The 72,089-nt window shown below is 38.9% G+C and overlaps 3 protein-coding genes and 2 long non-coding RNA genes across 8 annotated transcripts; 4 read left to right on the top strand and 1 right to left on the bottom strand.

The window, feature by feature from the left end:
- The first annotated feature begins 14,061 nt into the window (after positions 1–14,061).
- LOC122047810 lies at positions 14,062–16,964 on the top strand. Of its 2 annotated transcripts, XR_006130668.1 has the most exons (4): positions 14,062–14,175; positions 14,718–14,801; positions 15,868–15,971; positions 16,451–16,964. It is a non-coding gene; the product is annotated as an uncharacterized LOC122047810 (long non-coding RNA). The 2 variants fall into 2 exon arrangements; XR_006130669.1 differs by lacking the exon at positions 15,868–15,971.
- A 2,430-nt stretch (positions 16,965–19,394) lies between these two features.
- Positions 19,395–19,944, top strand: LOC122049664. The gene has a single exon (XM_042611023.1). It carries the CDS (start codon positions 19,419–19,421, stop codon positions 19,803–19,805), a length of 387 nt encoding a protein of 128 aa, XP_042466957.1. The 5' UTR covers positions 19,395–19,418; the 3' UTR covers positions 19,806–19,944.
- Positions 19,945–27,559: 7,615 nt separating this feature from the next.
- On the bottom strand, positions 27,560–28,851 carry LOC122049663 (protodermal factor 1-like). The gene is made up of 3 exons (XM_042611022.1): positions 28,619–28,851; positions 28,164–28,494; positions 27,560–28,094 (listed from the first exon to the last, which is right to left on the bottom strand). The coding sequence occupies exons 1-3, from the start codon at positions 28,761–28,763 to the stop codon at positions 27,764–27,766; spliced, it is 807 nt and encodes a 268-aa protein (XP_042466956.1). The 5' UTR covers positions 28,764–28,851; the 3' UTR covers positions 27,560–27,763.
- Positions 28,852–44,245: 15,394 nt separating this feature from the next.
- LOC122047809 lies at positions 44,246–51,223 on the top strand. Of its 2 annotated transcripts, none has more exons than XR_006130666.1 (4): positions 44,246–44,321; positions 49,150–49,487; positions 49,559–49,685; positions 50,886–51,223. It is a non-coding gene; the product is annotated as an uncharacterized LOC122047809 (long non-coding RNA). The 2 variants fall into 2 exon arrangements; XR_006130667.1 differs by lacking the exon at positions 44,246–44,321 and adding an exon at positions 45,004–45,039.
- Positions 51,224–56,840: 5,617 nt separating this feature from the next.
- On the top strand, positions 56,841–59,953 carry LOC122047808 (uncharacterized protein PFB0765w-like). 2 transcript variants are annotated; one of them, XM_042609291.1, is made up of 2 exons: positions 56,841–56,984; positions 59,242–59,953. In XM_042609291.1, the coding sequence occupies exons 1-2, from the start codon at positions 56,967–56,969 to the stop codon at positions 59,809–59,811; spliced, it is 588 nt and encodes a 195-aa protein (XP_042465225.1). In that variant the 5' UTR covers positions 56,841–56,966; the 3' UTR covers positions 59,812–59,953. The 2 variants fall into 2 exon arrangements, with proteins under 2 accessions (XP_042465225.1, XP_042465224.1); XM_042609290.1 differs by having other exon boundaries at positions 59,222–59,953.
- The last annotated feature ends 12,136 nt before the right edge of the window (positions 59,954–72,089 follow it).

Genomic DNA, 72,089 nt, shown 5'->3' with positions numbered 1-72,089 from the left:
TAAAGGAGAGAAAAATGCAAGCACACTAACACTAGGATTTACGAGGTTCGGGGATAACTTGCCCCTACTCCTCGGCGTGTCCGTAAGGTGGACGACTCCTTGATCTTCGGTAGATCGCACCCCGGATAAACTCCGGCTAAAGATCCTCCTTCTCGGTGGAGTAACCTCTCCACAAAGATCACAAGAGTAGATTTGAAAGTGAAGCACAATTACTTACAGAGTGTGGCTAAAGGATTGAACAGTTTAACTTACAGCCACGAAGCAGAAAAACAACGACAGGAGGAATCAGCCAAGAGCTCAACAAAAATGCACAGCCTCTTGCTTGAACGACAGAGAGAGTTTTTCCAGAGAAAGAATTCTACCAAACCTCTCTTTTGCCTCCTTCTTATTTCTCTGCTCTCTTGCTGTCTTCAGCCAGAGCCAAGCCACTGCATCGAATCACGTCAACCAGTAGCGTATCACTGTCGCCGAACCAGGCGTCGCCAATCACGCTTCTTCCTCATCTGATTATCTGAGCTCACACCAATACCATCCTTGGTCTTCACTGGTGTCTCTGAACTCGAACCAATGAGGAAGAGTCAAGCTGATTGCAGCCAGTGAGCCAACTGAACAAGCCAGTGAACGTTGACGCTTCTTTTGCACAATCTGCAGCGATAACCAGTGGAAAAACCATTTTGTTTTATTCCTTTGATAGTCATTGATTTGAATTAAAGCATCACCATGGTACCTGCAACCTGTTACTCAAAAAGCTCACAAGCAGATGTTAGATCAGACGTATAACAAACGAATCAGAAATCAGCAGAAACTGACAGTGTGTGCAGACAGTGTGGTCGAGCTCGTATGACGTATGTTAAGGGGATGAAATATTGGGCTAGGAAAAAGCTTATTTAAGCTACCCTATTTGAACAAGGAAATGTTTAATTTTCATAAATGTGTCTTTTCATTTTCTTTAAATTCCTTTCCTATGCCCTAATTTCGTTGGACTCATGCTTTCCTCCCTCACCCTCTCGCGACATCATCTCGATCTTCTCTTTCCTCCCGAGCCGACGTCACCGCCGATACATATTCACCGCCTCTTCGTCACCGTCGCAGATCCGACTGCTGTCCATCTCCCGATCGGTTGCTTGAGCCCGAGCCACCTTCTGCCCTAGTCGGAGTCACCCTCCTCGCGATCAATCCACTGCCATCGCCACTTCATCGAGCCAGTGTTACCTGATCGCCAGTGTGGGTGGGAGTTCAGGGACCCGAGGGTAAGCTAGCCTCGATGATCTCTTTCTTCCAATTGATGCTTGTACCCTAGCTCCAGATCAGTTGCATCTCTCTCGGCCAATTGACCCATCTGGATTTCCCTTGCCTGGCTTCACTCACCAGGACTTTCCCTCCCAATGGATCAACCTCGATCAGTAGTCAGTCTGAGTTTGATTAATATCTGATACAAACTTAAATCAGTGTCAACATCAAAACAACAGCCAGGTCAGACTGTATCAACAATCTCCCCCTTTTTGTTGTTTGACAACACGATTTAAGTTTAGATCAGAATTGTTCAAATTTTCATAATTTTAGGGGAATCAAGATCCTCCCCCTAAGACGGATACTACACTATATGAGGGTCTTCAAATTTTCATTCATCTAAACTTAGTTATCTTCTCCCCCTTTGTCAAACACCGAAAAGGTGCGAATACGGTAAGATAACATAAAGAGCTCCCCCTTAACCCTTACTGTCTGTTTCGTAAAGCACTTAGAATGCCCTCTAAGTGTATTATAAGACAGTAATAAAGAAATAAAGGACAAACAAGACATGCAAGTGAACAGCATATTAATATCCAATAGAAAATGAAGCATAATAAAGAGCAAGCAAATAGAAAACGGAGTAGCATAAATACAGGAGTAGCATCAGAAGTGCAAACATCCAGGTCAGTCATAAAGACTAACAAATAACATCCAAAATACAGAAAGCCAACAAACAAACTGTGTCAATCAACATCCTCACACTGAGGAATATCACCATCATCGGCAGGAGGGGTGAAATCCTAAGGCGGCATGCCGGAGGATGGATAGCCTGGGTAAGACTGCGGAGGCGGGTAGCGTGTCATCCATCCGAGTAGCAACTGCTGTGTCACCACCTGATGACTGCGCATATCATCGAAGCGCTGGTCAATATGCCCGCGCAGGTCATCGTAGCGCTGGTCAATCCGTATGCGTAGTCCATCGAACTCAACAGCCACCATCTCCTCGTGACGATCAAATCGGCTCTCCAACTCAGCGATCTGCCAGTCCGCCTCGCCAATGTCGGCAGGAGGAGAGCTGCAGCCTGTCGTGGTAACTCACCTAAAGCTCTCCCATCCTTCCACTGAACATCCCCATTTTGCCCTATGATTCCAGACTTGGAAAATGCTCGTTTCCCAAGTCGGCAATCCTGCCTGACCATTTTGATTATTCTACCCTTAGAGACATCAACCTGAAGGGTCTCAAGCCAATCAGTAATTATATGCCCATAAGGCATATAAATAGTGAAGCCGCTAGGCTGAGAATATGATATGATCGAGGAGTAGATGCTCGACATGATATCAAAATCGACAACGCAAACCATAAAGCATAAGACAATGATATGATCGGATCTCAGATAATGGTTTAGATGTGATAGGTAGAAGGCAGTTCGTGACAAGTTTAAAAAGAATGTAATCTTGAGGAGATAATCTCAAGGCTGCAAAAGTAGGGAAGTCAACATCTAGCTCATCTAGCCCTTGTCTAGGCTGTCTGAAGAAGTACTCATATATATCGTCAGGTGAGATATCAAACGGTGGAAGTAACTGATCTGGTAAGTCAGGAAATATCGAAAAGACATCACCGGAACACCTCCGACAATTGAGATACTCAAAGAAAGATGAGATACTGAAATCAAGAGTCCGCTTAGCAACTCTTGTTTTAAAACCTTGATCATTAGTCTCATGAAGGTTATTATAGAACTCAGAGACCAAGTCATAGTTGATATCCCGTTCCAAGTAGACTAGTGAATCGAGTTTGTAGTATGCTATGATTTCGGACACTTGTGGGCAAAATTCGTCCATGAATTTTCTATCCACGGACCTACAAGGGAGTAATTTGAATGTCCTTTGTTGAAAAGCTTGCTCAGACTGGCGGTTTGGGAATCTACTGGAACTAGCTGGTTGGGGTCGAGAGGGAGCAACAGGAGCTTTGGATTTATCTTTGGACTTGGAAGTACCCTCACCTACTGGTTTCTTCCTAAGGGGACACAATGGGGTAAAATGGGGCAATGAGTGAGCACCGGAGCCATCAACAAATAAGAACCGAGACAACAATAACAGAAGATCCAGTGAGAAATGAAAACACAATGCCAAGTCTTAGAGAGGTAAGAAGTTACCTTGGTGCCATTTGAACTTTAGACTAGGGCTTCCGAGGGCTAGAGCTTCGGCTCGGGTTTGGCGTGCAAAGAGAAGAGAAAGGGTGGGCTGGTGGGAAGAGTCGGCTAGGGTTTCGCGTGAACGAAGAAAAGAAAGGATCGGGAGATTTTAAGGGTTTAGATGGGTGTACAGTGAAGAAATGATCGGACGGTTGTCCGATCCGAAGGTATCAGAAGCCTCCTGATCGGTCCCTGGACCGATCTAGGAATATCCTGATCGGTCCACGGACCGATCAGGAGACGATCAGTACGATCAGCGAGCTTTCTGATCGGTCGGTAGACCGATCAGAGATTGATCAGTGGCTTTGTGCCAAATTGATCTGATTGGTCTCCGGACCGATCAGGGATCTCTCTGATTGGTCTGTAGACCGATCAGAAAGAGATCAGTAGCGTTCCAGGCTGACTTGATCGGTCCGTAGACCGATCAGTGTCTGATTTCTCCCGTAATTTCAGTAACTGAAAGTTGTAATTCTAGTAACTGAAAGCTGTAATTTCAGTAACTTGTGTTCGATAATTCGTGGAAGTTTCTCTAGGGAAACTTCCATGTTCAGAGCCTAGAACCTACAAGCATAACTCTTACCTAAAAGTTATGGTCTGAACTTATTTATAGCCTTGAGGTTTCAGATTCTTATCAAACCAAAAATCTCACACTAACTCCAACCATATGGAGTTTTGTCTTCTTGGTCCTTAAGAGTTCAAAACATATTTTTACTAAACTCATCTCTATGATCAGGTTCAAGTTTGTCAAAATATAAACGACTTGTCCTAATTTTCAAACACGGCATGAAAGCTGAAATTCTTGATCCTTGTTATGTTTAGTTTCAAGTTTGTCAAAATATATCCAAGTTGTTATTATTTCCTTTAATAACCTATCGTTTTATCAATCAAAGTCATGACATGAACCAAGCAACAATACCAATCAACACATCAACCATCAACCATGATTAGAAAATTTCTAGGCAAAAGTCCAACCAAGATTCCTTGGTTGGAATATATGAGTAAGATCAAGGAACCAATTACACATGAATTATGTAATGGTGTTCCCCATACTCAATTAATGTCTCTTCAACCTAATTATTCAAGGGATGCATGATACATTTTGAATAATTTGGTTGTTCCTAGCATCTCACCCCATTTCTAGCAAACAAAAATATTTTGTTAAACCTTATAGTTTGTGTGAGATGTTCCCAAGTTGCCCAAAATCATTCCCAATTACTCTAGTCATTTTAATAGTCCTTATTGATCATGGTGTAGTTCTAATGACCTAAGGAGCCAAACACATTCCCAATTCCCTCCTTAAATGACTAAACTCATTCTCCGGAAGGGGTTTGGTGAAAATATCAGCTTGGTTTGACTTTGACTCCACATATGTGAGCACAATGTCACCCCTAGCTACGTGATCTCTAATGAAGTGATGACGCACTTCAATGTGCTTGGTCCTTGAATGATGGACTGGATTTTTAGTTAGGTTGATCGTGCTAATGTTGTCACATAGCACTTGTACACCCTTATAAGAAAGTCCATAATCCTCTAGGGTGTGTATCATCCACAACAATTACGATACACTCTCTCCCATGGCAATATATCGGCCTCGGTCGTGGAGAGAGCAACACAATGTTGCTTCCGACTTGACCAACTAACTAAAGATGAACCTAAAAATTGGCAACCCCCACTAGTGCTTTTCCGATCCAATTTGCACCCAGCATAGTCGGAATCGGTATAGCCTATCAAGTCAAAAGACTCTGTACGAGGGTACCATAGACCTACTCGAATTGTGCCCTTAAGGTATCTCAATATTCTCTTAACTGCAATTAAATGAGATTCCTTGGCACAGACTTGATATCTAGCGCCCATGCCCACAGCAACAAGTATGTCTGGTCGACTAGCTGTGAGATATAGAAGACTACCAATCATGCTTCTATATTGCGTTAGATCAATTGGTTTTCCACTCTCATCATTGTCAAGGCGAGTGCTTGTCGCCATTGGAGTGGACACTTCCTTAGAGTCACTCATATTGAATTTTCTAAGCATCTCTTGAGTGTATTTTGCCTGATGGACATAAATTCCATCTCGAGTTTGTTTGATTTCAAGTCCGAGGAAGAATGTCAACTCTCCTACTAGACTCATCTCAAACTCACTTTCCATGTGAGAAATGAATTCATTCAAATAACCCTTGTTATTTGAGCCACAAATTATGTCATCGACATATACTTGGGCTACAAAAATGTTTTCACCATCTCTACGCAGAAATAGTGTTGGGTCTATTTGGCCTCTTACGAAACCCTTTTCTAGTAAATATGTTGACAACCTTTCGTACCAAGCTCGTGGTGCTTGTTTAAGCCCATAAAGCGCTTTCTTGAGCTTGTACACGTGGTTTGGAGCTTCGGTACTTACAAACCCCGGCGGTTGTTCAACATAGACCTCTTCTTTAATGAAACCATTTAAGAAGGCAGATTTAACATCCATTTGATAGAGCTTGAAACCTCTATGTGCAGCAAAAGCTAGCATCAAACGAATGGACTCTAATCGGGCCACGGGAGCATAAGTCTCATCATAATCGAGACCTTCGACTTGACTATAGCCCTTGGCTACAAGTCTTGCCTTGTTTCTTACAACTTCTCCCTTTTGGTTTAACTTATTCTTGAAGACCCATTTAGTTCCAATAATGGTGGTCTTTTTCGGTCTAGAAACCAAGTCCCACACTTGGCTCCTTTCAAATTGACCTAATTCGTCTTGCATAGCTATGATCCAATCAGGATCGTGCAATGCTTCATCAACTAGTCTTGGTTCAATCTCTGAAATCAATGCAACTTCATTAGACTCATTTCTAAAGAATGACCTAGTCCTAACCCCTTGTTGGATGTCTCCCACAATTTGGTCTTGGGGATGACTAGTGGCTATCCTAGATTGTCTTGGTGTTGGTGGTGCCTCATGAATGGTCTCACTCGGCACAGGCGAGGACTCAATATCAGGCAAATGATCAAATTGAGTTCTTTGTTGCCTTTGCTCATCAACATCAGAGTCAACTTCGACTCGTTCTTCATTTTGATCATTCAAACTTAGATTTCTAAGTCCAAATTGAATTTCTCCTACATCCCTTGGTTGATCATTTAAGTTAGGGATCTCTTCAAAAGCTACATCAGAGGACTCTTCAATCAATTTGGTCCTATTGTTGTAGACTCGATAGGCTTTGCTGGTAAGAGAATACCCGACCAGTATCCCTTGATCAGCCTTAGCCGTGAACTTCCCAAGATGGTCCTTGGTGTTCAAAATAAACACCTTACAACCAAACACCCTAAGATGTTTAATTGTAGGTGGTTTCCCAAACCAAAGTTCATGGGGAGTCTTTCCTAAAAACCTATGTATTAAAACTCGATTTTGCACATAGCAAGCTGTATTCACAGCTTCAGCCCATAAGTAGCTCGGTAGTGAGTACTCATTGAGCATGCTTCGTGCAGCCTCTTGTAGTACTCGGTTCTTTCTCTCCACAACCCTATTTTGCTGTGGGGTCCTTGGAGTAGAGAACTCATGCCTATATCCCTTTTCTTGACAAAACTCTAGAAACCTATGATTTTGAAATTCCCCACCATGATCACTTCTAATGGTTTTAATTGTTGTAGATTTTTCATTTCCAGTTCTTCTACAAAAGGAAATAAAAATATCTATAGTTTGGTCCTTATGTTTCAAAAAGAAGGTCCATGTGTATCTAGTAAAATCATCAACGATTACCAAGCAATATCTACTTCCATTCAATGATATTACACTACTGCAATCAAATAGGTCCATGTGCAATAAATCTAAAGCAGTAGATGTACTTACAATGCTTTTACCTTTATGAACACCTTTTGTTTGCTTACCCTTTTGACATGCATCACATAGTTTGGTCTTGTGGTACTTGATGCTGGGTAAGTCTCGCACTAATCCTTGGTTGGCCAACTTCCGGATGTTCTTCATGTTTACATGTGCCAACCTTCTATGCCATAGCCAAGACTCTTCTTCTTTTGACATGAAACACTTAATCAAAGCATTAGTAGCACTTTTAAACGATACTTGATAAATATTATCAACCCTTATGCCTACTAGTACCGTGTCAAGTGTGTCAATGTGTTTAACCAAACATTGACTTGAATGAAATTCAATTGTGTAACCCGTATCACACAATTGACTGACACTTAGGAGATTAAAAGTCATCCCCTTGACTAGAAGAACATTCTTGATGTGGAGACATTCGGATATATGAATGTCTCCAACCCTTATAACCTTAAGACTACCATTATTGCCAAAAGACACATTACCTCTATTTTTATTTTGTATGGTAGAGAATAGTGACTTGTCCCCTGTCATGTGCTTGGAGCATCCACTATCAACAAACCAAGTTGATAGACGCTCCCCCTCGACCAATGCCTACAATACACGAAAGACGGATGTTTTAGGTACCCAAATTCTGGGACCTAATGCATCTACAATGAGAGACTTAGGCACCCATGCCTTAGTCACCTTCTTTCTAGTCTCATGAACCCTAGAAACATGTGTTCTATGAAATTGGGTTCTTGACACTAAAGAAATAAAGCTAGACTCCTTAGGTTGGTATCCTAATCCAGCCTTGTTGTAAACCGCCCTTTGGGCATTTAGAATCATGTCTAAGGTCTTAGAGCTGGTTGAGAATTTCTCAAGCATTTTCTTGAGCTTCTCAATTTCACCCTTCAAGGTTTTGTTTTCATCCTCTAGGGCCTCTTGATAAAGGTCATCGACCTCATCTTCCCTAAGGGCCCTTAATTTCTCTATTTCATCTTTTAGCAGTTTAGTTTCTGTTTTTGATTTTTTAAGGGAAGTAGACAAATGTGCAATTGTTTTATAACACTTTTCTAAATGGGGAGATGTTACCTCTTCATCATCCGAAGATGATGAAGTCGCGGCTGAAGAGCTTGAGTCCTCACTCTCGGACTCGGACTCCTCTCTTGCCATGAGGGCTAACTGCCGTGTACTCTTCTCCCTCTTCTCTTCCTCAGATGAACTTGAAGAAGACTCATCCCATGTAGCTTTTAGAGCCTTCTTCTTCTTGACTCTTTCCTCCTTCTTTTTGGCTCGTTCCTCCTTCCTTTTTAATTTCGGACACTCGCTCCGATAGTGTCCCTGTTTGCTGCACTCATAACATGTAACATTAGTTTTGTCAATATTTTGTTCACTAGGTTTACCTTTCCTTTGTATCTTCTGCTCCTTCTCATGATTCTTCTCACGAAGTTGGCCATCTCGCTTGATGATGATTCACCTTCATCATCGGACTCGGAGGAGGATGAAGATGAAACAATTTCTTTCTCCTTCTTCTTTTCTTTCTTCCTTCTTCCCTCCTTGCTCTTTTCTTCTGCAACCAAAGCAATACCTTTCTCTTTTTGCCCTTTGTTAGCAAGTTCATGTAATTCCATTTCACAAAAAAATTCATCTAACTTAACAATGGAAAGATCCTTGGATACCTTGTAGGCATCCACCATAGATGACCACAAGGCATTCCTAGGAAAAGCTTTTAGAGCATACCTTACGAGGTCACGGTTTTCTACTCGTTCATCCACCGAATGGAGACCATTGATGATCTCCTTGAACCTTCCATGTATCTCACTTACAGTTTCATTTTCCTTCATGACAAGGTTCTGTAGTTGGTTTAGGAACAAATCCCTCTTGGCGATCCGAGAGTCTCGAGTCCCTTCTTGGAGCTCGATGAGCTTGTTCCATAGATCCTTCGCACTTGTGAAAGGACCAACCTTGACAAGTTGATCCTTGGCTATCCCACATTGCAAAGTGACAACCGCCTTGGCATCGGCTTATCCCTTGCGAGTTTGCTCGGTTGACCATCTCGATGAGTCAAGTTCCTTACCTTCTTCATCCTTTGGAGGTGAGAATCCCTCCTTGACGGAGAACCACATGGAGATATCGGTCTTGAGGTAATACTCCATGCGACTTTTCCAGTATTGAAAATCTGCTCCATCGAAATAAGGTGGACGGTTGGTGCTGAGTCCCTCCTTCATGGCCATTGTTTAGCTCTTTGGGTTGTTAAGCCGTAATGAAGAGCACCAGGCTCTGATACCACTTGTTGGGATCTTAGATGGCTAGAGGGGGGGTGAATAGCTCCTTTAAAAACTTAAACGAAAACTTCTACACAGATAATCGTTAGCACAACGGAATTGGACAACTAAAGGAGAGAAAAACACAAGCACACTAACACTAGGATTTACGAGGTTCGGGGATAACTTGCCCCTACTCCTCGGCGTGTCCGTAAGGTGGACGACTCCTTGATCTTCGGTAGATCGCACCCCGGATACACTCCGGCTAAAGATCCTCCTTCTCGGTGGAGTAACCTCTGCACAAAGATCACAAGAGTAGATTTGAAAGTGAAGCACAATTACTTACAGAGTGTGGCTAAAGGATTGAACAGTTTAACTTACAGCCACGAAGCAGAAAAACAACGACAGGAGGAATCAGCCAAGAGCTCAACAAAAATGCACAGCCTCTTGCTTGAACGACAGAGAGAGTTTTTCCAGAGAAAGAATTCTACCAAACCTCTCTTTTGCCTCCTTCTTATTTCTCTGCTCTCTTGCTGTCTTCAGCCAGAGCCAAGCCACTGCATCGAATCACGTCAACCAGTAGCGTATCACTGTCGCCGAACCAGGCATCGCCAATCACGCTTCTTCCTCATCTGATTATCTGAGCTCACACCAATACCATCCTTGGTCTTCACTGGTGTCTCTGAACTCGAACCAATGAGGAAGAGTCAAGCTGATTGCAGCCAGTGAGCCAACTGAACAAGCCAGTGAACGTTGACGCTTCTTTTGCACAATCTGCAGCGATAACCAGTGGAAAAACCATTTTGTTTTATTCCTTTGATAGTCATTGATTTGAATTAAAGCATCACCATGGTACCTGCAACCTGTTACTCAAAAAGCTCACAAGCAGATGTTAGATCAGACGTATAACAAACGAATCAGAAATCAGCAGAAACTGACAGTGTGGTGGATCGGTCAGCGGACCGATCCACGGTTGAATCCTGATCGGTCTGCAGACTGATCAGGGCTTAATGGGTGCGATTCCTCGCACTCCTGAGATCGTCACCTGATCGGTCTCAAGACCGATCAGGATATGACCTGATCGGTCCTACAGACCGATCAGGGTTCATATGGATCGGTCCACGGACCGATCCACTTCCTTTTTCCTTCTCGCGACATCATCTCCTGATAGGTCTACAGACCGATCAGATTACACTCAGTAGACTACTGAGTGTTTCCTGCGGTCTACAGACCGATCAGATTACACTCAATGTGCTACTGAGTGTTTCCTGATCGGTCGCCAGACCGATCAGCAAACATAGTTTCACCAGATCGGTCTGTGCACCGATCAGGCAATCAAAATCCCACTGGATCGGTCTGTTGACCGATCCAACGCCCATGTGATATTGGGATTGGTCTTGAGAACGAGCTACCGAGCCCTCTCTGACCTAGTCCGGAGAACGAGCTACTGAGCCCTCTCCGACTTCGTCCGGTCCAGAGAACGAGCTACCGAGCCCTCTCTGACCTAGTCCGGAGAACGAGCTACCGAGCCCTCTCCGACTTCGTCCGGTCCAGAGAACGAGCTACCGAGCCCTCTCTGACCACTCCGTGCCAAGTCTCCATACTTGGACTTTTCCCATGCCAAGCTCCCTGCTTGGACTTTTCACCAGATGTCTGGTCAACCTTGACCCATCTGGATTTCCCTGCTTCACTCACCAGGACTTTCCCTCCCAATGGATCAACCTCGATCAGTAGTCAGTCTGAGTTTGATTAATATCTGATACAAACTTAAATCAGTGTCAACATCAAAACAACAGCCAGGTCAGACTGTATCAACATAGATGTGCGACTGTTTCGCTTTCTTCCATCCGACGGTTTGTCAGTTCGTTCCAAAGTAGGTCACATCTCGTGCGCTTTGCTCGGAGGTTCCTTCGTGTAGCTCCAGGAACTTCTCCCAAAGTTTCTTTACTAATTCGTAATCTTCGATCCGATTGACTTCCTGTGGTGGAAGTACGCTGAGCAGGTGGAACTCGGCTTGTCCATTTGCTATTAAGTCTGCTTGTTCCTTCTTAGTCCATTAGTATTCTTCTTTTTCACTTCCTTGTGGATCTTTGGGAGTTACAAAATCATATTTTATAATTAAGAGAATCTCAAAATCCATTTTAAAGAACCTCCATCCGATGTTTCCATTACACAAAGTCTCCTTTGAACTTCGTCCTTCTGAGGTAGATTGTCGGTCCGATCATCATCTTAGTGCTTCAGACGACGATTAGTCCTTCTGAGGTGTTTTAGCTCTGATACCACTTGTTGACATAGCGGGGCTGGTAAGAGGGGTGAATTGCCTATGTGAAAATCAAACAAGTCTTTCCCAATCTATCAACTCGAATTAGTAGCAGTAGCATAATTATAATAAAAATAAATGAATAACTTTAAAAGAAAAGAGACAAAAAGGTCACGTTATAACCTAGATAGTTATTAATCTAAGGTAAATAAAAGTACTAAAAAAATCTCATTCGGTGAAGGCGAAGAAGCCTCTTATACTCGTTGAACGTTGAGAAAGTTGCTAGAAAATGAATACAAGAGTTGATAATTATTTTCTAGGCCTAGGGGTATTTTATAACCCCTGGAAAAAATTATCCACAGCTTGAAGGCACCTCCAAAGAGTTCTAAGGTGCCTTCCATCGGATAGAGTTTTATCTTCCGAGGATAAAACTTTATCCTCGGCTAACAGCTAATGAAGGCGCCTTCAAAGGCTGGAAAGCACCATCATACTGTTCATCGAAGGCGCCTTCCAGCCATGGAAGATGTCTTCCATAGGGCAATTCAACTCAAAGCTGATCTCTTCGCGTAGGTGATTCTCTGATTAATCGAAGTTGAGCTCACCCGAACCCAACTCTGACCTTCTCCTAGAATAGGTTTCCTCCTCGGCTTCTCGTCCCTCGAATGTTGTGCACGTTATTCTTATCCACCAGTGTACTCTTTCATAGCGTTTCGTCCAGGGGCGGATCCAGAATTTTAAATTTAGGGGGGCAGCATGCTAAGTGACAAAAATAATTATCGTCAGAAATTTGTACACCCTTGAACAACCTCCGAATTCTCAATTTATCACTGAAATCGAGGTCAAAATTTACTTAGAAATCACCGTCCTAGGTTACCGTGGTTGACAAGACAACAATAACGAACAAGTTCAAATGTAGTTCCGACACGAAACAAGGGCCAACGACCCTTCTCAAGTTGCAATATTACTTCAAGATTTTGGTATCAAACTACCAACAGAAAATTTAGGTTGCGGACTTTCTAAATATGTAATCAATTTTGAATTATGGCGATCGACGATGCTACAATTGACAATGAAAGCAACAATAATGATTTTGGTGTGAATTGGAAAAGATCGAGATGTCTAGCCATAGGAGAGAAAATGTCTATATCATAAATTAGAAAAGATTTCTATATAGTAATAAACTAATAATATTATTACTAATAATATTTGTATATAATTAATGATCAGTAGTTTCTTTTTGTTAAATTTAATTTTTTTTTCCAACATAATTCCTATCAAGTAAATTAAATAACACCCAAGAGAAATATTTTTCTCTAAAATTATATAGCATATTTAATAAGTATATCATCGATTATATTAAAATATATTAAAAAGGAAGATTAATTTCATCATCTTGTACTCCTTCACCATTCTAATTATATCTGTTTACTATAAATATATCCTAATATATATAATATAACCATACATATATATCCTAGTATACTATATATATATATATATATGCACATATAGGGAGGATTTACATGGAGACGTGGCCCCCCAAGCCCCCTTGTAAATCCGCCACTGGTTTCGTCCCTTGAATGCACCAAGTTCGTGGGTTCTTTTTCTCGTGCCATTTTTCTCACTAATTACGTCTTCTGCTCGACTTTTTCTGTTTCTAAATTCATGCACACTTAAACACAAGAATCAAATATAACAAGATCTAACTGAATGTTTGATTGACATATTAAAATAATTATGAGGTATTAACAGACAACTGATCAAATTAATTGATTTTATATCGATTTGGTTGGTTTAATTTTGATGATAAAATTTGATGGATTCGGTTTTTCAAAAAAAAACTAGATTTAATAAATTTCAATTTATTTAATTTGATCGGTTCAATTTTAAACCAATTATCTGAAATAAATTATTTTCTAATATCAGAATTCATTATTTACTGCTTAAATTTGATAACATCATTTAAAAAAATTAAAACTACAATTAACTAATTATTATAATAGTTTTATACTAGTTGCTATAATAATTTTAAAGATGATTTTAAATAAGTTAAAGAAATTTTAATTAAATTGATAAAAAAAATTATATAAAATATTTTATGTATATATTTTTAGTAAATTGATTTAGTTGAATATGTTATACTAGTCAATAATATGTTAGAATCAGGATTTTTTGGAATAAAAAACATTTTGAATGTCATGTTTTGGCTTTTTAAGAATAAGGGCGTCCTTTTTTTTTTTCTCTTATTTTATTAAATTAATTTATTTTTATAAAAATAATATTTAAATTATGCGGTAAAATAAGAAAAAGGTTAAATTACGCAAAAGGTAAAATAAAATTCGCATTGCTATTGCACGCGGGCGGCGCCGCGTGCGCGCTGCGCAGCACCGCCGCAGCGCCTCCTAATTTCCCCTCCGCGCCACCGCCACGTCTCGCCGGTAAGCTTCTGCTCCTCTGCATTCCTCCTATTGTACCTCCGTCTCTTTCGTATCCTGCCCTTCTTCTTTTACCGCCCCTCCTTCCTGCGCGCCTCCGCTGCATCTCGCTTGATCGGGATAGTGAATGTCTGCGTGGCTATATATGAGCGACACCGTTCATCTCGTGGAGCTATCGCCATTTACCTTGTATCGAGAAACGAGGAAAAAACCCTACCTTTTGCGCGCGTTCACTTTATTATTCGATCCTAACCCCAAATGTTAGGGTTTTCTAGCCTACCTATTTGGTTCCTACCAATATTATCTGAGGTTAATCTTGTTATTCAGGTGTTAGAGAATTTTAGTTGTCATTATTGACGCAAGAACAATTATTCATAACCGATGCATAATTTTTTATAGTGAAACAGGACTACAGAATGCCTCTTGTTGAAATGTCAAGTTTTTCAAACGTTTTTTGATTGTAGGTTTCTCTTGTTCTCAAGCTATGTATATCTGATTTGATTATGATTATTTATGCAACTGAAACATTCTAAATTGATCTACAGTTTAACTTCTGATGGCTCCATGGCTACAGATTGTTAAAGTATCAATTTTCTATTGCATACAAATATCGATTCACAGAGATTGAGGTTAGTAGCAACATTTTGTTATCACCGATTTTGTTTTTAATGCTTTAATATTTAGATTTACTTGTTTTTTTTTCTATCTATCATCATTATCTTTATCATCATCATCAAGCTATACTTGTACTTACTATCTGGGATCGGCTATATAAATCCTATTCTCCATTGAGCTCTATGCAACACCATATCACTAGTAATTCAAATTAATTAAATTATTTATTTATTTATTGCATTAAACAATAACCAAAACTGTTTCGCCATATGGTTGATAATGATGGTAAGTATCTGAAATCTAGTGAATCTTTACAATCCATTATGTTCTATTTGTGTATTTGATGGAGTAACTTAGTGTTTTGATCTCTATCACGGAAACAAGCTTTTGATGATTGCTTGGATAGTGCAGCTCATGCAGAAGTTCTCATTTCTGCATTGAATAATTTTGATTTGGCCTCTTCTGAAGATGAAATTGATGTGATGAAGCGCGACGATGGTTGCCATTATTTCTTATCTAGTTGGAATCTCTGTATCTATCCAATCTTTAGTTTTATTATTTTACTTTCTTTATAAATTGGACTTATATCTGCAAACTGAGAATAATCCTGTTCCCTTCTTACTAAGTTAGGCATACTAGTTACAAATTATTGCATAAATGTTAACATGGATTTTTTTGTTTTTTTTTTATATTAAGTAGACAACATTCGCTTAGTTCGCCTAATAGGTAAATCCGGGGCATAACATATATACACTCAGAAGTCGACTTCTAGAATATTCATCCCTAGTGGAATTCGAACCCGATTCTTTTAGTTATTCCTCCAAATGCTTTACATGTTAACATAGATTCTTGATTGGTGGGAACATGGACTGAGATACAAACATTTAAGAGGGATGGGGTAAATTGAGGTTAGAGTCCAAATTTGAACTTATTTCTCAAGAACAGGAAGAAACCGGAAAATACAAGAAGTGATAATGTCATTCCTAGAATGGTTGGTATCATAAAAGTGCTATGCTAAGGAACCAAACTTGCTGCTTATCTTTCTCACATCAAGTTTTGAAGAGTTCATTCTCTTGGCAGGATGCTTAATTGGCCATCACTGATCTGCTAACATGGAAACAGCAGAGAAGGTGAAGTGTAGAGCATTAATATATGGCTAACAATGAGATCACGAGAATTGATAGGTATGAAGCTTCCTTAATGGGTTGCACAAGGCTATACATGTGTAAACCATATGGAATTATTTATCAATTTTCACTTTTTTGCGATTTAGGGGAAGCATTAGAACTAATTTGTGAAGATGTAAGATCTGCAATGAGAAAATATATCAGAGAGTAGATGCACTTTGCTGTTCGGTTTAAGGACATTAGTATCTTTCTTTTTTTATAGTCGAAGGACATAAGTAATATCTATTAAACACAATGAAGAACCACGTACATATGAATGCAACCTGTTTTTTCTAAACGCTCTTGTACACTTATTTTTCATGACTTTCTTTGCTTCAATTTATGACCTATTGTCGATTACTCGACAACGGTTCCAACTGAAAACCATGCAAGAAGTCTAAATTCAGTTTAGTTCGAATAAATTGTAATAAGATTGAGTTTCTTTAGGCCAATGAATATCAATCTTTAGCTCTGAAACCCGACTTCCTATTCTGCAGATTTATGTTCTGTTAGATACTTCTTTGTGGCTATATTGTTTATTCGGTTTAAAAGGAGCATGCCGACCCGACAATCTCACTAGAACTAATTCTGTAAGGTCAAAGAATTCCGGAGAGCCAGATCTTTTCTGCAGGATGATGATGAATTGATAAAACAAATGGGAGTTTTCAGTGACGAGGGAGGCCATTCAAACTCTGGGCATGGCAAACTTTCAAATTCCATGCCAAACTAATACTGCACAAGGGAGCTTCATTGATTCTTTTAACTTGAGTAAGATGCCTCCTTCCATTGTTTACTTGCTGAAACAGAAAAAGTAGAAATCTTGTTTATGTTCTTTTTGCTCTTAGATTAATGTAATTTGATAAAGTTGATGTCGTGTGACTTGGGAGGTTACATGGACCTCATGGGAGCTTTGTGCATCAAATTATTCTTTATTAATGTAATTCGATGCCTAATTAGTAATCAGTGTGACTTGGGAGGTTACAGGGACCTCATATAGTCATATTTGTGGGAGTTTTATGCATCAGATTACTCTTTATTAATGTAATTTGGTGCCTAATTAGTAATCATATCGCACTACGACAATAACAATTAAGTTTTTTAGTTATAATTATTTTTGTCCCATTAAGTTCACTTATTATCTTACAATGTCGTTAGTTAGGAAAAATTATTTTGCCATTTAAAGTAATTTCAACTTAGTAATTGTTATGCCCAAAGGATGTTTACATATCTCTATAATGACATGATAGACCTTCATGACTTCACTCTTTGGCTCTCCTCAAAAGGTCTCATGTCAATGGAGATATCTTATATCCTTTTAAATTCATGATCTTTATCGAATCTTTCTAATGTGGGACTTTGATTGAATTCCAACAAACATTCTCTCAAATGAAGGATCATAATTACTCTCACAGTTTGGGCCTGCCCGCAAACATCTGATCACCCTGACGTGCTCTGAGTCTCCCTCCAAGCATCCACATTCGGTTATCCTGACCTGCTCTAGGTCTTCTCGCAAGCATCCGCATCCAATCACTCTTGACTTGCTTCACGTTTTTCCGTAAGCATCTCGTCACTCTGACCTGTTTCGGGTTTCCCCGTGAGCATTTGGTCATTCTGACCTACTCGCCTTCCTGTAAGTACCTGGTCACTTTGACCTACTCCGGGGTCTTCCCATAAGCTTCCGGTCACTCAAGACTAATTCCAAACCTACCATCAACTCTGTTCAAGGCCACACTACATGACATCTAGTCAGGATCATGACTCTGATATTATTTGTTGTGATCGAAGGATGTTTATATATCTCCATAATGATATGATATTGTCTACTTTGAGCTTAGATTCTCATGGGCTCTCCCTAAAAGATTTTATGTCAATGAAAATATCTTATATCTTTTTAAATCCATGATTTTTATTAAATTTTTTTAATATGAAACTTTAATTGAATCTCAACAAGAATCAGACACTGAGTAACCACTATTATGCCTTTGATTATTCTATTTAGCACAAGAGAGCCTCAACTCTCCCCCTTTTGGGTTCAACTTCAAGGAGATAAATTTGCACTCATGGAGCAGTCTGATGAGGCAGAGAGATCTTGTGGGCTGACTGCCACTGCAGAACCCTAATGTTAAAAAATTGAGTACAAATAATTTGTAATTTTTTTTAATTTTGTTTTGTTTTTATTGTTAGCCAAACTCCAGCTGAGTCCAGAATTTGCTTGTTAAAACAAGCAACGAGTTCATTCTTCTCCGAACAAAAAACCAAAACAGAAGGCGTTGACTTTAGAACAGGTTTGCGTTCGTGCGTACATGACTTTGCCAACGAACGTAACCGCGTCAGGTCCACGTGTCCTTGCTGACTTTGCCCACGTCGTGACGCTGCAGCGTAGCGCAACGTAACGTAACGCACGGCTTCAAGTCTTCGATACTCTTCTTCTCCACGTAACGGCTACGATACGACAAATTAAACCCTCTGTTCACTGCCGTGGGGGAAAGAACTAGTAATTAAGACGAGAGATTAAGCATTAAGTGTACTTAATCATGAAGTCCTCATGCCTTAATTGCTTTAATTTTATTCTCCAGATTTTTCATTATCTTATAATGCACCACCGTAAATAATATTCGAATCATACAAGTTGGGTCAGGGCATGATGGTATTCTTGTGGATAAGAAGAAGCTTATCCATAAATCAATGGGCAAAGAAGGAAGCCCCATCCAAACTCTATTTCATGATTTAGGTTTGTCATCATTGACTAAGTGAACAAAAAATAATTACAATAAGTTATTCTCTTTTGATCTTGTGCACCAACTTCCTTCCTCCAAAAAATTTATGTTTTTCAATTGTTTTTATTATTTATTTTTAGAGATAGACAGTCTTTCCCTCTAGATCGTCTAAATACAATTGACATCTAACAGTTAACTTTTTAGATTTTTCATGTAAGAGAAAATGTCCTTGCCGTAACTAATATTCAAATCATGGATGCCCTAGTTGGGCTAGGGCATGATTGTCTTCTTGTGGATAAGATGAAAGTTATCCATACACTATTTCATGATTTTGATCTGTCATCTTTGACGTAAGTGAAAAAAAAATAATTACAATAAGTTATTCTCTTTTGACTTTGTCTACCAACTTCCTTCCTCCAATTTTTTCAAGGCATGAGAAGCTCCACACAGGGACAAAATTTATGTTTTTCAAATTGTTTTTATTATTTTATTATTTATTTTTGGTAAGAATACAATAAACACTCCAAGCAACCAAATTTATTATAATTTTTTTGGATAAATATTTTACTCAAAATCCAATCAAAAGGTTGGCGTTGCAAGTAAGTGTAAGGAATGGATTAGGATTTATATATTTGTTATTTGTCGTTTTTCTCTTGGTTTTAAGCCACGTGGCAATGCAATTTTTCTATTTAAGGCCAAGAGAGCCTCAGCTTTTTCTTCCCCAATTCAACTACTCCAACTTGCTTTCATGGAAGAGTTCGAGGAGGCGGAGGTCTTATGGCCCGACGATTCCGGCGGCGGAGGCAAGACGGTGGCGATAGCTCCGGCGATCCTCGGAGTCAAGACTCCATCTCGGTCGCGTGGTGCTCGCTCTTGGACCGCCGGATTAGCCTCCGGCCAGCTTCATGCTGATGAATATATATACGCCGCCGACGACGATGATGACGGCGGCAGCCGTGTCATTCCGCCGCATGTCATTGTGGCGCGAAGGGCCGTCGGCGATAAGATGGCCTTCTCGGTGTGCGTGGGGAACGGGAGGACGCTTAAGGGGCGCGATCTGAGTCGAGTTAGGAACTCCATTCTCAAGATGACCGGATTTCTCGAGATAGGATCAGAAGAGCTAGCCATTTTCTAGTCATTTGTTAATTTTTAATGGAAGGAGAATAGTAATTAACTAGTAATTAAATGTAAATAATCAACTTTCCATTTATATTGTATTTATTAACGGCCCTATTCACGTGGATCATTTGACTTAGTATATTATTATTATTATATATTGTGTTAATTAAATGGGAAAAATTGAGCCATAAAAGGATATTAAGGAGCATTCAAGGAGCTAATGAGTGGGCTGAAGGCATAAATTGATTAATTAAGTTTAATTAGGGTTAATGGCTTAATGCACAAGGCTTTAAACTTGTATATGTTTGTATGACACAAGTTAAGACTCAGATCAACTATTGTTTTCTTCCTACTCTAAGAGGGTACTTGAATAACGATCCACGACAATTCGGCGATCAAAAAACAAGACAGCACCGTGTCGGTGTATCACCAGAAAGCTCGCCAAAGAAAGTCAAGGTCAACGGGGGACACATTGTCGGCCAGAAGGCGGGTGAGCATCCGCCACGTCTTCGCCTCACAAACTGCCTCGTCGGTGATGCTCCAGTAGAGCTGATCATTGATGGTAAAATAGCGGCTGTCGAAGGCGCGACCAAAAGGGCAAATCATCCTTCGACATAAATGCAACATCAATTGGGGTGGTGGGTGCGTGTCTTCGTCGGCCGGTGAGAGCCGTTTCACCACTTCTGTGTTCATGTTAAGGACGATACCGCTCGTGTGGTGCACCATCTCCACTGGCACAGCGACATAATACTCAATGAAAAGGAGGAACAATTGGTAGATTAGGGCTTTATGAATGTCATGGCAATTAGTTATAAAATCTGCTCCTAATCAAATTTGTTCCAACGACTTTTTAAATTATTGATCAAATTAAATAAATTCTTAAATTCTTACCTACTTCACACAAAGTATAAAAACATAATAGGATCTAACTTGACTTAATTAAATATACCAAAACCACTATGAGGTATTTACAATCTTTCCTTTTTTTAATGTCAATCAATTAATCTCTCCCTTTTTGATATAACTCAATTCAAGTTAATTTAGGATAAAACAATACATTTAAATTAAATGAATATACAAATTTTAAAACATTAGATAGACAATATTTTGAAAATATGTATCTCCTCTTAAACTTAACTTCTAACTCTCCCTATTTGATCATATTAAAAATAAGAATTTTACAAAATTAAATTGAAAATAAAGTCTGACGAATACTTCAACAGTTACTATACCTTTTTAAAAAAGTATGAAATTTATTCTCAAAATTCTATTTTTTTATTAAAAAATAATTTAAAAATTATTTTGTTGGCTGAAAAATTCTAGAAATTTTTATAAAGGTTAAGTAGATATATCTAAAGCAGTAATAAAATTTTCATTAAAAAATAAAATCAATTTGAACCGTAATAAATTATTTACTACATAAAGATGAAATTTTCTTTAAAATGCTTAAAAAATAGTTTTGAGGTTGGAAACATCTTGAGAAATTTTATAAGAATATAATAATTAATAGAGTAAGTACGTTTTTAGAAAAAATAAATTTTCAAAAATTGTGTGTTAAAATTTTTTTAATATTAACAATTAGCATTTGAAAAAATAATTCATAGAAAATTAAATGTTGATCGAAAAAGTTTAAAAATATTTTGTTGGACATAAAATATTATAAGTATTTACCAAAAATAAATTTTATAAAAAAAAATTTGTGAAATATTTTTAAATTTAAAAATATAATATTTGAAAAACAAATCATAAAAATAATACAACAGTAGAAAAAAATTTTGAAAATTTTTTAGGTATAGGAAAGGAAATCTTTTTTTTTTTAAATTAATACTTAATTAATTTTGAAGAGAAATTGTACAAAGAAATTTATTTTAGCACATTAGGCAATCAAAAGACAAATATTAAATCAAATTTAAATTGGAAATATGCACAATTTTAACTAGGCATGTTTTAGGAACCCAATATAAGTTACTTCCTACTGGATTGATCAAGTATTTTCTAGGGATGTATGTTTTTATTATTTTTTTTTATTTAACCCTTGTGAATTCTATAATAACAATTTAATCTTTGAGAATATTTAAAATTTGAGCATGTAAAATTTTTTAAATTTTTTATTTGCTCCTTTAAATTAGCATTTTTAATTTTTAATTTTTCAAGATCTTCTATTAAGCAAGATTTTGCCAAGATTCTTTTTATTTCTAAATTTTTTATTTTTTTAAAAAAAATTACACATTGATTTTACCATTGATTTAATACCAAAATACAGCTGATCAAGTGGTTAGAGACATACATCACTTACCATATCGAATTTGAAGCTTGATTCTCCTCCTGCTTCACTGTATTCGTCTGAAGTAGCTCCCCCTTCATCATGCTGACTTCTGAGGTGGTTTGTGTTGGAGCAATCTGGATATCCTAGGTTTTGATGTTTAGGCAAAGATTTAAATTAGGTTTATTGTTGTATTTGATATGCATTGTGAGTGTGCAGGATACAGGTACAACAAGGAAAGTCCAAGTGTGATCTTGGCAAAGGAGGAAAGTCCAAGGATGAGTCTTGGCGGTGTAAGTCCAAGCATGTAGTCTTGGCAATGTAAGTCCAAATGTGACTTGACAATGGATGAAGTCCCGGAGGCGCGACCTCTTGGCAAAGGAAGACCCGACAACAATGATAAGGCCGATGGAAGCTCCAGAAGGCAAGACGTGAAGGATGGGGAGACATCCGAAGGACACAAGGCTGATGGAGGAGGCTAGAAGGCTAGGTTTAGGTTGGTCGGGCGAGGACGAGTGTTGAGTGAATGTACTTGGAGGTTAAATCATAAGATTAGGGGGTACCGTAGCAGCACTGTAGCGTTACTGTAGCAGTCGACTGGTGGTTTTATCAGTCGACTAGGAGCGAACAGAGGGCTGGTATCGAGCCGTTGGGCTGTAATGGTCGAATTTCCACAGAGGGCAGTAGACTGATGGTTTTGGCAATCGACTGGTAGGCGGGAGTTTCCAACCCGTGGCCTATATAACCAAGACTTGTGAGCTTGGTTGAGGTTGACGAAATAGAGATGGTTAACTCCTATTAGTAGTCTACCTGTGCCCTAGCGTCTCGAGTGTTCTTGTGAGAGTTGTGGTGAGGTTTCTCCACCCACAAGGAGCTACGTGAACTAGCCGGAATTTGCCGAGGAGTCATCCACCGACGGATCGGGATCGTCCACCTTACGGACAGCCGTGGAGTAGGAGCTATATATAATCTCCGAACCACGTTAAATGATCGTGTAGCTTGGTTTGCATTTCTTGTCTTGTATTTAGATTAGCTTTCTACTTGTTCATTTGTATTTCCGCTGCGTAACTAACAAGTGTAGGCAAAAGTGATCGATTTGGCGAGACGCTATTCACCCCCCTCTAGCGGACGTCAAGGTCCCAACAGTTTGTTCTTCGTGGCTAGCAATTAGTGCTAGTCCGACATACACTTTTATTTTTAACTCTGATGATGAGCTTTCGTCCCAAGTGACCTTGAGATTCTTGTGCTTGTTTTACTTGGGCCTCTTGTCTTTTTCCTTTTTGAGTTCTGGGCAGTCCTCCTTTATGTGTTATTCTTTTTGACATTGGTAGCATCGAACCTTTTTTTTATTTCTTGAATTTTTTTCTGTTATGCATTTCATTAAATTTGTTAGATTGAATTTTTTTTCTAAATTTCCTTACTATGTAAGCTTCTTAGTCTCCTTCCAGATCCGAGTCTGACTCGGTTTCATCCTTCTTAGTGACTTTTAGTGCCAGATTCTGGCTTGACTCTTTTGTTGTACCTGCACATCGAGTTTCATGTAATTTCAAAGTCGAAAAAAGTTCTTCTAGGGTACTTACCTTCAAGTTCTTCGAGATGTAGTAGGCGTCTATGATCGAAGTCCATTCTAGAGTTCTAGGAAAAGTGTTGAGTACGTAGCGTACTGAGTCTCGGTTGGTTACCGTTTCGCCGAAGTTGGCCAGTCCAGTGATCAGGTCCTTGATCTTCGGTATAGTTGGGCTACCTTCTCATCTTTTTCTAGACAGATGTTCGTTAGCTTGCTCCGAAGAATGTTCCATCGTGTAAGCTTCGCTTTAGATGTTCCTTCATGGAGTTCCAGGAACTTCTCCCAGAGAACTTTTGCTGATGTATAGCTTTCGATGCGATTTACTACTTGAGGCGGCAATACACTTAATAAGTGATATTCTGCTCTGCTGTTGACTAAGACATCACTTTGCTCCTTCGTCCAGAGGTACTTTTCTTTCTCTACGTCTTGCTGATTTTTAGAAACTATAAAACCATACTTAATTATTAAAAGAATTTCAAAGTCAGTTTTTAGGAATATTTTTATTCGATTTTTCTAGTGCGTGAACTCCCCCTCGAACTTTGACGGGGTGAATAGCCTTAGCGACCGACTAGAGGGGGTGAATAGCCCTGAAAAATAAACTCAAATCTTTCTCGATCTATAGCTTGATTAAAATAAACACTTGTATAAAAAAAAATTAAGAAGTTAATTAATTAAAAGAAAGAAGCAAAAAAAAAGATTTACTTGGCTAGCAATAAGAGGATTGCTAATCCAAGACAAATGAAGCTCACTATGAAGATCTCCTTTAGGCAGGGTAGCTTTTTATAATGTTGATAGCTCACACAGTAGTAGACCAAAAAGAGAAATGATTTACAAGTGTTATTTTTGCAACTACTAAAATCAGAGCTGTATTTATAGCATTGATCCAAGTGCATGGAAGGGTTCCGAACGCCTCCGGGTGGATAAAATTTTATCCATGATGCAACGGATCGTGACAGCTCGACAAAAGATAAGTTTCTGGTCCAAGTGCCTAGACTAGGTCCTGGCACCCAGACCGAGCTGAACCAATCCATGACTAGGGCACGCACCCTTGGTGATTCGGGTGTTCGGACCAGAGTCAACTCCCAATTAACTTTCTGTCCGGGTCTTCCACTCCGGTTTCGCTCGTTGGGTGATCTCGGCCATCCGGAATAGAGCTCACTCGAACTCATTTTTTGAACTTCTTGAGCAACCTTCCACCCCGACTTCTCATCCCTCGGAAATGTCACGGCTTCCTTCTCGTCCCTTAAACGTATCGAGCTCGTCGACTATCTTCCATGCCATCCTTCTCACTAGCTATGTTTTTCGCTCAACTTCCTATACTCCTAAGTTCCTGCATACTTAGACAAGGGTTTATAGTCGATCGTTGATGAAGACAATGGTTTATAGTCCCTCAAACGTATCGAGCCCGTCGACTATCTTCCGTGCCATCATTCTCACTAGCTGTGTTTTTCGCTCGACTTCCTATACTCCTAAGTTCTTACATACTTAGACAAGGGTTTATAGTCGATCGTTGATGAAGATAAGAGTTTATAGTCGCCGCTCGACTTTTAACTTGGCTAATCAGCTCAAGAGTTTGGAAAACTTGTTTTTTATTCATGTCTATCCTGCATCCAGAAGGCATATGCACAAATACATCTATATTTACTCACGCACCTCTCATCTTCATCACTCAAGCCTGTATTAGTGTGTTGAGATCCTCTTGCGTCAGTGTCACTGTTGTGAGTCATCCAGCGTCTTCCATCTTCTCGTTATGATGTAGGCTATGTTCCCACAGATGACGCCAAAATGATCCTATCCGAAGGTGTGAAGCTAGAAAGCCGAGGATGTGGCAGTTCCGCCGACTAGATGAAGACCTCGCTCCTCTCTGCAAAACAAAACCAAAACCATGGAAGGAGTCCCTGGCGTTGGCCCTCCGACGATCAAGTTAGAAATAGAAGAAGAAGAGAGTGAAAGTACTAGGGACCGAGATTCATCTTGCTTTTCTTCATACCTGCCATATTCTTTTATACCTTTCTCGGTGGCCCTCCATCTTCTCCGGTTTAATGATATTAATTACTGACGGAAGACATCTTTGTCTTGACTGTTTCTCATTTAATGATAGATAGAGTGTTCTGTTTTGTCTTCTCTTTGTCTAATTAATTAGATGTTTTTTCCTCTTTCATTATTTTATCGGTTCATTATGTATATAATGCCAATGACATACCTCGAGCCGGACGAGTGGCCCACTCGGCTCGGGCTCCTGGCCCACTCGGCTCGGGCTCTTGGCCCGCTCGTCTTCTCTTTCCACCCGGGTTGACCAGTCACTGGTTTACTCAGATGGTCGACCGGACAATGATCCCTCTGATCGACCGATGAACTGCTTCTCGCTCATGTGCGGCCGAGCTTTACTTAAGTCCTGGCATTGACCGTCTTGACTTTGACCTACACTGTCGTAATTGATCTGTATCAGGTAGGCTCCTCCTTATCACCCAACATCAACATAAATAGTTGTCAGAGATCATATTAGTCGATTATTGTCGTTCAACAATCGATTGATGTCTGAAGTAAGGATTTTGACTCAAGGATTCATATAAAAGCAAAAATGAACGTTTGAAGGGGCAGAACTCTAATCTCAAACCAAGATTTTCATGCTATTTGAATGCCGAGAAGCTTTTGAGCCTAACCTCCATCTTTGGTGCACGCATTTGAAAAAGAATAAGCTACATCTATCAAATAAATCATTGTAATATATTCTTACTTCATCTTCTTTTACAACACATTGTAAGACTAAGCTACATCTATCAAGTAAATCATTCTAATATATTCTTGCTTATCTTCTTTTATATTGTGTTGTAAGATTATTATAGAAGATTTCTTCATCTTCAATTATAAAGCTGAGAAGAAGGATTTTATTAGTAGAAGTGGAGAGTTAAGAGTAGATGTTTGAATTAGTTATCTCAAGGAATCGAATACCAAATAAAATCATCTAAGTTAACATTCTGTGTGTGTTGTGCTCGTTTTGTTTCGGAGTTTTCACCCAATCTCAATAAGAGTGATTTGATTTATTTATCATCCTTTCTAGCCCGCAATATCCTAATATTAATATTATTTCGTGTCTTTCCTGAAAAAAAATATAATTCTATGTTAGAATTAACCTTTACAATAATCATATTTTATCCAATATCAAATAATAATATCATATGTGGTTTAGTGTTCGATAATTATATATTTATACATATACTATGAAATTTTAAGAAATTTCGATAGACTCGTACCATCGTAGGCTATCCAATCCTGATCGCAATTGGATCTTACATGTCCAATCCTAGCTATGCCTATAAATACTAGGGGTATGTGTATCTTTACCTCAATTGCCACTTCATGGGTAGGTTTCACGTCTCTACTCCAGCGTCCAACTCAGCAACCGCATGCGGTTGGATTTGGATTTTTTTTAAGCGTTTAAGCTACAAAATAATAATAATAAATATATATAAATATTTGGTAAATTAATTTTTTTTATAACTCAGATTGTCAAATTGTTACGACGACTCAGCTAATTTTGGAGACGACAAATTTAATCTCAAAAGAGTTTTCAATCGGCCGCTATAATAAATCATAAAACTATTATAATAAATCGTCCATATATGACAGTACAGCATCGAATCGCTACTTCATTCATTCATTCATGCAAATAAATTTATAGATTGTTTTCACCAATAATGAGTGTAGTACTTCGGTCACGCCCGTTCCGTTCGATTTAATTCATTAAATTCAGCGTCAGCTCACGTTGAGTGTCGAGCACACCCAGCTTTGGCATGGAATGAATGCAGCACCTGCACTGACCTGCACTTTTCATAAACCATCACGTGTCATCCCGTGTTTTTCTCTGTGGGTTTCTTAATTACCTGTCCAGTGGCCACAGACACTTAGTGACATTATCAATTACACTAACACACAGTTCTACTATATCCAGTCATCAATTAACACTTAAAAAATAACAATAAAACAACACCTAAACATCACGCGCAGTTCCACTAAAAGTAGCTGACCAAAAAAAAACAAGACACGGACTAATTAACCTTTAACAGCGTCATTAAGACCACCTAATTACTACCCTGCACGCATATTAAAGCTCAAAACTAATAATAGTCGATGGGCGGCCTAATCAGCCTCGCTTGAGCCGGCCTTCGTTGGCCTGCTTGAAGAGCTGGGCCTGGGCCGAGGCCTCTTTGTCCGACACGACCGCCGCCCGGAATGAGTCCCTCACCTGCTCGCCCGTGAAGTAGAAGTGGTGGTCCACCAGCGAGTTGAGGAACGCGGCGGTGGCCTCGCGGTAGAGTTCGCCAATCCCGTCGCGCCGCGTGTTCGCCAGCGCGTCCATCACGGTCGGGTTCGTGCTCGCGAAAGCCGCCGGGTTGGGCAGGCCGAAGATCTGGGCCACCGGGCACCAGAACCCAAATAAGGACCAAATAGCGTTCGGATGGCATCTCCAATAGCTACAAAATTACATTATATTTATTTTTATATATAAAAATATAAATATAAATATATATATAATTTCATACTCGAAAGTGAACGGAGGGCAATTAGGGTCGACGGGAGTGAACGGAGTCCCCGGAGGCACCACCACGGGAGTCGTTGGCGTTGGCACCACCACGGGAGTCGTTGGCGTAGGCACCACAACGGGAGTCGTTGGCGTAGGCACCACCACGGGAGTCGACGACGGCGGGTTGTAGTACCCTCCGCCGCCTCCGGACGGCGGCGCGTCTCCGCCGGTGGACGGCGGGCTGTAATACCCTCCGCCGCCTCCCGATGGCGGTGAGCCATGGGAGGCCGGTGCGTCGCCGCCGGTGGACGGCGGGTTCGTGGTCGGAGTACCGGAGCCGCGATGAGAACCTGCATGCAATGCATGCACGTAACGACATACGTCATTTAGCTTCCAAAAACAAAACAAAACAAAACAAAAAAGAAAAAGGAAAAGAAAAAGAAAAAACACTTTTTCATCAGCAAAAAACATTACGATGGGGACTTGTTGTGGAAGGAGGGGAGTAGTAAGCCTTGCTGTCAGCAGCAGCACCAGCTTCAAAGCCTCTACACATGGCCCGACTAGTGAGGGCCGAGCAAATCACTAAGAAACACATCATCTTCTTCACAGTAGTCCCCATGCTGTAAGCTCGATCGAGTTTGAGCTGATGAAGCTCAATTAGGTCAAGGAAGATGAGTGAAGTGAGACTAATGTCTGGTGGCCAATTTATAGACAGATGAATTGTTCAAGGAGAAGGGAGATCTACCATCTATAGCGTGTGTGAGTGGTTGCGAGAGGGTCGTTGTGAGTAATAAATGGAGTGTGAAGAGGGGAGAGTGAGTGGTTGGTGCGAGGCAGGAGGGTGCATTCAAGTGAGCTGTAGGGTTAATTAATACTACTGTGGGAGGGTTTAGGGTTTAGTGGACAGTTCTGCCTCCCTTAGATTCCCACATTTATTGCTATCTTTATTCTATTGATATTGATAATTAAACCATATTTCATTAAGCCTCCCATTTCTATATATATATATCATATTTCATTAAGCCTCCCATTTCTATATATATACATATATAATATTTTGATAGACTGGGGACTTTACTTTGCGGATTTGTCTAGACTAGACTCGAGGTACTTGGAATTAATCCAGATGTCTGTGTGTAAATTGATCTAGTGTCTGGAATGAATCCAGACGTCTAAACTCCTTCAGTAATTTTTTAATTTATTTTAGAGAGAGAGAGAGAGAAATGTTCTCCTGCGGTGTAATTCTTGCGGTTTGGTGCGGTAGAGATGATTTGACATTCCACGTCAAAGCCAAAAAAAAAAACGCGGCATCATCTCTCTTCTCGTCTTCTTCGCCGACCTCGTGAAGATCAGCTGCAACCGCGGGGAGAAGCGGAGAGATCGCGGCTGCGGTAGTGATTTTTCCTTTTATATTTTTTTTTGCTTACGTGGCGCGTCCAGCTCATCATAGCCGCACCAAACCGCAGGTGAGCGAAATCGTATATATATATATATATACACACACACACACATACCTGTTCGAAAGCAAGGAAGATGACAAGTTAGGGATGTGGCTGAAAGTTTGACGCGACGAAGACTCTTTGCTATCCTGTAGCACAAAAGCATCAGTACCGGACCGAGAAAGGGTTCTTGATGTTGGCCATCCGAAGCTCAAATCAGTCTCCAATGATATAGAAAAAATGAAGAACTGTAGCTAAAGTGGATAGTAAACAAAGTTGCACATACCTCTGCCTATAGATGGGAACCCCTTTTATAGCGTCATTTTAGTGTTCGTGTATGCATCTCAAAGTGTAGATACGTTTTCTTAAGAGTCCTAGGAAAAGACAAGTCAAAATGTAAAATACCGAAAATAGACGAATATTAGTAAGGGAATTTTCTGAAATTTTTAGAAATTTTTTAGGAATTTTTCGGAGCTCGTACAGACGAGATAGCGGGGATGGAAACGGGGCCCGGAAAAGCCTGTTTAGGCTGCCCCATTTTAATGAGGAAAAGTTTTATTTTCTTAATTTTTTTCCTATTTCCCTTTTCTTTATTTCTTTTCCCTGTGCTTCTTCCCCCGCGTGCTCGCGTGCCCGAGCCCCTCACGCGATCTCCCTCTTCTCGCGTCGAGCCATCACCTTCTTTGCCCTAACCGCCGGCCGCGGCAGTTTTCTTCTCCTTCCCTTTTATTCGTCACTTCCTCCCGAGCCACACACCTTAGCCCTCTTCCTCACTTCCTCTTGAGCCGCACTCGACGTCTTCTTCTTCCTCTTTCCCCAAGCGCCGGCGACGAATCTGCCATCGCCGATCCACTGTCACCCTTGTGTGTCGACGCCGCCGCCGACTCTTGACCCGAGCAGCACCGCAACACCCTTTGCCCCAGTGCCGAGCCGTCCAATTCCGTGCCCTATTTTAGGTTCACAGTCAGCCGACTCTCCTTCTCCACGCCATGCCCTAGGTTTCTTCATGCTGCCGGATCCAAACAAGACAGCAGTGAGGTGAGCAATCATCAGTGATTTCATTAGGAAGGTCCCACAGTCCTGATCGGTTGGTGCCACTATCGTTTTCGTGAGGCCAGCATCGTTCACAGGCGAGCCACGACTCTGATCACCCTGTTCCGACAGAGAGGAGGCTGTGGTCACAAGATTAAGGTAAGTGATTTAAATATGGTATTAGAGTTGGGCAGTTGATTCATTTGTAGTGTTGATTCTGGATTGTTGTTTGGAAGGCAGTGACATAGTGTTGCTCCAATCGATGTTGCCACCTCAATCAGCTTGCTACGGTTTTGGACTAGGGTAAGGTTTGTATAAAAGTAAATTTATGCCAAATTATATCCACTGTTATGTTAGCTATATGAGATAGATTCCAGTGTTTAAGTTTGAAGTGTTAATTGTGAGCAAAGGATTGATTCATTTTTGGATATTGAGGTTGCTAATCTGTATAGCTTGTTTAATGGGTGATTAGTTGTTTATGTGTTAATAAGGGTTAATGAAGCTAACCCTAGATGATCGGTGGATTAGGAATTTGTTTATAATTAAATTAGCTAAACTGTACGATTTACCACAGGACTTTGACGCGAGACGAGTATCTCGATTACCAGATTTGGACTTTTTGATTGGAGGCGGGTACTTTTGACTTTATGTCGTTCGATATGCATAGTAGTGAATTTAACAAATTACAATAATTATGTTTCTTATCTGTTTCGGTTAGTCACTACTCGATACTTGTTACATGCTTGGTTGATACTTGTTTTGCATCTCATGTTATTCCTTACCTGCTTATACATGCTTATAGGGGGTAGTGATATACCATGCTTCACCATGTTCAGGACCTAGGTTTTATACCTTGTCTTATCTGTGTATCTTTGATTTGATTCATTGACCTAAGGTGCACCTTCTATATATATAGGGATTAGCTCAAGATATTTCCATGGTTAGTATCATGCACCATTTGCATGATTGCATGCTGTGCGATAGTCCGCTCCATTATTGTTGAGCACATCGTCAGTTACATGGATCTGCACACACCACCACTCATGGGTTAGTGGTCGATACAGGCAGAGTGTGTTGCAGCAGGGACTTTGTTTGACTTCGTTGGTCCGCTCATGGGTAGTGTGACGCAGCGTGGTAGCCGGCAGAGATTCCTCCCCGTCATCGTGTACCGGGAGTTGAGAGCATTGCGCTCCCCCATTTATGATTTGGGGTAGGAGGATAGGTGTACTCCGACAGCATCCCGTCCACTCGGTCACTCATCAGGAGCAGTGACGACAGAGTGCACGGTTGTCACAGCTATACCCACTCTGTCTCACTATTGTGTGTGAGATGGTTGACTGGCGTCAGGGGTGACCAGGACGCATCATTGGCATCATACGCATTGTTGCATTTATTTCTTGTGATTGTGTTTGCTGCATTTATTTGCTGCATTTTGGTTGGATGACCATGCTTGACATGCATACAGGATTTCTATACCTCTCGGACTGTTTATCCTTGTACCAGGTCTTGATTAGTATAGTATTCTCCTGTTTATTTCTGTTTGCATTTACCTTTATTACGTCAAGAGACTGTACACATGATTAGTGCTAGATGTTATTTTCTTATTATGTATATCAGTTGTTACCCACTGAGGAGTTGACTCACCCCGTGGATATTTACTATTTTCAGGATGATGCTGTCAGGAGAGGGTTCCAGTTGCTAGTCCCCTGTAGCCATGAGGATGTTTATTTATATGATCCTGTCCGAACGCTGAATCAACGGACGCTGGGCACGTGGCGCTCTTCGAACTGTTGACGTGGATATTCGCCCGGTTGTACGGACCTCCGGCGAACCTGCAAGTAAGTCGGGCCGGGAAGGGGTTCCCGGCGACGACCCTCCAACGCTCAAGTCAGGCAGACGAAAAATAAGAAGGTGGCTTCTAGGATCAGAGATCTCATACCTCCGGTGAAGTCTAAGGGCTCTGATAGAGTTATGGGAGCTTGATGCACACAAACCGAGGTGTACACGTGTCATACACCATACCGCAGCATGGGCGTGTCAGAAGAGCATGTCTGACGCCATACTGCTACAGTATGAGCGTCTCCTTGATGGGACAGCAGAACCTTTTGTCGTACGATACTGAGTATGGCCTGGTCTTCGAACATGCCTGTTGTCAGCAACAGGGGTTACTAAGATGACGTCCCCACTGTCCCATACTCTTTGACTTCCTCTTCCCGGATCGACCATCAAGCCGCTCGGCCAGAATATTCGCCTTTGGTATGGCGCAGTTGGTCGTCCGTCCGAGAAGGTTCAAGGTCGTCACCTGCTCGGCTCTCATAGCCTGACACCCTGGCCGAGCAGGCAGACTGCTCGGCCTTTACTCTTGCCGTATACCGCGGCCGAGCGGACTATCCGCTCGACCATATGATCTTCTTTCCTTCATTGGAAATCTGGGCTCACGGCCAGATGGTTGTTCTCTCGGATGAAGGTCATTGCCTAATGATCGGCCTGTCCCGCCCGCTCGTCGAGCCCATGGGGTTGACCCCCCTTTGACTATTGACCTCCACGTGTCGTTGACCTTTCCCTTATGAGGGCCCCGGGGCCTTACCACCGGATCATTATACTTTGGTTTTATGTACTAGACTATGTTTGGACTGGTTACGTTTTGATACTTGGATCTTGTGAATGGATTTGTTTTTACTTATCAATGGGTTTGGATTTGGATTTGTTTTACTACATATGTCTGCCTAGACGGCAGAAGAGGTAAGTTGATTTGATCATCGGATTTGTGTTTTATGGGTGCAGTTGAGTAGGGTGGATTTTGAGTCATATTATCATTGCTTATTAAACTGCGTGGATGTCTATATGTTGTGGTTTGTTTATTATTGTTATTTATTCCAGCCGCATGTGGCTGAGGTATATGGTGATGTAGTAAAGTTTCAGATTGTCCGTCGTACAGGGGAGATGCTACCGAAATTTTTTCGGACAGGGACTCCTCCGGGGCGTGACACAAAAAGTGTCTCTGACATCATTCCTTAAACAATCATGCAACTTGCCCCCAGGGCGTAGCGCAGACGGTGGGCGCATGGTATCTCTGGCGTAATAGCCAGGGGTCGATTCTCAGGAACTGACGACCTGGGGTTTACCCCGTCATGCGCCTATGGCCTGTGTACCTGCATGAACCTCCCTCCATATCCGTGGGACCGGCACTAGGGGGGCCGCTAAGGTAGCGGATCTACCTTTTTAAACAATCATGCAACTCTCAGATGTGACAACTTAGAAGTTTCCAAAGTACAATTTACCTACTGGACATGCTCTGTTGTTAGTGACACAAACTCTCAAAAGGATATAATAAGATATTCAGTAAGTCCACATGCGGCTGATCAACCGCTATTCGGCTGGATAGTCTTCGTCCGGGCGTAATATGCGGTATTATTGTCCTGCTTTTCGTTCGGTTGTACAATCATTGAAGGGCTGCCCTTTGTCCAATCGGGCACGCCTCCCGCCCAGGGGTAGTGGTCCGGGAGAATTGCTATTTAGCCATTAACCTTCATCACGGGCCATCCTAGAGCAGTAGTTTGGGCATACCTTGGGCTGTCTGGGTGGTCACGCCTGGCCGAACAGGCGATGCCGCCTCTTGGCTTAATTGGTATGCTTCCTAGGCCTAGGCCTTTGATTGCTCTGACTTTGACCTCCACATCCACTGCTTTTCTTCTACTTTGACCCATTGGTAGGACCCTTCTTTGTCACCACATCACAAGTTTTCACCTCAAGTCTAGTCGAAGGAGGTAGCAAGTCCAACTGACTAGACATTTGGTGTGACCTATCCTTCTTTCCTTCCCTAAGGGGGTGGTAACCCTAGGTGATGGAAACCCTAAGGGGTGGTAACCTTAGGTCCTAGGGGTGGTAACCCTAGGTGGTGGAAACCCTAAGGGACGATAGCCTTAGGTCCTAAGGGATGGTAACCTTAGGTGATGAAAACCTAAGGGGCGATAACCTTAGGTCCTAGGGGGTGGTAACTCTAGGCTATGGAAAATCCTAGGGGGTGGTAACCCTAGGTTCTAGGGGGCGGTAACCCTAAGCTGAGGAAAACTCTAGGGGTGGTAACCCTAGGCAGAAAGTCCAGTTGGTCTGGAGGATCAATCTGGTAAACAGGTAAACTCTCCTGAGTGGAGTAGGTGTGGATGTGTTCTTCGGTGAGGGAATAGTAGACGTCGGTTCTACCTAGAGTTTTCGGAAGTGAAATCCAAAGTTAGAATCGGACAGTCCAGAGACTGTCAAAATAAGTTTCTATTTATTTTATTTTGTTGTACTAACTTTGTTTTGCAAAGTATACTTTGTTTATAGACTAACATGCCTTGTAGGACGGAAATTGCACAAGAAAAGCCTCGGATGAATAGTCCCGAGGTGCCCTCCATAGAGCTTGGAGGTGCCTCGGGTGACTTGGTCGACAACCTTGCAGCAAGGCGCGAGGGCGCCCTCCATGGAGCTTGGAGGCGCCCTGGACGCTGCTTGGAGGGCGCCCTCCATGGAGCTTGGAGGCGCCCTCAGGTGGATAAGCAGCGAAGATGCAGGAGCTTATCAATGCAGCTGACTCGATGGGTTGGAGGCACCCTCCATGCGGTCGGAGGGGCCCTCAACATGCTACTTAAGCCTAGTTTGAGCAGCAGCTTAGAGATAACAAAAAATCGCAACCCTTCTTCCGTGTGCTGCTCAAAGAACGATCCAACAAAGCTGTAATTCGACTCCGACGACTAGAAGCTTCAAGTTTATTGATTTTAGTCGTGGTATATTTTACTGCATTTATTTAACTGTACTTAGAATTGTAATATTTCGAATTGATAGTGATTGCCCAAAGTAAACACTCAATGAATGTGAGCCTTGGAGTAAGAGTCGCCACAGGCTCCGAACCAAGTAAAACTCTCGGTGTTCGAGTATTGTTTTATTTTTTTCGCTACATGTTTTACTCTAACGAATGAATTAGCTACGAGTGCTATTCACCCCCCCTCCCTCTAGCGCTTTCGATCCTACAATTGGTATCAGAACGAGGTCGCTCTGAATCGGTACAACTACCGTTCGAGCATTCTTATTCATCGCTTTTTCGTCATTTTTTCCCTCCAAAACTATTTTTGAAAATTTTATTTTTATAGTTTCACCATTGGTCGGTATTAGTGAAATATTGTATTTTCAAAAATTTGTAATAGTATTTTTTAAAAATATTTTTATTGATATTTTATTTTTTTTTAATTAGTGAATTGCTAGTTTTATTTTTCTCCTGCACTACTAATCCAAGATCAAGTCTTGGAACATTCGTATTTTTTTTCTTGTGTGCGAGATTCTATTTCAATGGCCCATCAAGAAGGCTATAGCACAACTCATCCGCCTCTCTCCTCCGGCGAAGACTTCGGCTACTGAAAGGGCCGAATGGAGTACCATCTGAACACTCAGGTGGAAATATGGATAATAATCCAGACTGGATTCACATTTCCCACCCGAACCCTACTATAAATGGGACGCACCAAGCCACAAGAAGATTGAAGTCAATGCAAAAGCAACCTGCACTCTCCAATGTGGCCTAAGCAAAGAAGAGATGAACCGGGGTGGTCCCTTTAACAGTGCAAAGGAGTTGTGGGAAAAATTGATCGAGTTGCACGAGGGTACTTTCGATACCAAGGTAAGCAAATGAGACGTAATTTTAAATAAATTATATAATATAAAAATACAGGAAGGTGAGTCAACGAGCCAGCTTCATACTCGCATACAAGATCTACTGATTAGACTCCATGCGATCAGACAGAAGGTGGAGAACCGCGATGTAATAGAGTACGCACTAAACGCTTTTCCGAGGAATACATTATGGGCATCAATGGTGGATACCTATAAAATATCTAAGGATTTGTCGTTAATTAGATTAGATGAACTATTTTTTGAATTTGAGTTACATGAGCAGACTAATACTACAAGGGTCGAGAAAGGTATTGTCTTGATTGCATGTATGAGCAGAACCCAGGAAGCAAAAGCAAAGCACAGAACTGAACCCGAGTACGAAGAAGAACCTAACTCAGATGACGACGAAGACGAAATCACCACCGAACTAATCAAATTAGTTCGGAAAACACTAAAGAAGAAGAAGAAGCACGAAACAAGGAAAGCCTTCAAGGCAACGTGGTCCAAATCATCGAAAGAGTCTAACGAAGAAGAACACGAGCAAGCAAGCTTCCTTGCTCTAGCGGTACAAGCGTACGTTGCCGAAATCGAGTCCGAGCCTGATATCGAGAGCGAATTGGAAACCGAGTCCAAGCGAAGCCACGGATCCGTATTCGTTTCCAAATGGCCTAACCCCACTGTAAATTCTCTATTCGCTGGTACTCAAGTAGATGATCTAAAAAAGTTAGTTTCATATCTATTAAAGAAATTGGCCAAATCTAACATCCGGGTCAAGTCACTCTAAAAGGAGGTAACAATTCTTAAGGAGGAGACTAACCTAAGTTCTTTAACTTAGCCAGTTCAAATTAGAAGTTCAACTCAAGTCCAACAACTCAAGTAGATTCATTTGTTTTCTCTTGTTCACTGGTTTTTCCCTTGGTTTGAACAAAGTAAGGTGATGCTTCACTTCAAGGGTCTGGTCACCTCTCTAATTTTGGTTGTTGATTCCATTTGATGGGCATGATTGCCATTGGTTTAGGGTAGAAGCTAATATTGAGAACCAGGAGGGAAAATGTATAAAGGGTTTAATTAAAAATGAGAGCAATGGGGTAAATTCCTATCTATTAGGGAGTTTAAACAAATGAATATGTTTGTCAAGAAATGGGAACATATTTTATCTGACATAGGGACCGATGAGGGAGTTGGAATTGTCATTGGGGATTTAAAAACAACTTCCCCTTATTTAAACCCATAAAAAAAATTAATGCTAAATTAAGAATTTCTATTTGTTCCTTGAATATTGCATTTTTATCCAATTTTTTTTTTTTTCAAATTCTTCTTTAGAGCATGAATTTTTTAGTTCATATTTAATATTTTTTTTAATTCCATGTATTTATTTCTAACCTGCATAATGATCTAGAAAGTATTTTAATTGTATCATACAATTTATCTGAGGGTAGATTATATACCTCACATACTTTTTTGAATTCATATGATGAAGCTACCCATTGCTTTCTTTTGATGATGTGCCTTTTGACTATTCTTCTTGATGAGTACTTGACATCAGTGCAAGACTAGCTACCTACTCCATTTCTAAATCTTTGAAGATGAGGTGTCATTCCATGTTGTTTTTAGGATTCTTTCTTTGAGCTTCACCTTATCTTTCCCATTCTGTTTTGTCTTTTTAATGAACTTGGGGTAGTTGTTCTTGATGTGACCCTCCTTATCACAGTTGAAGCACTTCTCCTTCCTTTTTGGCTTTTGTTTTAGCAACTTTGATGCTTGCCTCCTCAAAATTGTTAGCCATAAAATACCTTTTCATCTTTCTTACCAATTAGGCTTGTTCATCACCATTGATTGATGACTCCAAATCTAACTTGTTCTTCATTGCTTGTAGAGCAATATTGCAGTTCGATACTCTTATTTCTTTTAAACTTCACCTATACTCATATAATTCCATGGTTCAACAAAATTCTTCTAACTAGTTACTTTGAAATTCTTTAAAATATAGTAGGAGTCTACTATCAATACTCATTTTTAAGTTCTCAAGAAGGAATTGAAAGCATATGTGAGGATGTCTCGATTTGGAACTATTTTTCTAAGGTTGTTGAGGCTGGTAAGGATCTCTTTTATCTTCGCATGTAGCTATGTAATATTTTCTTTCTTTCTAATATAAGGTTGTTGAGTTGATTTCTTAACAAATCTCATTTGACCAACTTCACCTTCGAAGTACCTTCATGAAACACTTGGAATATTTTTCTTAAAATTCTTTGATAGAGTTGTAGGAGACAATCGAATTAAGTTCCTACTATACATTGAACTCTTCTCATTCCTTTTTGGTTTATTTATGCTCCTTGAGTTCATCTCCGTCTTCATTGTTAGGCACTTTAAAATCATACTATTGGTCCCGTGCGGCCAGCACGAGGGGGGGGGGGGGGGGGGGGGGGAATTGCCTACAAAATAAAATTCAACTCTTTATCAATTTTTGACTTGATTTTTAAGCACAATTAAATTAAGTAAAAGAAAACTGAACAACTAAAATTAATAAGAGGCAAGGAATTACTTGGCTACAACTTAAGTAATTGTTAATCCAAGACTTTGAAAAGTGCTCCACTAGAAAGACTCTTTTGTTAAAGGTGGAGTAGCCTCTTATAGACATTGACAGCTTATATGAAAGACTAGGAAGTGAATACAAGACTTGTAGCTTAGTTGTTGAATAATTCCTAACTCAAGGGGTGTTTTTATAGCCCATGGAAAACTCTATTATTCGTAGCTTGAAGCTGCCTTCAAGTGAGTCCAAGACACCTTCATTATGCTAAGTTTTATCTTCGGTTAACGGCTATAGAAGGCACCTCCAACAAGCTGGAAGGCGCCTTCCAAACCATTAAAGGTGCCTTCCCTGAGGTAGATCAACTTCTTTGTTGATCTTCTTCACGTTAGTGATGCTCTGGTCAACCGGAGTGAGCTCATCCGAACCGAACTCCGACCTTCTCCTCGAGCAGGCTTCCTCTCTGGCTTCTTGTCCATCAAACATCACACACGTCCTTCTTGTTCGCCGATGTACTCTTTCATAGCACCTTGTCCCTCGGATGCACTGAGCATGTCGGCTCCTTTCCCATGTCATCTTTCTCGCTAGTTACGTCTTTCGCTCGACTTCTTATGCTACTAAGTTCCTACACATTTAGACACAAGGCATCAAAGATAAATAGAACCTAACTTAACTTGGTTGCTCATATCAAAACTACTACGGGGTACTTACGCATACTTTATATACATCATTATTTCAAAATCGATTTTAAAAAATAATCTCTATATTTTTCTTTCATACGGTGAACTCGCCCTCGGACTTTAGTGGATAAATGCTTGTACTCGCCATTCCTTTCAATCTAGTTGCCTAGTTGGTGATTAGCCTTTCTAGGCTCTCCGGCTCTATTACAACGTGTTGGGTGATATTAATGTGGAAGTAGTTCGAATAGCTAGAGGAGACTGAAGAGGGGTGAATAGTAATAATCAAATTAAAATTCCATTTTCTCTTTCTATCGACTTAGTAATGACACATATATTATTTAATTAAATGAAACATCTAAAAGACAGAGACCGATGATTTATTTGGTTTACAACCCTCGAGTTGTTATTCCAAAAACTATGTATTATGTCCAAAAAGATTCATATATTTTTACAATAGTATGATATTGTTCATTTTAGGTCTAATCCTTCATAGTTTTATTTTTGGGCTCTACCTAAAAGGTCTCGTACCAATGAAGATATCTTCATCTTTTTAAATCCATGTTCTTTTCTATGTCTTTCTAATTTGAGACTTTGATTGTATCCCCAACAATTCTCCTTTCAAACGAAAGACCACCATTATTCTCTTGGTTCAAACCTCCCCACAATCATCCGGTCACTCTAGACCTGCTTTTGGTCTCCCCGAAAACATCTGATTACTTTGATCTACTCCAACCTTCCTCGTAAGCATCCCATCACTTTTGTCCTGCTTCAGACCTCCCTACAAGCATCCGATTATCCTAATCTGCTTCGGGCCTCTCTATAAGCATTCGATCATTCTGATTTGCTCCGGACCTTCCTACAACTTCATTCAAGATCATAACCCACAGGTCCCAGGATTAGAATCTGGCTCTAATACCATTTGTTGTGTCCAAAAGGATTCATACATTTCTATAATAGTATGATATTGTCCACTTTGATCCTAAACACTCTTGATTTTATTTTGGGGCTCTACCTAAAATGCCTCATACAAATGAAAATATCTTTATTTTTTTAATCCTATGATCTTTTCTATGTCTTTCTAATATAAAATTTTGATTGTATCCTCAACACTAAGCACAAATGTACACTATGTTCTTCTATTTGGAAACTTACTTGAGGCGAAGAAGCCTCTTACAATGATTGAGTACAAAAGCAATAAACTAAAAACAAAAGTATTTGAATGTGTTGTCTTTTCATTTTTAAGATTCAATCATATTTATAACATTCATCTTAATCTAACCGTTATGCAAACGTGACACATTAAGGTTGATTGGAAAGCCTCTGGTCCATTGGAGTTTCTTGAAGTGGCTCTAAGCTTTTATGACTTAGTGAACTTCGACGCTTGGAAACTACAGACAATTGTCATTCTGATCCATTTCAACAACGGTTCATGATGACTCAATAACGGCTTCCGATAGCTAGCCTAAAATACATTCGATCGCCTAGAACATGATCATTTTTTGTACTTGACATTCACTGATCCTATCTTCTTTGGTCACTTAGGTGATTCTTCGGTCGCTCGAAACTGAGCTCACCCACATTCAATTCTGATCACCTTGAGCACACGTTTTTTTTACTTCTCATCTCTCTGATGCACCGAGCTCTTCCAGTTCATTCCTTGTGTGTCCTTCTCACTTCATTGAAGTACTCTTCCATAATTTTTCATACCTCGAATGCACTGAATCTCTTGGCTCATTCCCGATATCATCCTTCACACTCACAACTGCTATCATCTTTGATATCTATGTATTTTTCTAAGTCCCTTATTTAGACACATATATAAAAATACAATAATATCTAATTTAAATCTTATTTGACAACACATACAATACTCGTGGTGGCAAAAGGCGAATACGCTCGCCCCCAATGCCCCCGCCAACCCGTCCCAAGGTCAACATGGAGGAGGTAAATCACGAGCGGCTACTAGTCTTTGGAATAGTGAATAACACATAAGGGAGGTATTTACCTCGACTTTACCAAGATTTGAACCCCAGACCTCATGGTGAGAATACCTCATGCGCTAGCCACTAGACCCATTCGAAGGGGCAACACATACAATACTCGTGATTCTACTGCTTGGGGTTCTAATAAAAGTTTCCATTCTTTTAAACAAAGAATACAAATTAATGTAGCGTGGTTTTGAATCTCGGATTTCTAGTTAATCATCTCTAATTCATATGATAGATGACTCTACACAAGTATCTATTTGCTTTTATTTTTCATTTACCATGCAATCAAGCGAAGCAATCTCTCTCTGTATTTTTAGTTACGACTTAGGATTCAGGGAAATACAAAAAAGAATGAAGCACTGGTATACAAACCGTTTACTTAATTGAGAGTCGAAATATAAAAATAAAACTACCTTTAGGAAGTGAAGGATATTAATGATTTTAGAAAAATGTAGAGTTTCCAACGAATCTAATATTAGTTGGAAATTTCCAACGAATTGGCAGATTCGTTGGAAATCTCCAACGACTTTCAGATTCGTTACAAAGTATGCAATGTCTTAAAAATCCGTTTGACCGACCTAGAGACCTCAGAATCGGATGAAACAAGTTCCTATGCGCTCCTCTTGGTCTCCTGATTCTATAGATGAGCTCAAATATTTTTTTGAAATAAGATGAATTTTTAACATCTAGGTCAATTGGATGAATTTGAATCATTAGCATGGAAGTGTTAGAGTTTTAAATCAAATTGAAGTATAGTTGAACTTGTTAGATTTACAAAATAATGTTCAAGTGGTCAGAACGAGGCAAAATTAGTTTGTTTGCATTCGTAAGATTCTCGTGATTATATCCATGAATTAAAAATAATTTTGGAGCTAATTTATTTTTATCTGTGAATTTTAAAACCTGAATTTAATTTTCCTAACACAATGGGGATTGAAAAAATAAAGGAAAAATATATGAGGTAAAAAAATATTTGAGGAGATATATAAAATCAGGATAAATAAGGAGCACATAGGAACTGGTTTCATCCAATTCCGAGGTCTCTAGGTCGGTCAACCGTGATTTAGGAAAATGTAGAGTTTCCAACGAATCTGAAATTCGTTGGAAATTTCCAACGAATTCCAGATTCGTTACAAAGTATGCAATGTCTTAAAAATCCATTTGACTGACCTAGAGACATCGAAATCGGATAAAACAAGTTCCTATATACTCCTCTTGGTCTCCTGATTCTATAAATGAGCTCAAATAATTTTTTTGACATAAGATGAATTTTTAACATCTAGCTAAAGTGGATGAATTTGAATTTTGCATGAAAGTGTTAGAGTTTTAAATCAACTTGAAATATAGTTGAACTTGTTAGATTTACAAAATAATGTTCGAGTGCTCAGAATGAGGTGAAATTAGTTTGTTTACGTTTGTAAGGTTCTCGTGATTATATCCATGAATTAAAAATAATTTTGGAGCTAATTTATTTTGATTTGTGAATTTTTAAACCCGAATTTAATTTTTCTAACATATTGGGGATTGAAAAAACAAAGAAAAAAATATATGAAATAAAAAAAAATATTTGAGAACATATATAAAATCAGGATAAATAGAGGAGCACATAGGAACTGGTTTCATCCAATTCTGAGGTCTCTAGGTCGGTCAACCGTGATTTTAGGAAAATATAAAGTTTCCAACGAATTTGATATTCGTTGGAAATTTCCAACGAATTGGCATATTCGTTGGAAACAATTCCAACGAATCTGCCAATTTGTTGGAAATTTCCAACGAATTTCAGATTTGTTGCAAAGTGTGCAATGTCTTAAAAACCCGTTTGACCAACCTAGAGATCTCAGAATCAAATAAAACAAGTTCCTATGTGCTCCTCTTGGTCTCCTAATTTTATAGATGAGTTCAATTTTTTTTTTTTTTGAGATAGGATGATTTTTTTCCACATCTAGGTCAATTAGATGAATTTTAGTGTTCTTTGAAAGTGTTAAAATTTAAAATCAAATTGATATAGTTGAACTTATAAGATTGACAAAATAATATTGGGGTGCTCCAAACGAGACGATCGAAATCAGATTGTATGCGCTCGTAGATTTTTCGGACACATTGACATTTGAAAAATTACAGAGAAAAATATATCAAGTAAAAGAAATATTTGAGGGCATATTTAAAATCAGGATAAATAGAGGAGCATATAGAAATTTGTTTCATCCGATTCCGAGATCTCTAGATCCATCAACCGCGAATTTAGGAAATTGTAAATTTTCCAACAAATTAAATTTGTTGGAAATTTCCAACGAATCTACAAATTCGTTGCAAATTTCCAACGAATTTGCTGATTCATTGGAAATTTCCAACAAATTTGAGAGTTGTTGGAAATATCCAACGAATAATTATTTTGTTGGAAATTCGTTGGAAGAACCCTAATAATATCTCGACCTGGCCCGATCTCTTCTCCTCACCTCTTGACCTAATTTTTCTCCTTGCTTGCAAGACGGCGGCTGCGGCGATTTTTCCGCCCATCTCTTGACCGGTAAGCTGCCTCTCTCCGTTGATCTCATGTCCTTCTTTTTCCGTTGATCTCGCAGCGTCGCCTGGACGCTCGCGGCCGCGCCTGGCAGCGAGTGGCCACGAGACACGCGGCGCGGCGATCGCTGTTCCAGAGCGGGATCGGCCTGCGGCTGGCGCTCGCCGCGCTGCTCTCGGCGCTGGTCTGGCTGACCATCGCCTGGGCGCTGGCGACATGAGCGGCGCGCGCCCGGATCCGATCCGCCTCGTCGGTCCTGCTGTTTCTCCTCACCTCTTGACCTAATTTTTCTCCTTGCTTGCAAGACGGCGGCTGCGGCGATTTTTCCGCCCATCTCTTGACCGGTAAGCTGCCTCTCTCCGTCGATCTCATGTCCTTCTTTTTCCGTCGATCTCGCAGCGTCGCCTGGATGCTCGCGGCCGCGCCTGGCAGCGAGTGGCCGCGAGCGGCAGCGCTTGGCCGCGCGCTCACGTCTGCTCATGGTTTCTCGTGCTCGCAGCGGCGCCTGGCCGCTCGCGGTGGCGCCTGGCCCTAGCGTCGTCGCCTGGCCGCTCTCGCCGCCGCCTGGCCGCTCTCGCCGCCGCCTGGCCGCTCTCGCCGCCGCCTGGCCGCTCTCCCCGGCGCCAAGGTTGGCCACTGACGCCGAGGTTGGCCACTAGCAGCCTCACCTAGCTACTGTCGGCATAGGATGGCTACTGGTGGCCTCGCCTAGCTGCTGTTTGGCGTTGGTGATCCCGCTAACGGCGTAGGCTGACCACTAGCGACTAATGCTGGCCGCTGGCAGCATAGGTTGGCCGCTGCCAGCATTGGGTGACCTCTGTTTATAAATCGGCAGGTCATTGTTTGATGTTGGCTAGTTGTTCTTAACCTTGGTTGGTCGTGGGGTGTCTGTGCCTTACAGCGGCATAGCTGTCCGGGGGTCAGTGCCTTGCCGTTGGGGCCAAGATTATATTTGATAATTTGTAGACTTTTTTATTTTACTGTAAATTTGATATTTTTGTTTGTGCAAGTTTGGATTTGACGTGGCTAGGAGAGACGTTCGATTTTATTTACCTTTGTTAGGTATATTTATTTACACATGATATTTTAATAATGATTGTATGTTTTTAATTTTCCTCTATTATATGTTATTTGCAGTTGTATATGAACTAAGTAATATTGACCATTAGTATTTATGTTCTAGGAGTTTTTATTACTATAATTTATTTGAAACAGGCAACATGCAGAATGAAAGAAGTTGAATGTATAATAAAAATTTACCTGACCGTGGGGGTTTAACTGATGAGTTTATCATTGGGTTGAGATAGTTTTTAAATTTTGCATCTAGTAATGTTGAGTATATGGATGGTATCAGATACGATGTCCATGCAAAAAGTGTCATAATGGTAAATTTTTACCATGTAATAAAGTTTCAAAGTATCTTTGTAGATTTGGTTTTACTCTGAATTACTATAATTGGGCATGTCATGGTGAACCATTCATATCCGATGAGGATTATTATGGACACAACATATAAGTCTCTAGGGATCAAAGTTATTATAATCAATTAAATCCATATCAGAGAATGATATTTGATGCAGCGGGTCCGAATTTAATTCCTGAACCACATGGTGCCAGTTCTAGCTTCCCTCCAACAGTTGAGCAAATGTTTACAACATATGCATCACCATTAGAAGAGGTACAAGTACCAGGTGTCAATGAAATTTTGAATAATGAAACATATCTTAAATTTTAGGAAGTGTTGAGTGCTACAGATGAACCATTATGAGTTGATTGTGACAATCATACTAAATTATCATTCACCGCAAGACTGTTAAATATCAAGGCAGAGTCTAATGTGTCGGAAAATAATTTCAATAAGTTTGTTCAGGCTTTTGAGGAGGCATTGCCCCGTGATAATATACTGCCTAATGATTTTTACAGTATGAAAAAACTTACGAAAGAATTAGGTCTTCCGGTGGAAATTAATGTTTGCAGAGACAGTTGTATGCTATATTGGGGAGATGATGCAGATGCAAATGTTTGTAGATTCTGTAATCAAGATAGGTACAAGAGCACTAGAAGGAGTCAACAACGACGTAAATCATACAGTTAGTTATTTTATTTGCCATTAACTCCTAGGTTACAAAGGCTTTATGCATTAAAGACCACTGCTGAACACATGACTTAGCATGCAAATCATCGAACAGAGGAGGGGTTAATGTGTCATCCATCAGATGCAGAGACATGGAAAAATTTTGATAGAACATATCCTGAATTTGCGAAGGAGACTCGAAACATTAGGTTAGGTCTTTGTGCTGACAGTTTTGCTCCATTTAGTAAATCAGAAAGACAGTATTCTTGTTGGTCAGTTATATTAACTCCATATAATCTTCCGCCTGGGATGTGCATGAAAACACCGTATATGTTTTTAACATTAATTGTGCCTGACTCGCAAAATCCAAAGAAGTTAATATGCAACCACTGATTGCAGAGCTAAACCAACTATGGGATGAAGGGTTTCCTACATATGACGTTCATACTAATCAGATGTTTGTTATGAAGGTTGCTCTTCTTTGGACCATTAATGACTTTTCAGCTTATGGTATGCTATCTGGGTGGAGTACTACAAGAATCTTAGGTTGTCCAATATGTATGGAGAGATCAAAGTCGATCAGATTGAAATATGGGGAAAATCTGAGTTATTTTGATTGTCATAGATAATTTTTACCATTAAATCATAATTTCAGAAGGAATAAAGATGAGTTCACTAGGAATAGAATTGAAAGAACACCTCCGCCATTAAGATTGACAGGTCAAGATATTTGGTATAGAGTGCTTCACTTTCCATCTGTTATTGAAGAACCACATGGTACAACATATGAATATGGAAGCACTCATAAATGAACTAAACGGAGTATATTTTGGGATTTACCTTATTGGTATAGAAATTTAATTCATCATAATCTGGATGTAATGCAAATTGAGAAAAATATTTTTGATAATCTCATAAATATAGTGATGGATATCGCCGGAAAAACAAAAGATAATTTGAATGCAAGAAAATATATGCGACTAATTTGTAAACGACCCACTCTTGATGTGGATGAAAGTAGTAGGGGATCAAAGCCAAAGGCAATTTATACATTGAATAAAGAACAAAGACGTGTTGTTTTTGAATGGTTGAAATCATTGAGATTTCTTGATGGGTATGTCTCTAATCTTGGGAGATGTGTCGATATGAAGGAATTCAAATTGATTGGTTTGAAAAGTCACGATTGTCATATATTTATGGAAAGACTTATTCCAATTGCTTTTAAGGAACTCTTACCAAATTTTGTATGGGATACAATTACAGAGTTAAGCATTTTCCTTCATGATATTTGCTCAACAATTTTGAGATATTCACAGATGGAGAAGTTAGAGAGAGACATTCCAATTATTTTGTGTAATTTAGAAAGAATCTTTCCACCTTCATTTTTTGATTCAATGGAACATCTTTTGGTTCACTTGTCATACGAGACCAAAGTTGGAGGACCAGTCCATTTTCAATGGATGTATCCATTTGAAAGGTATATTTTGTTTTATCTTATATACTTCGTTATTAATGCGTTGTAAATTTATAACTTTTTTATATATGTTAATCTAATACAAATTGTTATATTTCAATCAGATTTTTATATTATTTGAAGAAAAAAGTAAAAAATAAGGCACATGTTGAAGTCTCTATTGTTAATGCATACATTGTGGAGGAAGTAACAACTTTTGCATCGTAATATTTTGAGCCTCACATTCAGACTAAAAGACGGAGACCTGGAAGAAATGATGAAGGTCCTATTGATCCCAATACGAGCATATTCTCAATTTTAAATTATCTTGGTCGACCAAGTGGACAATGTAAGCAAAGATATTTAACTAATCAAGAATGGCGAGCAACCCAGACATATGTTTTACTTAATTGTCTAGAAGTATCACCATATTTCGAGTTAGTATATCTTTCCTATTTATTTCTTTTGTCGTAAATTTTTGGTGTTATAATTTAATTTTTTATGATAGGATTTTTCAAAACTTTTATTCTGATATGCCAACACTAGAGTTTGATCGTTTCTACGATCAAGAATTTACACCTTGGTTCAAATCATATATAAGTAATTTTTACCTTGTATTCTGATTTACTATATTGGTATAGTACATTTTAACTTTTAAATGAAGAACATATTCATTTGAGTTTAGGTTTATGATAATCAAGATCACCTCGAACATCAAATGTTATTTCATCTGTGATCTGTCTTGGGGTCCAAAAGCAATGGTAAGCACTTGGCCAACATATTTCATAAATGGATATAATTTTCATACTCAAGAATAAGGAAAAGGGAAGACTACAATGAATAGTGGGGTACGTGTTTAGTCATCCAATGATGGAGGTGTAAGCAATGATTTTTATGGTCTACTGGATGAAATTATAGAGATAGAATACCCTGGTCCAGAAATGTGAGTTATCTTATTTATGTGTCGTTGGTTTGACCCTATCAGAGGGATGAAGGTGCATCCACGTTATAATTTGGTTGAAATAAATCATAAAAGATTATATAAGAGATATGAACCTTTTGTTTTGGCACAACAAGCGATTCAAGTGTTCTATGCTTCATATCCTAGCTTGAAACGTGATAAAATTGACTGGTGGGCTGTTTGTAAAACTAAAGCACGGAAAAAAAATAGAGGAACATTGGGAAGACATTGCATATCAACAAGAGGAGGTTGTAAATACATTTCAGATCGAGGAATATATTATTCCAACATTAAGAGATCCCAGCGGAGTAGTGATAAATGTAGATGCCAGTGAATTTCATAAGGTTGATGATGATGATGATGATGAGGAGGAGGAGGAGGAGGAGGAGGACAACAACAACTTTGATTTTTAACATGTACGATAAGTTTTTTTTCTATTTAATTTTAATCTGTAAGTTTATAAAATTTATAGTTCAATTAGTTGTCTATATAATATCTCATTGTTAAATTTATATATGTTATATGTGTGCTATTTTTTTCTATAGGTCATTAGAGGTGAGACATTATCACTGAAGATTCTCGCTCTCTGAGTTTTTTATTATGGATATTATAAGTTTTTCATATTTCTTCAGCAAGCATCAAGTTTTTATTTCTTTTATTCTAATTTTGATTTTTCGTTGGCAGTTTCGACGGGCACGCCATAGACGACACCGTTCAAGCATTGGTCAGACTGATTCACCATCTGACAGGATGGTACCTACGCCCTCACCTCAGGCAGGACCTTCACATGACCAGTCGCAGGGAGGACCTTCACATGGCCAGTCGTCGCCAGGACCCTCACGTGGGTCGTCCCCGGCAGGACCTTCACGTGGCCAGTTGCCGGCAAGACCTTCACATGGCCAGTCACCGACAAGACCTTCACATGGCCATTCACCTTCCCCACTTGAGTTGTCGATACCTGCCAGATACTCAGCCGTTGATATTACCGACACTTGATTGCATATAGTCCCTCTTGGAGACTCGTAAGTATTAAAATTATTACATTTTTAACTATCTTAATTATTTAATGTTGTTTATTGTAATTTTATGATAGATTTGAAAATTCAGTAACTGTTGTTCGCAAGATTAATCAAATTGTGAATAACTTTTGGAGAGGAGACTCAATGTCATACTCAAGTACTCCAACGCCCATAAATGAACTATGGTGGTGCGAGTTTAAGGTAAAACTAATTTATTTTATATATAAAACAATTACGTTAATGTATAGTCTATTGTTTTTTTTTATTTCAGCGATTATTTAGTTGGGACCTCTATTTTGAGATGGAAATTAAAAGAATTTTCAAAAAGAAATGTGATGATCACATTCATCATGTATTAAACCATGCCAAAAGTAGTGGAAAAAAACCTGCCTTTATCACGTCGAACAATTGGGTTAAGATCTTTAATTTTTGGCAAACTGATGAGTGTAAAGAAAGGAGTTTGCAGAATAAAATAAATCAAGTTTATAATTCTGGAGACTCACGTGCAATATATGCAGGAGGATCTATAAATATCGAGGAGCATTCACGTAGATTGGTAAAATTTCAACTCTATAATTAGATTTTTAATATATTTAATGTTATTATATTATTTCTAATCGTATTATTTTTAGTCTAAAGATTTGGGAAAAGAGCCCGATTTTATAGACACTTTCGTCCACACTTTTAAAAAAAAAAAGACAAAACTAAAAAAAGAGAAGACTTGGAGTGGAGATAGAGCTAGAATAATTAACGTTTAATTTAATCTTTAATCTTAATTTTAACTTAGATTTTATTACTTATCTATTTGCTCTAGGTTTTAATTTTTCATAGGAGAGATATGATGAGCTATCATTATCACAGAGAAGTTCAGGTGATGGCGATAATATTGACGGATCTGAGCGTCTGTTACTAATAATTTAGATTTATAGTTGGAGGCCAGTGGGGGAGTCAAAGGGGGAAGGATAATAGGTATGGGTTCTATGAGTAGAATCCATAATGTTCCTCGAAGATCTTTATCTTCTTCTACCCCACCTGCAATAACGACACAAATTCATAGCTTAACTGAAGAGATTGACAATTTGAAAGGCATAATATCTCAAAGGGATCAGCAAATTTTAGAAATTTAAAAATAAAATTCACAAAGAGATCTAGATATGGTTGAAATGCGCAAATAATAAGTCTTTCTTTTGCAACAATTTCAACAATTTAGATCGGGTCCAAGCTATATTCCTCCTGGTATTGGTGATAATGCTAACGACGATGATGATGATGCCGTCGATGATGTTGATGATGATGCATGAGTGTTTGTAATTAGAATTTTTGACTTCTTTTATTTTATCAATTTTATAAATTCTTAATTTTTGTATTTTGATCCGTATTAATTTTTTTTGTTCCAAACAGGGTTGGTAAGTGAAAAGATGGTGGTATTGACGTAAAAATATGTAAGTCTTTACCTATTTATTTTTGTGTTGGTTTATAAGATTTTCTTTTTGTTTGTTTATTTGATGTAGGTAGAAGAAGGATTTGGATTGAGAAAGATCTCCATAAGATTATCTTCTACTCTACCTTTTTCATGTTTTTATATGATATTGGAATTTGGATACTATGACATGTTTCTTGTAGCTTTATTGTAGTGTTTGGTTTAGGGTGTTAGTTGTAATTGTATATTGTTGTAGTTTGTATTGTTGGATGATGATGTGTGTTGTATTGTTAGTTTTATGCTCTTAGTTTAGGTTGTATATGAATATGTTTTAATGATGTATGTGTTTGGGTTTATATTATTGATGTTTGTATTTATTTTGTTGTACACTAGTATGTTAGTTAATTTTTGGTTTATATTTGTGTTATTGTGTTTAGTGGTGTATTATATATATGTTGAATCTGTTTGAAAATAAATTGTAATAGGAAAAAATATTGAAATAAGATGGGTTTGGATGTTTTTTTTTTAAATTTTGGGATGAATTTTGCAATGAAATTGGATTCGTTGGAAATATCGTATTTATCGGAATACTACAATGAAAAATGCATTTTCGTTGGAAATTTCCAACGAATCCATATTTTTGTTGGAAGTTTCCAACGAAATATAAATTCGTTGGCAATTTCCAACGAAAATATAAATTCGTTGGCAATTTCCAACGAAAATACAGATTCGTTGGATATTTCCAATGAAATTATGGATTCGTTGGAAATTTCCAACGAATATGAATTTTGTTGGAAATTTCCAACGAATATGTATTTCGTTGGAAATTTCCAACGAAAATATGGATTCGTTGGAAATTTCTAGTGAAAATGCATTTTCGTTGGAAATTGCCAACAAATTTATATTTTCGTTGGTAAAATTGTATTTTGTAACTTTTCTAACAAATAATTATTCGTCGCAAATCTGTTTGCAACGAATACGTTTTTTCATTGCTAATTTACGACAAATTTGGGGTTTGTCGGAGATTTTTTCTGCAGACATTTCCAACAAATATTTATTTTTGTTGCAAAATTTCCAACGAATTTTGATTTTGTTGCAAAATTTCTAACGAATTTTGCAACGAATATTATTTTCGTTGCAAAATTTCCAACGAAATTATAATTTTTTGTCACAAATTTTTGCGACGACATATTTGTGACGATTTTTTTTTGTCGCAATTTTCATTCCAAATCCAATTTTCAACGATTTTTTTTTCTAAAATTTGTTACAAAATTTGTTCCTAAGTAACAGTATTTTTGTAGTGGTATTTTAGACTCATTGTTCATCAAATGCTAGGATCTGATAACTATAGCTTATTAATGGTGTTTTTTGTCCTTGCTTCACTTAAGCTACCGCTAATAATTCTTTTAAAACAAATCTTCTATTTCAAAACAAATATAGTGTGCATGTTGTTTGATTTGTTGATGCTGAGGTAGTTTCAAGGTAGAACCTACGCAATTATGTTCAAAAGTAGAATAATATAAATGATTCTTGTAAAATTACTCTATAAAATGAAATTGATAAAATACCTTTCATCTCACTGCTTTAGTTGATTTCACTCTCATTGTCAACTTCATGTTAATGACATTGATATGGTAGAATAAAGGAAAAGGAAAACAATGTTGACATCAAAGTTTAAAATCTTTATTCGTACTCAGGTTTCGATCTCAGATTGAAATAATATAGTTTCGGTATCGTATCGATCTGTGTCGATATAGTTTCAGTATTTTTAAATAAGAAATATATTAATTATATATATTAAATTAATAGAATGAATAATTCTAACAAAATGATAATTCCAAAGAGAAAATGCAGTTAACCACTTAAAAAAAAAAATAGACAGTAGAGATACTACCTGAATGTCCGATCTATCATCACGTTGATCCTTGTTAGCTATCAAAGATAGGCAGTGCGCAAGCCCAACAAGAGCATTGATGAGCTTGCTCTTCTCAACTAGGTGTATTTGGTTGTTTATGAGGATATCTATGTAATTATCAAGAACCTGAGAAATACAAAAAATTCTATGAGGTCAATAATGCAGAACAATCAGACAAAATCCTGACTTCAAATACAGAATTATAAACATTAATCTATAAACCCAGTTGACCTTTTCCTTATCAGCTTAAACTTTTGGATCAGTGTTGTCCAATCAAAATTTTGCCACTGTTTCAAAGCATAGATGATGAGTTCCTACCTTGTTCCTCCTAAGGATCAAGTAGATTCCTAAAGCGGCTAGCATAGTGGGATGATCTCAAGTTAACCTTCATACTTCCCTGTGTGAATATGGCTAGGCCACAACATATAGAGCCCATACAAGGAATAGCCAACTTACATAACTCACCTAGCTAAGTCATGGTTTGGGGTAAAAGGGATAATATAGAAAATTTTATATGGTTTGTAGCAGGCAAGTCATGGTCCATATTTGGTACAGCAAAGATTAGTAGTCATCCATGATTTATCTCATCTATATTGATCCTGAGACAGATTAACATGAACGTTAGGATGAACATATTCATTTTTTATTACCATGGGCATGACAGAGTATGGAATGTGGGGTACAAGGCACATGCCTAACATAAGCCCATAAGCGTCCTTGCTAGGCACAGCTCAGCCCATTTAGGATTGGACCATGTCAAACTGGGTAAGGTGTCCAGCTTGATTGGCATCTAAGCCTAAAAAGATTAATCAGTAAAGCACTTCTGCCCAAATATTAAAGATTGGCATGTTTTCTAAAAATCCAAATTACATGAAAACTACTACTACAAGTGCCGGGTTCAACGAAGCCTCTGTAATCACAACGAATAAATTACAAGAACTTCATATGTACGTTGTGTTAGATCAAAAGTGCTAGGTGGTGGGGGTAAATAGTATTCGTAGTTTTCACTCGTTTCGTAATCACAAAATAATCGAGAAGTAGCAGTGGAAAAAGAACAATACACAAAAGACACCAAGATATTTACTTGGTTCGGAGCCTAGGGCGACTCCTACTTCAAGGCCCGCGATCTTTGATCGCTTTCGATGGGCAACAACTATAATCTCAAATATTCAGTACAATATGAAATTACAATAAAAAGTACTTAGAAAAATTTATTCCGACAACACTAAAGTAGAAATCTTCGTAGCTTCGGGTCGTCGGGGACTTGTCGTAGTTTCGTCGAGTCGTTTCTTGAGCAGCACACGAAGGAATATAACTTTTGACTTAATAATGTTCAACCTGCTGCTCGAAGCCTCCTTTTAAAGCCTGTTGGAGGCACTTCCAAGACCATCCAAGACCCCTCCAGGCCTCCGAGTCACCCGCGTGGATCACTGTTGAACTCGTCGTACTTTATCAGCTTGAAGGCGCCTTCAAGCCACTCCAAGGCGCCTCCAAGCCTTGGTCCAAGGTGCCTCCAGCTCCATCCGAGGTGCCTCCAGCACTGCTTCGCGACCAGCTGACATTCTGCACCTGAGGCGCCTCCAAGCTCCATAGAGGCGCCTCGGACACTGTTCATCCGAGGCTTGCCTTGCTCATTTGTCCCTGCAAAGCATGTTAGTTCACCAAACACACACATACCCTGCAAGACAAAGTTAGCACATATAAAATATAGTAAATCAAGTGATTGACAGTCATCAGACTGTCCAGGTCTGACTTCGGATTTCCGACCGGAAACCTTAGGTCGATCCGACGCCTACTATTCCCTCTGCGGGGAACGCGTCCTCACCTACTCCCCTCAGGAGAGATTACCTGATGCCAGTCCGATCCTCCAGACCGACTGGACTTTTCGCCTAGGGTTACCACCCCCTAGGGTTTTTCTCCACCTAGACCTAAGGTTGCCGCCCCTTAGGATTTTCCACCACCTAGGGTTATCACCCCCTAGGACCTATGGTTGTCACCTCTTAGGGTTTTCCGTCACCTAGGGTTATCACCCCCTAGGACCTAAGGTTACCCCCCCCCCCCCTTTAGGATTTTTCCTTCACCTAGGGTTACCACCCCCTAGGACATAAGGTTACCCCCCCCTTTAGGATTTTTCCTTCACCTAGGGTTACCACCCCCTAGGACCTAAGGTTACCCCGCCCCCCCCTCTCTTTAGGTTTTCATCTTGCCTAACCGTAGCTAGGACTTTTGCCTAAGCATCACTTAGGACTTTCCTGCAAGCTCCATGAACCTTGTTAGATAACACCACAACTTAACTTTGAACCCTTTGTCATAATCAAAACTCAAGTTCAATCATCTGGTGCACTCACTACACCAACACATTGCTAGACAATCAGACTATTTTTTGTGATTTACAAGAAAGTTGAAGCTTACTCAAAAATATTAATCAGTAAAATAATTCTACCAAAATATTAAAGATCATTATGCTTTCTGAGAATCCAAAATACGTGAATTTCAGGCACGAGAGATAGATAGGAAGATGCAAGTGATAACAACACGGTTGATAAGTTCTAGTTCTTCATTTTCAGAGTGAATCTAAATTTTTGGATATTGATTCTGTCATGAATTTTTTTTAACATTTCTCCTAATTCATCCTGGCATACATTAAATATAAAATAAATAAATTATTTTTAGTTTAACTTATCTAATTGATATTGACATGTTCTTTTAAATTGAGATTACAGATTGCATGTCATATGTATGTGAGATTATCAATAGTTGGATAGATGGACATGATGCTAAATATAAGCAATATAATGAACAGAAGAAAGCATTTGTACTGTTTGGATAAAATAGAAGAAAAATGTTTGGATAAAACATAAGAAAAACTGAATTATTATGAACATTTAAAGAATTATCATAAAATAAAATTGAAAGAGTTGGGAGAAAACTTACATGTTGCTGTCGGAGGAAAAGAAGAAGATGAAAAAATTTATATTGAAGAAAATGACGCTATGGAAGAATGAGCATAAAGATACTCTCGAAGAGCAAGCTGAAGTTAATATTCTTGAAGAAAGAAATGATGAAGTGGATGGTCCAAGGAAGAGCAAGAGGAAGAAGGCCAATGATATGCTGATTTATTATTTTTCTTATGTTTGTTTTGTTCTTTCATTCCAAATGGAAGAGAAATATAACTCGTCACTTTAATGTCCACATAAGATCAAGCTTCTTGTCGCTTTTTTCTTTATAGATTGTCCATCGATCCCAGTTTTATTTACCATTTGCATCCCTTTGGATTTTGAAATTCAAAGTATAAGATCATATTTAGAATCCATATTGCAAGCACTGTAGAATAATTTGTAAGATTAATTTTTAACAAACTATCTAAAATTAATTTAACTATTCTCGCCTCAATGTTTTTCTCTAGTGGTCTCCAAAAGTAAATAAAAAATGATTTGAATATTTTTTAAATAGATTGAAATTCAGTCTTAATAAAATTTGACTGTACACATTAATGATATAAAAAAAAAGAAATGGGATTTTTTTTATTTTTTTCTTTCTATTTTATATATATTTTATTTTGCCGTATGTAATTTATAGTATTATGTTTTATCCCTGATATTTTTATAAAATAGAAATAAAATATTTTTTTCTTCATCAACATTATTCAGTGTATTCTTTCTTTCTTTATTTATTTTATTTTATTTTATTTTTTAACCATATTCTCAGATTGTTTAAGTTTTATCACAATTATTTATTTATTTATTTAACTTTTAATCCACATACAACAAAGATCGGCGATTTATCGCACTCAAAATTGACGAATTCTTAAATTGCATCTCACATTTTGAAAATTGTCAAAAGGCGCATTCAGTTTTAGTGAATCCTCATATTGCCCTTCCTGCATGCACCATTATCAAAAAAAAAATATCTCAAAAGCACTTTCAAAAAGACTATCTTTAGGAAGGGTTATGGATCCGGATATCCGATCCGAATCCGGATACCATTAGGTTATAAATCTGACGACACATTACTTGCAAGTTTCCTTCCTCAGGCTAGGGTTAGGGATCCTCGGGTCGGAAGAATTATCGGGCGATGGCAAGCGAAGGATACTCGGCCGAACCAAGGATGAAGAGCGAAGGATCGAGGCTGGGTGAGCACGTCCCTCATGTCATTCCTCCCAAATGTGAATTTTCATCTGTTTATCTCTTCTGCCATGAACTTTAGTACTTCGCTTCAGATTTTCTTTTCATCAAGAACTTATTTGGTGGTTTTCCATTCATTGTGTATTTTAGACTCATTGTTCATCAAATGCTAGGATATGATAACTTTAGTTTATTAATGGTGTTTTTTGTCGTTGCTTCACTTAAGCTACCGCTAATAATTCTTTTAAAACAAATCTTCTATTTCAAAACAAATATAGTGTGCATGTTGTTTGATTTACTGATGCTGAGGTAGTTTCAAGGTAGAACCTACACGATTATGTTCAAAAGTAGAATAATATAAATGATTTTTGTAAAATTACTCTGATAAAATAAAATGGATAAAATACCTTTCATCTCTATGCTTTAGTTGATTTCACACTCATTGTCAACTTCATGTTCTTAATGACATTGATATGGTGGAATAAAGGAAAAAGAAGACAATGTTGGCATCAAAGTTTAAAATTTCTAGCCGTGCGAAGGTTTCAGTCCTGGACCGGAACGATACAGTTTCGGTACCGTAAAGTTCAATATTTTTAAATAAGAAATATATTAATTATATATATTAAATTAATAGAATGAACAATTATAACAAAATCATAGTTCCAAAGAGAAAATGCATTTTACCACTTTAAAAAAAAAATAGACAGTAGAGATACTACCTGAATGTCCAATCTATCATCACGTTGATCCTTGTTAGCTATCAAAGATAGGCTGAGCAAGCCAGCAAGAGTCATTGATGAGCTTGCTTTTCTCAACTAGGTATATTTGGTTGTTTCTGAGGATATCTATGTAATTATGTATAACCTGAGGAAATTCTATGAGGTCAATAATGCAGAACAATCAGACAAAATCCTGACTTCAAATACAGAATTATAAACATTAATCTATAAACCCAGTTGACCTTTTCCTTATCAGCTTAAACTTTTGGATCAGTGTTGTCCAATCAAATTTTTGCCACTGTTTCAAAGCATAGATGATGAGTTCCTACCTTGTTCATCCTAAGGATCAAGTAGATTCCTAAATCAGCTAGCACAGTGGGATGATCTCAAGTTAACCTTTATACTTCCCTGTGTGAATATGACTAGGCCACAACATATAGAGCCCATACAAGGAATAGCCAACTTACATAACTCACCTAGCCAGACCAAAGTGCAAGTGGTGCAGAAATTGCCCTCGTTGCTAGGTGTCAATAGGTTGTGCCCACAAGCCCAAGCCATGCCAACCAAGTGTGGGCAACCCATTGAGATGGAAATTTGATCATATAAATTATAATACATATAGAAATATTTCTGAAAACAAAAAGAATATTAAAATAATAATCTGTTCAATATTTTTCAAAACAATAAGGTAATTTAATAAGATTTTAATTCTTTTTAATTATGTTTGGTGTAAAAGGGATAATGTAGAAAATTTTATATGGTTTGTAGCAGGCAAGCCATGGTCCATGTTTGGCACTGTACGTGTTAGTCATTATACCAAAAGCTAATAGTTATCCGTGATTTACCTCTTTCGTGTTGTCCCTGTGACTGGTTGACGGAGACGTTAGGGACGAGTGTATTCACTTTTTGCCACCACAGCATAGAATGTGGGGTACAAGGCACATGCCTAACATAGGCCCATAAGAGTCCTTGCTAGGCACAGCTCAGCCCTTTTAGGATTGGACCATGTCAAACTGGGTAAGGTGTCCAACTTGATTGACATCTAAGCCAACAAGATTAATTAGTAAAGCAGTTCTGCCCAAATATTAAAGATTGGCATGTTTTCTAAAAATCCAAATTACATGAAAACTACTACTACAAGTGTCGGGCTCAACGAAGCCTATGTAATCACAACGGATAAATTACAAAAACTTCATATCTACAGTGCTAGACAATCAGACCATTTTTTGTGATTTACAAGGAAGCTGAAGCTTACTCAAAAATATTAATCAGTAAAACAATTCTACCAAAATATTAAAGATCAGTATGCTTTTTGAGAATCCAAAATACGTGAATTCCAGGCGCGAGTGATAGGAAGATGTCAGTGATAACAACGCGGCTGATAAGTTCTAGTTCTTCATTCTCAGAGTGAATTTAAAATTTTGGATCTTGATTCTGTCAAGAATTTTTTTTAGCGTTTCTCCTAATTCCTGGCATGCATTAAATATGAAATAAATGAGTTATTTTTAGTGTAATTTATCTAATTGATATTGACATCTTCTTTTAAATTGAGATTACAGATTGCATATCATACGTACAGGAGACTATCAATAGCTGGATAGATGGACATAATGCTAAATATATGCAATATAATGAACAGATGAAAGAGCACTTGCACTGTTTGGATAAAATAGAAGAAAAATGTTTAGATAAAACAGAAGAAAAACTGAATCATTATGAACATTTAAAGAATGATCATAAAATAAAATTGATGGAGTTGGAGAAAAATTATATGTTGCTGTCAGATGAAAGGAAGAAGATGATAGAACTTATGAAAGAGCATTTGCACTGGTTGGATAAAATAGAAGAAAAATGTTTGGATAAAACAAAAGAAAAACTGAATCATTATGAATGTTTAAAGAATGATCATAAAATAAAATCGAAGGAGTTGGCGAAAAATTATATGTTGCTGTCAGAGGAAAGGAAGAAGATGAAAGAATTTATGTTGAAGAAAATGGCGTTATGGGAGAACAAGCATAAAGATATAATCGAAGAGCAAGCTGAAGTTAATATCTTTGAAGAAGAAGAGCAAGCTGAAGTTAATATCTTTGAAGAAGGAAATGATGTAGTAGATGGTCCGAGGAAGAGCAAGAGGAAGAAGGCCAATTGAGATCCTGGTTTATTGTTTTTCTTATGTTTGTTTTGTTCTTTCATTCCAAATGGAAGAGAAATACAGATCGTCACTTTAATGCCCACAAAGCTTCTTGTCGCTTTTTTCTTTATAGATTATCCATCGATCTCAATTTTATTTACCATTTGCATCCTGTTTGATTTTGAAATTCAAAGGATAAGATCAAATTTAGAATTCATATTGCGAGCACTATAGAATAATTTGTAAGATTAATTTTTAACAAACTATCTAAAATTAATTTAACCATTTTCGTCTCAAAAAAAAATAGATCCGCTATCTTAGCGGGCCTCTTAGTGTCGGCTATGGAGGGAAGTTCATGCAAGTACACAGGTCAAGTTCCTGAGAATCGATCCTTGGTCATTACGTCAGAAATATCATGCGTTCACCGTCTGCGTTACGCCCTGGGGTAATTATTTTCGCCTCAAGATTTTTCCTCTAGTGTCTTGGAAAGTAAATAAAAAATGATTTGAATATTTTCTAAATGGGTAGAAATTCAGTCTTAATAAAATTTAACTGTACACATTAATGATATAAAAAAAAAAAAGAAATGGGATTTTTTTTTTCTAACTTATATATATTTTATTTTTCCGTATGTAATTTATAGTATTATGTTTTATCCCTGATATTTTTATAAAATAGAAATAAAATATTTTTTTCTTCATCGACATTATTCAGTGTATTCTTTATTTATTTATTTTATTTTATTTTTTAACCATATTCTCAGATTGTTTAAGTTTTATCACAATTATTTATTTATTTAACTTTCCATCCACATACAACAAAGATCGGCGATTTATCGCACTCAAAATTGACGAATTCTTAAATGGCATCTCACATTTTGAAAATTGTCAAAAGGCGCATTCAATTTTTGTGAATCCCCATATTGCCCTTCCTGCATGCACCATTATCAAAAAAAAATCTCAAAATCACTTTCGAAAAGACATGCATGCATTATCCGTCTCCCTCGTGGAAAGGAAATTATTGGGGCAGGTTATTAATAATCAAATTTAGATTTTAATATATGACATTAAAATTATCTCAGTATCATTTAGGGGGTGTTTGATTCTCTCTTAAAAATCAGAATGAAAATGAATATTATAATATTATAGAATAAGAATAAATATGAGCTTGGGTATCGTTCTTAAAAATGATATTTGGTTAGTTAAATATTTTCAATCGGAATGAACCTAAATTTCTTTTTTTACCCTTACAGGAAAATAATAGAAATTAGATAGGAGAGAAAATTGAATGTAAGAGAAAGAGTGATGAGAAAAAATGAAGAGAGAGAAAGAATTATAAGAGAAAATGAAAGAGTGAGGAGAGAAAAAGTATGATGAGAGAGAAAATGGGTTGAGAGAGAAAGAATGATGGAAAAAAATGAAGAGAGAGAAAATGTGATGAGAGAACATGAGAGACTAAGGAGAGAGAAAGTATGCTGAAATGAGAAATCGGGGAGAGAGAGAAAGTATGATGAGAGAGAAAGTGTGTTGGAAAAAAAGTGTGATTAGAGAAAATAAAGAGAGAGTGTGTGATAAGAGAATGAAGAGAGAGAAAGTGTAATGAGAGAATGAAGAGAGAGAAAGTGTGATGAAGCATAGAACACTTGTTGATATGCAATGTCTTCCCAATGTTCCTCTATTTTTTTTTTCCATGCTTTAGTTTTACAAACAATCCACCAGTCAATTTTATCACGTTTCAAGCTAGGATATGAAGCATAGAACACTTGAATCGCTTGTTGTGCCAAAACAAAAGGTTCATATCTCTTATATAATCTTTTATGATTTATTTCAACCAAATTATAACGTGGATGCACCTTCATCCCTCTGATAGGGTCAAACCAACGACACATAAATAAGAAAACTCACATTTCTGGACCAGGATATTCTATCTCTATAATTTCATCCAGTAGACCATAAAAATCATTGCTTACACGTCATCATTGGATGACTGAACACGTACCCTACTATTCATTGTAGTCTTCCCTTTTCCTTATTCTTGAGTATGAAAATTATATCCATTTATGAAATATACTGGCCAAGTGCTTACCATTGCTTTTGGACCCCCAAGACAGATGAAATAACATTTGATGTTCGAGGTGATCTTGATTATCATAAACCTAAACTCAAATGAATATGTTATTCATTTAAAAGTTAAAATGTACTATACCAATACGGTAAATCAGAATACAAGGTAAAAATTACTTATATATGATTTGAACCAAGGTGCAAATTCTTGATCGTAGAAACGATCAAACTCTAGTGTTGGCATATCAGAATACAAGTTTTGAAAAAATCCTATCATAAAAAATTAAATTATAACACCAAAAATTTACGATAAAAGAAATAAATAGGAAAGATATACTAACTCGAAATATGGTGATACTTCTAGACAATTAAGTAAAACATATGTCTGGGTTGCTCGCCATTCTTGATTAGTGAAATATCTTTGCTTACATTGTCCACTTGGTCGACCAAGATAATTTAAAATTGAGAATATGTTCGTATTGGGATCAATAGGACCTTCATCATTTCTTCCAGGTCTCCGTCTTTTAGTCTGAATGTGAGGCTCAAAATAATACGATGCAAAAGTTGTTATTTCCTCCACAATGTATGCATTAACAATAGAGGCTTCAACATGTGCCTTATTTTTTACTTTTTTCTTCAAATGATATAAAAATCTGATTGAAATATAACAATTTGTATTAGAATAATATATATAAAAAAGTTATAAATTTACAACGCATTAATAACGAAGTATATAAGATAAAACAAAATATATCTTTCAAATGGATACATTCATCGAAAATGGACTGGTCCTCCAACTTTGGTCTCGTATGACAAGTGAACCAAAAGATGTTCCATTGAATCAAAAAAATGAAGGTGGAAAGATTCTTTCTAAATTACACAAAATAATTGAAATGTCTCTCTCTAACTTCTCCATCTGTGAATATCTCAAAATTGTTGAGCAAATATCATGAAGGAAAATGCTTAACTCCGTAATTGTACCCCATACAAAATTTGGTAAGAGTTCCTTAAAAGCAATTGGAATAAGTCTTTCCATAAATATATGACAATCATGATTTTTCAAACCAATCAATTTGAATTCCTTCATATCGACACATCTCCCAAGATTAGAGACATACTCATCAAGAAATCTCAATGATTTCAACCATTCAAAAACAACACGTCTTTGTTCTTTATTCAATGTATAAATTGCCTTTGGCTTTGATCCCCTACTACTTTCATCCACATCAAGAGTGAGTCGTTTACAAATTAGTCGCATATCTTTTCTTGCATTCAAATTATCTTTTGTTTTTCCGGCGATATCCATCACTATATTTATGAGATTATCAAAAACATTTTTCTCAATATGCATTACATCCAGATTATGATGAATTAAATTACTATACCAATAAGGTAAATCCCAAAATATACTCCGTTTAGTTCATTTATGAGTGCTTCCATATTCATATGTTGTACCATGTGGTTCTTCAAAAACAGATGGAAAGTGAAGCACTCTATACCAAATATCTTGACATGTCAATCTTAATGGCGGAGGTGTTCTTTCAATTCTATTCCTAGTGAACTCATCTTTATTCCTTCTGAAATTATGATTTAATGGTAAAAATTGTCTATGACAATCAAAATAACTCGGCTTTTTCCCATATTTCAATCTGATCGACTTTGATCTCTCCATACATATTGGACAACCTAAGATTCTTGCAGTACTCCACCCAGATAGCATACCATAAGCCGGAAAGTCATTAATGGTCCAAAGAAGAGCAGCCTTCATAACAAACATCTGATTAGTATGAACGTCATATGTAGGAAACCCTTCATCCCATAGTTGTTTTAGCTCTGCAATCAGTGGTTGCATATAAACATCTATTAACTTCTTTGGATTTTGCGGGTCAGGCACAATTAATGTTAAAAACATATACGGTGTTTTCATGCACATCCCAGGCGGAAGATTATATGGAGTTAATATAATTGACCAACAAGAATACTGTCTTCCTGATTTACTAAATGGAGCAAAATTGTCAGCACAAAGACCTAACCTAATGTTTCGAGTCTCCTTCGCAAATTCAGGATATGTTCTATCAAAATTTTTCCATGCATCTGCATCTGATGGATGACACATTAACCCCTCCTCTATTCGATGATTTGCATACCAAGTCATGTGTTCAGCAGTGGTCTTTAATGCATAAAGCCTTTGAACCTAGGAGTTAATGGCAAATAAAATAACTAACTGTATGATTTACGTCGTTGTTGACTCCTTCTAGTGCTCTTGTACCTATCTTGATTACAGAATCTACAAACATTTGCATCTGCATCATCTCCCCAATATAGCATACAACCGTCTCTGCAAACATCAATTTCCACAGGAAGACCTAATTGTTTTGTAAGTTTTTTCATACTGTAAAAAACATTAGGCAATATATTATCACGGGGCAATGCCTCTTCAAAAGCCTGAACAAACTTATTGAAATTATTTTCCGACACATTAGACTCTGCCTTGATATTCAACAGTCTTGCGGTGAATGATAATTTAGTATGATTGTCACAATCAGCTCATAATGGTTCATCTGCAGCACTCAACACTTCCTGAAATTTAAGATATGTTTCATTATTCAAAATTTCATTGACACCTGGTACTTGTACCTCTTCTAATGGTAATGCATATGTTGTAAACATTTGCTCAATTGTTGGAGGGCAGCTAGAACTGGCACCATGTGGTTCAGGAATTAAATTCGGACCCGCTGCATCAAATATCATTCTCTGATATGGATTTAATTGATTATAATAACTTTGATCCCTAGAGACTTCTATGTTGTGTCCATAATAATCCTCATCAGATATGAATGGTTCACCATGGCATGTCCAATTATAGTAATTCGGAGTAAAACCAAATCTACAAAGATACTCTGAAACTTTATTAGATGGTAAAAATTTACCATTATGACACTTTTTGGATGGACATCGTATCTGATACCATCCATATACTCAACATTACTAGATGCAAAATTTAAAAACTATCTCAACCCAATGATAAACTCATCAGTTAAACCCCCACGGCCAGGTAAATTTTTATTATACATTCAACTTCTTTCATTCTGGATGTTGTCTGTTTCAAATAAATTATAGTAATAAAAACTCCTAGAACATAAATACTAATGGTCAATATTACTTAGTTCATATACAACTGCAAATAACATATAATAGAGGAAAATAAAAACATACAATCATTATTAAAATATAATGTGTAAATAAATATACCTAACAAAGGTAAATAAAACCGAACGTCTCTCCCAGCCACGTCAAATCCAAACCTGCACAAACAAAAATATCAAATTTACAGTAAAATAAAAAAGTCTACAAATTATCAAATATAATCTTGGCCCCAACGGCAAGGCACTGACCCCCGGACAGCTGTGCCACTGTAAGGCACAGACACCCCACGACCAACCAAGGTCGAGAACAACTAGCCGACATCAAACAATGACCTACCGATTTATAAACAGAGGTCACCCAATGTTACGCCCCGGAGGAGTCCCTGTCCGAAGAAATTTCGGCAGCATCTCCCCTGTACAGCAGACAATCTGAAACTTTCTACAATCACCATATACCTCAGCCACATGCGGCTGGAATAATAACAATAATAAAACAGTCACCACGCAGTTAATATCAATTTCAGCCTTTGGCTGACACAACCACGCAGTTTAATAGTAACCAAATAGAACAGTAATACGATGACTCGAAAACAACCCTACTCAACTACACTCGTAAAGCTCAAATCCGATTTTTCCTACTCCACTACACTCATAAAACACAATCCGACAAACTCACCTCTTCTGCCGTCCAGGCAGGTATGTAGTAAAACATATCGAATAAAAATCCATCGACAAATACAATCCATACATTATCCAAGTATCAACATAAACCAATTCTAAACATAGTCAAATAAGAAGAAAAACTAAAAGGTCAATAAATCCTCGTGGTCTGCAGGGGACCAGCAACTGAAACTCTCTCCTGACAGCATTAACCTGAAAATATCAACAATGGAGGCGGGGTGAGTCCAATACTCAACAGGTACACCTGATATACAAAGTAGGGAAATAACCTCTAGCACTAATCATGCGTACAGTCTCCTGATATAAAGGGATGAAATGCAACTGAAATAAACAGGAGAGAAACTGTACTAACCAGGACCTGGGTATAAGGACTAATAGTCCGAGTGGTATAGAAATCCTGTATGTATGTCAAACATAGGTATCCAAACAATATGCAGCATATAAATGCAGCAAACACAAACACAAGCAATAAATGCATCATGCATATGATGCCAATGATGTGTCCTGATCACCCCTGACGCCAGTCAAACATCTCACACACAATAGTGAGGTCGAGTGGGTAGGGCTGTGACAACCGTGCACTCTGTCGTCACTGCTTCTGATGAGTGACCGAGTGGACGGGATGCTGTCGGAGTACACCTATCCTCCTACCCCAAATCATAAATGGGGGAGCGCAATGCTCTCAACTCCCGGTACACGATGACGGGGAGGAGTCCCTGCCGGCTACTACGTTGTGTCACACTACCCATGAGCGGACCAACGGAGCCAAACAAAGTCCCTGCTGCAACACACTCTGTCTGAATCGACCACTAACCCATGAGTGGTGGTGTGTGCAGATCCATGTAACTGGCGATGTGCTCAACAATAATGAAGCGGACTATCGCACAGCATGCAATCATGCAAATGGTGCATGACACTAAACACAAAATATCCTGAGCTAAACCATGTATATATAAAAAGTGCACCATAAGTCAATGAATCAAAACAACGGTACACAGATCAGATAAGGTATACAACCTAGGTCCTGAACATGGTGAAGCATGATATATCACAACCCCTACAAGCATGTATAAACAGGTAAAGTATACATGAGATGCAAACCAAGCAATAAATCAAGCATGTAACAAGTGTTGGGTAGTGATTAACCGAAACAGAATGAGAAACATAATTAATGTAATTTGTTAAATTCACTACTATGTATATCAAACGACATAAAGTCAGAAGTACCCGCCTCCAATAGAATGTCCAAATCCGACATCGAGATGCTCAACTCGCGTCAAAGTCATGTATCCAATAGATATACGATTATTTAGCTAAATTCCTATAAATAGCTAAATAAATTCTTTAACCATAAATTAGGGCAAACCCCTAATTCAACCTCCTTGATCTGCCTAAATTAAATCCAAATCATACCTAACTTACCCTCTTAGTATTTAGCTTAACAAAAAACCTTACCCAAATTTTCCAATGCCTCTGCACTGCTCAAATTCTGAAGAACTTATTGCCGAGATCCGGAGAAGCTGCTGTGGGAAAAACAATGACAAGTTCCACAGTTATCAGCCAACAAATTCAGCACATGATCCAAATCAAAAATCCAAATACCTCTTTTTTACCTTACCTAATTTGATACCCCTTGTTTCCCTCTCTGTCGGCGGCTGGTGGCGAAGGAGGACCCGGTGGTGAGGTCTAGGGCAGAAACATTTGGCCGGCTAGGAAAAATCTCGGTGGCTGGCAACCAGAGATCGACAGGGGCTCATCTAGGGCTTGCTTCTTCCGTGCAGAGGGTGACTCCGAGAGAGGGAGACAAGGCCGGCGGTGTGATCAAACCTAGGGCACGAGCGGAGGTGATTAGAAGAGAGGCGTCGGCTGTGGCAGCGGCTCGGAAAGCAAAAAGAAGGAGAGGCGAGGGAAATCGGATTCAACGATGTCCCGTGAGGCAGCGGCGGCGCTGGGAACTCCACGGCGAGGGGCGACGACAGAGGAGGGCTTCGGGCAGTGGCGAGAAGTGTGGCTGTCGAGGAAGGAAAGAAGAAGGAAAGAAGAAAGAGGAGAGGAAATCGCCTCGGCGGTTAGGGCAAGCGTCGGACGCCAGTTAGGAGGAGGAGACGACGTCGAAGGATTTAGGGCACGGGTTTAGCAGGGTCGGGCGCGCGAAGAAGAAGAATAGGGCACGCACAGTAATGGGGAGGAAAAGAAAATAAATAAGAAAAAGGGAAAAGAAATAAATAAATAAATCTTTTCCTCACTTAAATGGGTAGCCTAAACAGGCTTTCCCGGACCCCGTTATTATCCCCGTTAACTCGTCCATACGAGCTCCGAAAAATTCTCGAAAAATTTCCAAAAATTTCAGAAAATTCCCTTATTATTATTCTCTATTTTTTTCGTTTACATTCTCCCCTACTAATAAAAATTTGATCCCCAAATTTCGTTATTTACCATCAGCAAATACTAACAACAGACAAAAGTATAAAATGCTGAACGGTAAATTAAATCACATACCTCAAGTGAAAGATGGGGGTATCAACTCGGATCAAAAATAGATTACAACATTGTCAACAAGGACGGACAATGAGAACCGATCCAAACAACCTAGGAACACCGAAATCATCGAGTCCATGAAAACATCTAGGGCTTTGTAAGCCTAAATGGTAAAACCTAGAACTCATAATGTCGTACCAAAGACATTCCTAACCATAAGATCTCTGACAATAAATCTGAAATCTAATCACCAACAATATAAATCATCAAAGAATAAATCCTCTAGTGTGAGAGCAACGCTCCATCACAGGAAATACCACATATGTTGGAGTAATGTTCCACCACAACAATCCATAAATACCGCTAGAGCATTGGTAAGCCCAAATGACATTACCAAAAACTCATAATGGCCAGAATGTGACTACCCTCGTCTAGCAATCAACTGTGGCATGATATGCTGACAAATAGTCCACGCCAAGTATAATATCAAAATCGACCATTTCCAATACTAAAAGATCCACCGTAAGTATTAAGTTGTCAAAATCTAACGGCAATCTCTGACCTCCTGAGTGACATCCAATGTATCACCGGACGGTAGGGAGACGATCATTCGCTGGGGTTTGCAAGTGGGTAATCTACCAATCTCTCGTATAAAAGTACGAGATATAAAAGAGTGCGAGCTACCAGTAGCAATCAATATATCAGCAGAAAATGCATAAATGGAAATCGTATCGCGGAAAATGGATACGTCGGCTCGCTGCGCATCCTCTCTGGTAATCGCATGAACACGTCCATTCTCTGGCGGAGGAGGAGGTGGTAACGCTGCCAGCGACTGCTGCAGCTGGGCAGAAGCCTGCCACTGAGGTGGTGCTGGATAATGCGCTAGAGAAGACTGAGAGGACGGTGACTGATACTGTGTAGATGGCTGGGACTGAGTCTGGTACTGGCCTAAAGGCTGAGGCTGCAGCTGATACTGCCCCTTTATCGGATAATAAGGTCCTGGAACAGAACTCTGGGTTGCTATGGAAGCATTGGAGTACTCCTGTCCAAGCATGCCAAATGCCGCTGCTGCAGGTGAAGCTATCCCCTGCTGACGATGTGAAGATTGGGCTTTCTGCCCTCCTCGATATGCCCCTGACTGACTAGACTGTCCCCTCTGACCTGACCCTCCGGAAGCCGTGTGCTGAGCCTTCAACTGACAATCTCGGCTCTGGTGCCCAGGCAGTTTGCAATAAAAGCAAACTGGCTGTTCCAGAGAGCAAGCTGGGGTGATGTGATCTCTGGATCCAAATCTGAAACAGCGAATGTCGCTGTCGGGTCGTTTCCAGTTCTGCTGCTGTGTAGCCGGTGGCTGCTGGATCTGTCTAGATGTCTGACCCGTATGATTCCTCTTCCTGTCCGAAAATGCTCTCTGCTGAGCTAACTCTATCATCAAGGCTCGATCCAGTGCATCTGAGTAAGATGTGATCCTTAAACCGGCAAGCCTTACTTGTAGATGACCATCCAGTCCCTGTATAAACTGCATCATGCGAGATCTGTCCTCCGCAACTAACTCTGGACAAAACTTAGCCAACCGGTTGAATTCAGTATTATACTCTGTCACCGTGCGATTGTTCTGACGCAGATTCATGAAATCCTACCGGCGAGCCATCTGATATGCTAGTGGAAAGAAACGGCTCTTAAAAGCCTCTCTGAACCTGGCCCAAGTAATGCTCAGCTCGCCGATAATGGAACGCTGAGTAATCCACCAGGCGTTAGCCTCATCCCGTAAATGAAGAGCAGCCAGCTTTGCTTTCTCCCACTCGGAGCAAGCCATATAGGAGAAGGTCTGCTCCATAGTCTCTATCCATGATAGAGTCATACTCGGGTCAAGGTCTCCTCGGAAGAGTGTGAAACGAGTCTTCATCGACTCTGCTAATACTGGAATCCTAGCTCGTGCCGCGGCAATATCAGTGAGCTGTGTCGGGACGGTTGCAGGAACTGGCGGAACCACTGGAACTGGTGCTACAGGTGGTACCGCGGAATAAACTGGAGGAGGAACTCCCGGTGCTGCTGTATAAACTGGAGCATAAGCCGTCGGTGGTACTGCCGGGTGAACAAAAGTGGCCGTAGCTGAAGGTACAGTAGGTAGTGATACCGGAGGTGGAGCAGCTGCTGCTACTGTAGGCACTGGGGGCACAAGTGCCACTGGTGTCGGGTACACTGTAGGTCCAGGTGGCGGTGGTGCCGGGTACGCCGTAGGCTGCGCTGGAGCAGATATCGGGAACGCTAATGGTACCCCTGATGGTACCGGAACTACAGTAGAGATAGGTACACTCGGCATAACCGAGGTAGGTACCTCTATAGGAGCCGTCGGGGTCTGAGAGCCCGACGCGCCCGCAGTATGCTGAGTATGTCCCTGACTGACAGGCTCATCAACAGTAGGCATTTCTGGCATATCCAGAGATCCCGTGGTCCTCGTACGTGGTCGTCCAGCACCACGTCTCACCGAAATACGTGTTAAGTTATATTACAGATATTACTACCAATATAACAATCATAAAATAAACATCATACATATTTGCTGTCTGGAGATGTTCCGTCGCTGTCCACTCCCCAATTTGACCTCAAAATTCTGAACGAGAAAATCGTCGGAAATCCATATAAATCCAAAACGGAAGTCCGAAACATAACCATAACGAAAATCTGTACAAACCGAAATAGATATCCAAATATCCAGAACACCCAAAAGCAGGTATCATAACCCGCTCTGATACCAAATAAATTGGTATCAGATAAATCTCGAAAATCCAACACACGGAAATCAAACAAGTATCGCCAAACTTGGAGCTCTGATACCAAATAAATTGGTATCAGGTTATCCCAAATATCCAAAATACGAAAACAAAGATCGTAAAACCTGGCTCTGATACCAAATAAATTGTCACGCCCCGGAGGAGTCCCTGTCCGAAGAAATTTTGGCAGCATCTCCCCTGTACGGCGGAAAATCTGAAACTTTCTACAATCACCATATACCTCAGCCACATGCGGCTGGAATAATAACAATAATAAAACAATCACCACGCTGTTAATATCAATTTCAGCCTCTGGCTGACACAACCACGCAGTTTAATAGTAACCAAATAGAACAGTAATACGATGACTTGAAAACAACCCTACTCAACTACACTCGTAAAGCTCAAATCCGATTTTTCCTACTCCACTACACTCATAAAACACAATCCGACAAACTCACCTCTTCTGCCGTCCAGGCAGGTATGTAGTAAAACATATCGAATAAAAATCCATCGACAAATACAATCCATACATTATCCAAGTATCAACATAAACCAATTCTAAACATAGTCAAATAAGAAGAAAAATTAAAAGGTCAATAAATCCTCGTGGTCTGCATGGGACCAGCAACTGGAACTCTCTCCTGACAACATTAACCTGAAAATATCAACAATGGAGGCAGGGTGAGTCCAACACTTAGCAGGTACAACTAATATACAAAGTAGGGAAATAACCTCTAGCACTAATCATGCGTACAGTCTCCTGATATAAAGGGATGAAACACAACTGAAGTAAACAGGAGAGAAACTGTACTAACCAGGACCTGGGTATAAGGACTAATAGTCAGAGTGGTATAGAAATCCTGTATGTATGTCAAACATAGGTATCCAAACAATATGCAGCATATAAATGCAGCAAACACAAACACAAGCAATAAATGCATCATTCATATGATGCCAATGATGCGTCCTGGTCACCCCTGACGCCAGTCAATCATCTCACACACAATAGTGAGGTCGAGTGGCTAGGGCTATGACAACCGTGCACTCTGTCGTCACTGCTTCTGATGAGTGACCGAGTGGACGGGATGCTGTCGGAGTACACATATCCTCCTACCCCAAATCATAAATGGGGGAGCGCAATGCTCTCAACT

Source organism: Zingiber officinale, chromosome 2B (genome assembly GCF_018446385.1).
Source record: "Zingiber officinale cultivar Zhangliang chromosome 2B, Zo_v1.1, whole genome shotgun sequence".
NCBI classification, from domain to species: Eukaryota; Viridiplantae; Streptophyta; class Magnoliopsida; order Zingiberales; family Zingiberaceae; genus Zingiber; species Zingiber officinale.
This window is presented reverse-complemented; position numbering and strand designations above follow the sequence as displayed.

Excerpts from the sequence above, each read along its gene's own strand:
- LOC122049664 (XM_042611023.1), top strand. The coding sequence starts at position 19,419 with ATGGAAGAGTTCGAGGAGGCGGAGGTCTTATGGCCCGACGATTCCGGC.
- LOC122049663 (XM_042611022.1), bottom strand. The coding sequence starts at position 28,763 with ATGGGGACTACTGTGAAGAAGATGATGTGTTTCTTAGTGATTTGCTCG. Across the intron at positions 28,495-28,618 it reads TTCCACAACAAGTCCCCATC|GTTCTCATCGCGGCTCCGGT; the intron begins GTAATGTTTTTT and ends CATTGCATGCAG. Across the intron at positions 28,095-28,163 it reads TGCCCTCCGTTCACTTTCGA|CTATTGGAGATGCCATCCGA; the intron begins GTATGAAATTAT and ends GTAATTTTGTAG.
- LOC122047808 (XM_042609290.1), top strand. The coding sequence starts at position 56,894 with ATGGCAAGCGAAGGATACTCGGCCGAACCAAGGATGAAGAGCGAAGGA. Across the intron at positions 56,985-59,221 it reads TCATGTCATTCCTCCCAAAT|ATTGCATATCATACGTACAG; the intron begins GTGAATTTTCAT and ends TTGAGATTACAG.